General features: G+C 45.0%; 1 protein-coding gene across 1 annotated transcript; it reads left to right on the top strand.

Moving 5' to 3' along the window:
• Positions 1-26,174: 26,174 nt before the first annotated feature.
• RBM12B (RNA binding motif protein 12B) lies at positions 26,175-63,538 on the top strand. The gene is made up of 3 exons (XM_069220468.1): positions 26,175-26,347; positions 60,667-60,706; positions 61,166-63,538. The coding sequence occupies exon 3, from the start codon at positions 61,191-61,193 to the stop codon at positions 63,192-63,194; it is 2,004 nt and encodes a 667-aa protein (XP_069076569.1). The 5' UTR covers positions 26,175-26,347; positions 60,667-60,706; positions 61,166-61,190; the 3' UTR covers positions 63,195-63,538.
• The last annotated feature ends 8,551 nt before the right edge of the window (positions 63,539-72,089 follow it).

Raw genomic sequence — 72,089 nt, 5'->3', positions numbered from 1 at the left:
ACCGTCGTGACTGGTCCGGAGACCACCGCCAGAGTCATTGCCCAGGAGGGCCCATGTATCGTCACTGGTCAGGAGACCACCGCAGGAGTCAGTGCCCAGGAGGGCCCAAGTATCATCACTGGTCCGGAGACCACCGCCACCGCCGGAGTCAGTGCCCAGGATGGCCCAAGTATCGTCACTGGTTAGGAGACAACCGCAGGAGTCAGTGCCCAGGAGGGCCCAAGTATCATCACTGGTCAGGAGACCACCGCCACCGCCAGAGTCAGTGCCCAGGTGGGCCCAAGTATCGTCACTGGTCAGGAGACCACCACTGGAGTCAGTGCCCAGGAGGGTTCAAGTATCGTCACTGGTCAGGAGACCACCGCCACCGCCGGAGTCAGTGCCCAGGAGGGCCCAAGTATCGTCACTGGTCAGGAGACCACCGCCGGAGTCAGTGCCCAGGAGGGCCCAAGTATCGTCACTGGTCAGGAGACCACCGCCGGAGTCAGTGCCCAGGAGGGCCCCGGCTGCCACAGCCCCGCTGGGCAATGAGGGAACGTCATGCCACACACCAATGCCCAGTCCAGAGAACGTCATGCCATACACCAATGCCCAGTCCAGAGAACGTCATGCCACACACCAATGCCCAGTCCAGACCCACCATGGCAAAGCACTGCTGAACAGTCCAGACCCGCCATGGCAAAGCACCACTGAACAGGGCATGAACCGGGGAAGAAAGAAAAGGCTGCCACATCAAGCATCGTTATCCCATGTGCAGCTGGGACAGTGAAGGGACAGGAACTATCACGGGGAGACTAATCCAGTCTGGGCACCAGCCCCCCTCCAGAACCAGTGGAGGCTGTTATATACTTGCGAAACTGTGGCTTTGCACTCCCCAGGATGGTCCAGTGAGCAACCCACCCACTGTAGAGACTTGAGAGACTGTGGCTTTGCACTCCCCAGGATGGTCCAGTGGGAAAGCCACACACTGTAGAGACTTGAGAGACTGTGGCTTGGCACTCCCCAGGATGGAACAGTGGGCAACCCACCTACTGTAAAGACTTGAGAGACTGTGGCTTTGCACTCACCAGGATACATCAATGGGCATGGAGCCCCGTCGTGGATCTGGCTTTGCACTCATCCGGCTGAGGTGCCCCTCCTTCCCTTCCCCCTGAGGTGCCTGTAGTATTTCTATCTGATGCCCCAGCAGTGTTCTCTCCGTTTGTGGACAGGTATCTTTTGTGGGCCTCGCCCATGCATTTTTGGACTAGTGGTGCACGGACATTGATATGTGCATATCTGCACTACTTCTCGTAATGTATATACTTTGGAATGATTTTATAATATTTCTGTATATTTTTGAGACATGTATATTGATACATTACAAAGTTTGAACTGATTTCGTTTTGTCTTTGCATTCTTCCGGGGGGGTTGTGGGTTGTTACTGTGATTTTTGTGAATGCATTGGTGTGTGTGTTGTAATATGCGAGGGTGGGGGTGTTGCGTGTGTGTCCCCCTAACTTTTGCCTTCCCCCTCCCCTATGTCGTAGGTGCAGTACTCACCGTTGTCTTCGCCGGCGCTGCTCTTCGTAGATGAGTAGGAAGAGAAGGGCCGGTAGGATTTGTAATTCCGGCTCCATGGAGTCCTCCTTCCTCGTGGGATGTGTTCAGGTGAGCGTTTTCCCATTGCAGTAACTGTTTCCGCCGTGTTTGAATCCGCCCCGGAAAAGGTGGCAGATTGGCGGGTTGTGATACTATGGGCGGTACATTGTCTTCCGCCTGTCTGTTGGCGGTGACCGCCGCGCTGCTTGTCTGTACCGCCGCGGCGGGCGGTGTGTTAAAGTGGCTGTCTTTGTTGGCGGTTTCCGCCAGGGTCATAATTCCCTTTTTTTGTCCGCCGGCCTGTTTGCGGTATTACCGCACCTTTAACACCGTCCACCAGGGTTGTAATGACCCCCTATAGTTGACTGGACAATCATTTATTGCTGCTTTTGAACATATTGGCCCTCATTAAAACCTTGGCGTTCGGTGTTAAAAAATGGAATCACGACCATGGCGGAAACCGCCAACATAGACAGCCACTTTAACACTCCGACCACCACGGCGGTAGAAACAAACAGCATGGCGGTCACCGACAACAGACAGGTGGAAGACAATGTACTGCCCACACTATTATGAGAGGCCAATCCGCCATCTTTTCCGGGGCGGAACCAACGCGAACAAAAACACAGCGGAAACAGGACTTGGAAGGGAAAATACTCACCTCTACACATTCCACAAGGAACCAGGACGCCATGGAGCCGGAACTCCGAATACTCCCTGTGATAGTATTCCTGCTCCTCTACCAGGAGCAAGAACGACGGCGGCGATGACCACAGTGAGTACTGCACCTACAACACAGGGGAGGGGGGAAGGAAAAGAGAGTGACACACACACACACGCAACACACAAATACATGCTGCAACATTACATTTACAACCCCACCCCCTTTCAAGAACGCAAGGACAAAATGAAATGAGTTGAACGATTGTAATCAATAAAAATCCACTAGTCAAAACTTTAAATACAGTATAAACAATTATGTACACCAACTATACAAGTCCGGATAGTGCACCATTCATAGTCCGTGGACCACTGGGCCCAAAATGCAAAGGCGAGGCCCACACTCGATACCAGACTCCAAACGGAGAGAACACTGCTGGGGCATCAGATCGAAATGAAACAGGCACCTCAGGGGGAAGGAAAGGGGGGGCACCTCAGCCGGATGAGTGCACGACACCAGCTCCACGAGGGGGCTCCATGTCCATTGATGTATCCTGGGGAGTGCAAAACCACAATCTATCAAGTCTCTCCAGTGGGTGGTTTGCTCACTGCTGGGCGGTTTGCCCACTGCTTTGTCCTGGGGAGTGCAAAGCCACAGTCTCTCAAGTCTCTCCAGTGGGTGGTGTGCCCACTGCTTTATCCTGGGGAGTGCAAAGCCACAGTCTCTCAAGTGGATAACAGTCTCCACTGGTTCTGGAGGGGGCTTTGTGCCCAGAGTGCTTCATCCTGCCAAGGACTGAGGTAGTGGATGTCTTTCTCCACTGGTTCTGGAGGGGGCTTTGTGCCCAGAGTGCTTCATCCTGCCAAGGACTGAGGTAGTGGATGTGACACTCCACTGACGGTGGTGCAACATGCAAGCTGCCCAGGCTCCTAGAACTGACCACCAGCCATGGACGACTGACCACTGGGGATGGCAGCCATGCCTGCGGTCGTGCCACTGGCTCAGGATGTCGCGGGGCCGCTGGCGGTGCTGGCGGCGGTGTCAGTAGCGGCGGTGGTTGCGGCGGACTCTGTTGCATCGGTTCTGGCGGATGTGTCAGTAGCGGTGGTGCTTGCCGCGGACACTGTGGCATCGGTGCTGGCAGCGGTGTCAGTAGCGGCGGTGCTTGCGGCAGACTCTGTGGCATCGGTGCTGGTGGCGGGCTCTGTGGCATTGGTGCTGGCGGCGGCCTCTGTGGAATCAGTGCTGGCGGCGGTCTTTGTGGTGGCGGTCTTTGTGGCAGCGGTGCTGGTGGCGGGCTCAGTGACTGCGGTGCTGGTGGCGGGCTCAGTGATTGCGGTGCTGGTGGCGGGCTCAGTGACTGCGGTGCTGGCGGCGGCCTCAGTGACTGTGGTGCTGGTGGCGGTGCGTGTGGCGGTGCTTGTGGCGGTCTTGTCCGCCGTGCAGGTTGGCGTTGAGGTGGACCTGCCCTTGATCTTCTGGCCCTTCACCACCTTGGATGGTGGCGCAGCTGTCTTGCCACTATCCACTTTTGTTTTGCCTGAGCCCTTGGTGGCAGGTGTTTTCGCCTTCTCCTTCTGGAATGTGGGCAACGTTTTTACTTTTGGAGGTGGCGGAATGTCCTTGCCCTTGTTCCGTGGAACACTGGCTGCCTGTTGCTTGGCGCACTCCAAAAGCCCGCAATTGCTGGCACCACTGTGCCCAGTGATGTGGTGGCAGAGGTGCTGGGTTGGGACCAGGAAAGGCGGGCCCTAGGGGACGGAAGGGGAGGTGTAGGAAATAGGTCAACATTAGATAGGAAAAGCTTTTTAGACACACTGGGACGGGTAGATGGAGCGGGTTTGGGAGTTGAGGAAGAGGTAGTGGATGTAGGAGGTGTACGTTTGCTGACTTTGGGTGAAGGTGCATGGGCTGGATGCTGTTGTGAGGTGGATGGCTGTTGGGTGGGTGTGTGGCTGCGTTTGTGTACTTTGGGAGGAGGGCTCACAGACACACTGGTAGAGGACACTGGGGATGTGTGAATGGTAGTGGGGGTGGTGAGTGCACATGAGCGGTGTGTGGTGATGGGCGTGCTGGTGATGGAGGTAGTGGCTGAAGATGTAGTGCATGCAGGTGTGAGTGGAGATGAGACAGGAAGGGAGGAGGGAGACGTGGAGGAGGGGGACACAGTGGAGGCAGTGGATGTCGGTATGTGTGCCTGGGTATGATGCTTGTGTGAGTGCCTGTGGGATGTGTGGTGCTTATGTTTGCCAGAGCCACCTTTGTGTGTTGAGGTGTGTGCATGCTGGCCTGAAGGTGTGCTTGGGATAGGCTGAGGTACAGGGGGTTGGGTCTGGGTGGAGGAAGTTGGAGGGGGAGGCTGGACACAGGGACAATGGCTGCCATCAGTGCAGAGGCCAGAGCCTGAAATTCTCTCTGTTGGGCTGCCTGGCCAGAATGAATGCCCTCCAGGTATGCATTTGTTTGTTGCAAATGCCTCTCGACACCCTGGATGGCATTCACAATGGTAGACTGCTCAACAGTGAGCGATCTCACGAGGTCAATAGCCTCCTCACTGAGGGCAGCAGGGCTGACTGGGGCAGGGCCTGAGGTGCCTGGGGCAAAGGAGATGCCCACCCTCCTGGGTGAGCGGCCACGGGACACACGCTGAGGGGCTGCTGGGAGGGCGGTGCTGGTAGGGGGGTTAGCGGCTGTACCTGTTGATGCGGGGGGCACAGAGGGGCCCACCACCGCAAGGGAGCTCCCATCAGAGGAGGAATCGCTGTCGCTGATGCCACCTCCTGTCCCTGCCGTGGAGCTCCCCTCGCCCTCCGTTCCACTGGTGGCTTCAGACTCCGTTGTCTCGCCCTCCAGGACCATGTGGGATGCAGTTCCCTCCTGCTTCGGTGGCACTGCTCCTCCGCCTGATGATGCTAATGCACACAAGAACAGTGAGCCCACAAAAAGGGGGGGGAGACAGAAGAAAGACATGTTCAGTGCATGCAATACCGCTACCGTTGGCGGACACTACAGACACAGCAGCCCTCTGCACTACGCCATGCACTTAGAGTTCCCTAATTAATCACAGGGACATGGGGTACAAGGCCTATGCCCAATTGCTGCACACATGGAAGTCACAGGAGCCTCACTAGGTGTAGTTGGCTCTTACAACTGGTGGGGTTGGGGTGCCACATAGCCTGCCTCACCAAGGGACCTTGCCTATAAAACTCGCCCTTGCCTAGGGGAACCCACAGCCCACCTCCCCCACCCAGGCACTTCGTAATGCGCGCAGAGTCAGATGGATGTGACTGTACTCACCCCCTTGTGGCTGCTGTGATGCCCTCAAGCACCCATCCAACTCCGGATATGCCACCGCCAGGATACGGAACATCAGGGGGGTCATGGTGCGAAGGGCACCCCTCCCACGTTGGGAGGCCATCCCCAGCTGGGCCTCCGCCGTCTTCTTGCTCCAGCAGCGAATGTCCTCCCATCTTTTCCGGCAGTGAGTGCTCCGTCTGTGGTGGACCCCCAGGGTCCGGACGTCCTTGGCGATGGCACGTCAAATATTTTTCTTCTGGTGGGCGCTGACCTAGAGAAATAGTACAGGGGAAAAGGATCATCTTTAACCGTCTGGACCGTCACAGTCATCGACCCACGTTCCACCCTTGCCCTGACGTACATACACTCACCGTCCGCTCATGCAGGCCTCAGTCCCCCCTCCCTGTATCTTCCATCCACACTACTCCAAACAGGCATTGCCCATCCAGCATGCTCACAGTGTACTCACCTGTTTGTCCGGAGGACCGTAGAGTAGCGTGTACTGGGGGAGGACCCATCCACTAACTTCTCCAACTCCTCCGAAGTGAAGGCATGGGCCATTTCCATCGTCACATGAGCCATTGTCGCTTCTAGACTGAGGTCACAGCAGCACTTGCAGTATAGGTCCTCTCCTGTCAAAGGTCAGGTATCAAGTGAGTGAACAGACAGAAAATAGCGGTCACATCCGCAGCGGTGCGTACCGTCACCGCCGGCGTACATCGTCATTGGCTCCTGGGACCCTTAGGGTCCAATGTTAACCAATGCAGGATTGCGCTGCGGTCTTCGACCGCCTACTGCGACGGTGTACAACGCCAGCGCAGTTACCTCATATCACCTTGTCCCACATTACAGGTCAGGCAGCTGCCATTTCAGGGGGCCACATGGCATACATTTTAAATGCGTCACACCTATCTAGGCTTTGCATACACACAGTGACAGGCACATTGCGGATTGACGAATGTGTGCAATACATATCTTTTTTAATACCTCAGTGTTGGCTGACTCTGTGCTCGCTGTTCTCGTCCATAGGGCGCGTCTGCTGGGGCAGGTGAGGAGATGGCGGCATCCTCCGGTGTACAGACCGCTGGTGGACCTGTCGACAATAGAAGACAGACACATCATTATCACTTACAGACTTGATCGTGCCACAATCCAGGAACTGTGTGCCTAGTTGGAGCCAGACCTGATGTCAGCTATCCGCCATCCCACAGGAATCCCCCTCTAGTCCATTGATGGGACACATGTGGCCTTGGTACCCCCCGCAGGAGTGAACAGGTGTACAGAAACTGGAAGAGCTACCATTCAATGAATGTGCAGATAGTGTGTTTGGCCGACCAGTACATCTCCCATGTGAATGCCAAGTTTCCAGGCTCAGTGCATGACGCTAACATTTTGAGGAAAAGCAGCATCCCTTATGTGATGGGGCACCTCCAGAGGCACCAGGTGTGGCTAATAGGTGAGGACAAGGACCCTATACTGTGTGAATGATTGTCTGCGTCTGGGGTTGTCCATAAGAGTTAGTGTGTGTCTAACAGTTGTTCCTTTGACATTTGCAGGTGACTCTGGGTACCCCAACCTGTCATGGCTACTGACCCCAGTGAGAAATCCCAGGACAAGGGCAGAGGAACGCTACAATGAGGCACATGGGCGAACTAGGAGGATTATAGAACGAACATTCGGCCTCCTGAAGGCCAGGTTCCGGTGCCTCCATATGACAGGTGGTTCTCTCTACTACTCACCAAAGAAGGTGTGCCAGATCATCGTGGCCTGCTGTATGCTGCACAACCTGGCTTTGCAACGACAGGTGCCTTTTCTGCAGGAGGATGGTCCAGAAGGAGGTCTGGTGGCAGCTGTGGTGCCTGTGGACAGTGAAGAAGAGGAGGCAGAAAAAGAGGATATCGAGAACAAAAACAACGTTATCCAGCAATACTTCCAGTGAGACACAGGTAAGAAGACATCCCTGCCTCCCACATCTCATACAATTGTTAGACCTATCATATGTCTGTCACTTTCACCCAGTGTATGGACCCTGACTTATCACTTTGCGTTTCCATTTCACAGATGTGGGTCCCACTGTGTGACCTCTGCTATATTACCTCATGGACTAGAGCTGTGTGACATAGGTATGTTGACAATACAATCGACATTGCTATTTTCCTTAGTTATAGCAAATACACATTTGTGAAAGCACAGACTGACTCCAGATTGTTTTGTGATTCAAGGGTATTTATTTAAGTGAAAAATAGTGGAGGGGTCGTAAAATGGGCAGGGGTGATGGTGGAGGAATGTCCATGGCAGAGTCCAGTCTATTTGTTTCACAGGTGCATTGTCCAAAGGGGCATAGGAAGTGGAGCTAGGGCAGTTGATGGATGGACAGGGTGACGAAGTGGACAGAAGGATGACATTCAGGGTGGTCTCATTTCTTGGCGGGGGTCTTGACATTGTTCTCTGTCTTTGTCCTGGATCTCAGGGACCATTTGCGGGGTGGTTCTCCATCTGCATGGGGTGGGGTGCTGGTGTTGTGGTCCTGTGGCGGTGCCTCCTGTCCACTAGCGCCGGCGGAGGTGGTGGGCTGTTCATCATCCAGGCTAGTGTCAGGGGCCCCTTATTGTGCCACAGTGTCCCTCCTGGTGTTCACAATGTCCTTCAGCACCCCTACAATGGTGACCAGGGTGCTGTTGATGGACTTGAGTTCCTCCCTGATCCCCAAATACTGTTCCTCCTGCAGCCGCTGGGTCTCCTGAAACTTGGCCAGTACCGTTGCCATAGCCTCCTGGGAATGATGGTATGCTCCCATGATGTTGGAGAGGGCCTCATGGAGAGTGGGTTCCCTGGGCCTGTCCTCCCCCTGTTGCACAGCAGTCCTCCCAGCTCCCCGGTTTTCCTGTTCCTCTGTCCCCTGAACCACTGCCCCCAGGTCCCTGATGTTCTTGGGGTGGTGGGTTTGCCTGGGTTCCCTGTAGTGGTGGACACACTGCTGCTTGACGTGTCCTGGGGACAGAGGTATGGGCCCGCTGGGTGGGTGCTGTGCTGGTGTTTCCTGAGGGGGGAGGCTCTGTGGTGGCATGTGTCAGTGTATGGGGAACCGACTGTCCCAAGGTCCCAGATGGGCCGGGCTGGTCATCTAGATCCAGTTGGACAGAGCTGCTGTCATCACTGTGGGCCTCTTCTGTGGGGGGAGTGGACATGTCTGGAACCTCCTGTCCGGTGACGTTGGGTAGGGGTCCTGCAGGGGTGTAAAGGCATGATTATTGCATCTGTGTGTGCCATCATGTGCAATGGGTGGGTGACCCTGTACCCCAGTGCTTAAATTCTTGTCTAGGACCTTGTGTGATATTTGGTTTGGGGATCTGTGTGGGTATCTATAGTGGACATGCTTTGGTGATGGGTGTCCATGCTTTGGTGTTGCATGCAGGGCTTGGTGTTGGGATGTGTGGGTTGTGATAGTGGGGCATATGTGAGGTGTTGGAGTGATGGGGGTGAGGGTGGGGTATGTGATAGCATGCAGGTAGGGTGGGGGATGTAATAGATAAGATTTGACTTACCAGAGTCCATTCCTCCTGCTACTCCTGCGAGGCCCTAAGGATGCAGTATAGCCAAGAACTGCTCCTCCCATGTTGTTAGTTGTGGGGGAGGAGGTGGGGGTCCGCCGCCAGTACTCTGAACTGCAATCAGGTGTCTTGAGACCACGGAACGCACCTTCCCCCGTAGGTCGTTCCACCTCTTCCTGATGTCATCCCTAGTTCTTGGATGCTGTCCCACTGCGTTGACCCTGTCTACGATTCTGCGCCATAGCTCTATCTTCCTAGCTATGGAGGTGTGCTGCACCTGTGATCCGAATAGCTGTGGCCCTAACCAGACGATTTCCTCCACCATGACCCTGAGCTCCTCCTCAGAGAACCTGGGGTGTCTTTGTGGTGCCATGGTGTGGGTGATGTGTGAGGTGGTGTGTGTTGTGATGTGTGAGGGGATGTGTTTGTGTGTGTTGTCTGAGGTGCGTGGATGTTGTGTGAGTTATGATGTTCTGTGCCTGTGGATGCTAGTATTGTTGATAGTGGTGTCTCTATCTGTGCTTCTTTCTCAATTTTGGTAGTAAGAGTTTGTGGGTGATGTGGGTGTGTGTTTTATATTGTATTGGGTGTGTGGGAGTGGTGTGTGTATGTGTATCAGGTGTGTGTATTTCGAATTGTCCAATGTGGTTGTGTTTTGTAAGTGTGTGTGTATTTTGAGCACGGCAGTGTGTACCGCCAATGGAATACCGCGGTTGAATGACCGCCGCGTGGATTCGTGGGTCGTGATAATGTGGGCGTATTCCTGTTGGAGGTTTTGTTATCGCCAGTTTATCACTGACCTTTGGTGTGGCGGACTTGTGTGGGTGTCTGGATTTTGGCAGATTCCGGCCTGTGGGTCGTAATAGCTGTAGCGGAATTCCGCAGCCGCAGCGGTGTGTTGGAGGCCTTCTGCGCGGCGGTAAGCGGCATTTACCGCCAATGTTGTAATGAGGGCCATTATGTGTTGTGAACCTTTGTTCATTCCTCTGTATCTACCTCCAAGCCTTGAATTGCTCAACACACAATGCCATTGAGAGTTAAGTGCTGAAAGGGTAGTTGGCCCATTTGCTCAGGTCCATAGTAGGTCAGGCCCTGGAACATCAGCAGTAAAAGGTTTCAACCCCTATTGTTGGGCCAAATAGCTTCTGCTTGCCCCCTGGCCCTCTGAAAAGGGCTCTGGCAACAATGTATTCCCTTATTTTTGAATTCTTCATTAAAACTATCATATTTTGATGCATTGCGAGGACCCTTCACATGGGGACATTTTGCCTCATGAAATTAAGATTTAACACCATACCTTATGCAGTAAATTGTAATATAAAGCAATGAGGCAATACCATCTAACCCTTTTGACCAGGGCAATAAAAAAAAAAGTTAATGTTGTATGGTCAATGCAAGGGGGACGTAATCCTAGACTTCCACGGTAAGATATCTATTTGGCAATTAAATATATCCAATCTTTATTGTATTAACTGATATATATTTTATTTCTTTATCAGAAATTGTTCAATTTTTGAAAACTTTACAACATATATTGCACATTTTTAAAGATTTATGAAGTTACTTATGACTCTAGGTGCTCCTAATTCTTAAAACACAGTGAAGGTGAATATTGTGAAGGGGAGTGATAGTGTTATATACAATATATACAGAAGGTGGTTAAGAGCAATGTAGACTTTCAAAGGCTCCGTCAATCCAGGAGGCCCTGAAGTCACTTAGAATTTTTAGAATTTCAATCCACATTCAATTTCATGTCGACGTTTTGACCCCATGTATAGACATAAATCAATAGTGGGTCATCATCAGGACTGGGGATATTTTCTATTTGGTAGCACCTAAAAATAATTTAAATATCCAAATTAATAAGGGACCTATCTAGTCAGTCCAATTAATTTACATCGATGGGGCTAGGAATAAGCACTCACCTAAAAATTCCAGTTAATAATTATGATCTTCTGGTCAAAGTCGTCTTCCTAATGGGGACATAACAACTTTAATTGTTCCCTGTTCATCAACATAGTGTATTTAATTCAGACATCATAATATTATGTGTAGTTACTTGCATGATTAATGGTTCAGTCTAAATCGCAAATTGGAACGAAGCCTGGACTATGGCTATCATTCGAGGGTATAATATCCTACATTAGATTCTGTCAATGTTGTTAGTAGCAAGTCAGCCATACAATAATGGTGGCTGGGAAGTGGCTCACGGTATCTATAAGGATAAATGCACACTCAGCCTAGATTCTGGAGGTTACTCAGCCATATAGGGCTTATCTATCTGTCACTTACTTCTTTATATTCCTTTTACTGTGTCCGCTCGTGTAGCCACGGGAAATCTGTTGAAGCCTTGCGTCCGTCTGACAAACTGGTATTAAAGGAATGGCGCCCTTGCTAATTGGGGCTTGCACCCTTCTCATTGGTGCCTAACAGGGCCAGTGAGAAGTATTATATTCCCCATGTGCTCCGTCGGCAGCGTCTATTCCGAGGCTGCGTGTACGGACCAAGGCAATGTTAACACAGCCAGTTCCCTCTCTGGTCCGCCTAACAACGCGATGGGGAACAACCGAATCCACGTGTATATGGCGAATATGTGTTATCTTGATCTGTTATGTGCGATCAAGGGAAGTGGCGTATATAAGCGAATAAATGCCTTTGGCTGAGGATCGCACAATTAGATAGAGTATGTGTCTCGGTAGGTATATATTCGCTTCGTGGTAGCGTGTAGCCTATAGGATATGGATGTCACAAGAAGATAATCAAATTAATACTATAGGAATAATCACTTATGTATACACCAGAAATTTCGCACGGAAATGTTACATCTAAATTATGTCGACCCCCTGTATTACAATGGGGCAAGTTAATCTTTTGAAATTCTGATCAACCATTGTATATTATATACGGGCATCGACTCACAGGGAAAATGTATCATGTTATCACGAATGGGGCATTTGTCCATGTGGGTGGACTCTTAAATTAATGGAGAATAAGCAGGTCACAAGGATAGTACTTAGTGTTAATAGTAATCAATAAGAGAACATTTCTCAGTAATTTTTATCTGTACCCGGACTACATTAAAGGTCGAAAAAAACATGCACACCTACATTCATAAGCAACTCTTGGGTTAGGAAAGGACCGGGGGTGTGTTAATCTGGTACAATAGTACAATTTCTAGGTAACCATCAGGAATTATAGGGATAGTGTATGATTATAAAAGGCATGTTGCCAATCTTCTAGGGTATTAAGTCCCTCATTTATGGTGCCACATTTATCCATCCAAAATAATTCCCCCTTGGTCAAGATATAGTCTTTGTCTCCTGCCCTTGGCCCCAAAGTAATCTGTTCAACAATTTGCCATTTCAGATCTTCACATTTATGCTGCATTGTTTCATAATGTTCTACTAAGGGTGCTCCCACTGTTTTGCATTTAGTTATGCTTTTATGTTACAGAATCCTGCATTTTACCTTCTGCGTTGTTTGTCCGATATCTAAAAATTTACAGGGACACCAAATTGCATAAATTACGTCCTGTGTATTGCAATTAGTAAACGTGGGTAGGGAAAATACATTTTCTTTACTGCAAAATTCCATTGTATTGAAACTCATTTTACATGCCAAACAATTACTACATTTGTAATGTCCCACAACTGCTGGTAAGCCCCATAATGTGTTCTCCTTCCTTTTAGGCATCTGTGGTAGTACAGCACATGTAAGAGTGTCTTTCAAACTCCTCTCTTTCTTGAAAGAAAATAATGGGGGTTCTTGTGTGTGAAGATGTTCCTTAATTAATTCCCAATGATGTAGAATTATCTTCTTGATGTCATTGCTGGCCGGGTTGTATGTGGTAACTCATGCTATTCTATTGCAGTCCTCTTTTGGTGTTTTGGGTTTTAAGAGAACTTCTCTGTGATTATATCAGGCTTGGTTTCTTGCTCTTTTGACTAATCTTTTGGGTTAGCCCCTCTCTAATAGTCCTTTTATAAGAGTGTCTGATCCCGTGAAGTAATCTGATCTTTTTGTACAATTTCTCCGAATGCGAAGGAACTGACCAAACGGAAGATTGTCTCTTAAGCTTCTCGGATGGTTACTAGAATAGTGTAATAGTGTGTTCCTTTCTGTTGGTTTTCGATATAATGAGACAAAGATTTTGTCCGCATCGACTCCTATTCTAAGATCTAGAAAAGGTATACTCTCCCTGTTGGACTCCATGGTGAACTGGATGTCTTTGGACTTTCCATTCAGCCAGGTATGAAATGCCTGGAGTTGGATGATAGATCCTCGCCAAATTAGTAATACATTGCCAATGTATCTCGACCATTTCCCTATATGGCATAGGAAAGGGTATGACTGATTAAAGATATTCTGAGTCTCGTACTCTGCCATATATAAATTAGGCCTAATTGGGTGCAAAGGCGGCTCCCATGGCCACTCCTTTGACCTTAAAATTGTTATTGAATAGAAAATAATTGCGGCCCAATGCTATCTCCATCATGGAAATTAAAAACCAAGTGGGTACCTGCACAGGTTGTGTGCGGGAATCTAGCACTTTGTTTAAGACTCTTAGAGCTTCATGTTGGGGAATGTTTGTATATCAATCAATCAATCAATGCATTTATAGAGTGCGCTACTCACCCGAGAGGGTCTCAAGGCGCTGGGGAGGGCGGGGGTGGGTTACTGCTGCTCGAAAAGCCATGTCTTGAGGCGCTTCCTGAAGGCGAGATGGTCCTGGGTAGTTCTTAGGTGTGTGGGGAGGGAGTTCCATGCTTTGGCTGCCAGGTAGGTGAAGGACTTTCTTCCTGCGGTGGTTCTGCGGATACGTGGGACGGTGGCGAGAGCGAGGCTGGCTGAGCGAAGCTGACGGGTGGGTGTGTAGAATGAGAGGCGGCTGTTGAGGTATTCAGGGCCCATGTTGTGGAGAGTTTTGTGTGCATGTGTGAGGAACCTGAAGGTGATCCTCTTGTTGACGGGAAGCCAGTGCAGGTGTTTCAGGTGGGCGGATATGTGGCTGTGGCGCGGGATGTCGAGGATGAGGCGTGCGAAGGCGTTCTGTATGCGTTGAAGACGTTTCTGTAGTTTTGTGGTGGTCCCTGCGTATAGGGTGTTTCTGTAGTCCAGACGGCTTGTGACGAGGGCATGGGTAACTGTCTTTTTGTTTCCTGCGGGGATCCATCTGAAGATTTTTCGGAGCATGCGAAGGGTGTTGAAGCATGATGACGAGACGGCATTGACTTGCTTGGTCATAGTGAGGAGGGGGTCCAGGATGAATCCGAGGTTGCGTGCGTGGTCTGAGGGGGTTGGTGCGGTGCCCAGAGCCGTGGGCCACCAGGAGTCGTCCCAGGCGGATGGGGATTGTCCGAGGATGAGGACCTCCGTTTTGTCTGAGTTCAGCTTTAGGCAGCTGAGCTTCATCCATTCCGCGACGTCTTTCATTCCTTCCTGTAGGTTGATTTTGGCGGTGGTTGGGTCTTTGGTGAGGGAGAGTATCAGCTGGGTGTCGTCGGCGTAGGAGATGATGTTGATGTTGTGTTTGCGAGCGATGTCGGCGAGGGGGCTCATGTAGATATTGAAGAGTGTTGGGATGAGCGAGGAACATTGGGGTGTGCCGCAGATGATCTCGGTGGGTTCTGAGCGGAAGGGCGGGAGGTAGACTCTTTGGGTTCTGTCGGAGAGGAACAAGATGATCCAGTCAAGGGCCTGTCCTAGGATTCCAGTGGAGCGGAGGCGGGTTATTAGGGTGCGATGGCACACGGTGTCGAAGCCAGCCGAGAGGTCCAGGAGGATGAGGGCGGTTGTTTCTCCGCTGTCCATCAGAGTTCTGATGTCGTCGGTGACTGCGATGAGGACGGTTTCCGTGCTCTGGTTGGCCCGCAATCCTGATTGGGAAGAGTCGAGCGAGTTGTTAGCTTCAAGAAAATTGGTCAGCTGCTTGTTGGCGGTCTTCTCGATGACCTTGGCCGGGAAGGGGAAAAGAGAGATGGGGCGGAAGTTCTTCAGGTCGTTGGGGTCAGCCGTGGGTTTTTTCAGGAGGGCGTTGACTTCCGCATGTTTCCAGCTCTCGGGGAAGGTGGCAGATGAGAACGAGCTGTTGATGATGCTCCGGAAATGGGGGGCGATGATGGAGTCAGCTTTGTTGAAGATGTGATGGGGGCACGTGTCCGAGGGGGAGCCGGAGTGGATGGTGTTCATGGTGATTCTGGTCTCCTCAGAGCTGATGGGGGTCCAGGCGTTGAGTGTAGTGGTGGGGGCTGTTGGTTCGGTGGTGGGCGACGGGGTCTGGGGTCCGAAGCTGTCGTGTAGGTCTGCTATCTTTCGGTGGAAGAACGTAGCGAGGGAGTTGCAGAGTTCTTGTGAGGGCGTGATGACGTTGCAGCTGGCGCTGGGGTTGGAGAGCTCTTTGACGATTTTGAAGAGTTCTTTGCTGTTGTGGGTGTTGTTGTCTAGTCGCTCTTTGAATGATGTCCTTTTGATGGAGCGGATCAGCTGGTGGTGTTCACGGGTGGCGATCTTGAGGGCTGACAGGTTTTCTGTGGTGCGTTCTCTGTGCCAGGTTTTTTCGAGGGTACGTCAGGATTTCTTGGATTCTTTGAGGGCGTCCGTGAACCACGGGGTTTCCTGATGCTGGTCCTGCTTGGGTGGCTTTTAAGTGGAGCGAGGTTTTCGGCACAGTTGGTGATCCACTGTGTGAGGCTGAGGGCTGGGTTGTTGGTGTCCGTGGTGATGGCTGGTGGGTTTTGGTTCAGTGTTGAGAGGAGCTGCTCTGTGGAGATTTTGCTCCAGTGTCTGCAGGGGATTTGTTGTGTGCGATGGTGGTGGGTCTCCCGTTTGAAGGTGAAGTGGACGCATCTGTGGTTGGTCCAGTTTAGTTCAGAGGAGTGGCTGAAGGATATGTGGTTGCTGGTGGAGAGCATGGGGTCGAGCGTGTGGCCAGCGGTGTGGGTGGGGGTGTTCACCAGTTGCTTGAGTCTGAGGTTGGCGAGGTTGTCGAGCAGGGTGGCGGTGTTGTTGTCGTTGTTTTTCTCCAGGTGGAAGTTCAGGTCCCCGAGGAGGATGTAGTCTGGTGAGGCTAGGGCGTGCGGGGTGATGAAATCTGTGATGGTTTCGCTGAATTAGGCGCGTGGGCCCAGGGGCCTGTAGACAAGAGTTCCTCTGAGGGTGGTTCTGGGGTCGGTGTGGATCTGGGAGTGTACGTGTTCGGCGGCGAGGGGGGTGTCTTCGGTGGTGGTCGTGATGTTGATGGAGTTCCTGTAGATGATGGTGATTCCTCCACCGGTTTGGTTGATGCGGTCCTTCCGGGCGATCTTGTAATCATCGGGGATGGCTATGGCGATGTCAGGAGCTGAGGAGGCGTTCATCCAGGTTTCTGTGATGAAGGCGACATCTGGTGCTGTTGTGTCCAGGAGGTCCCATAGTTCGATGGCGTGCTTGTGGATGGAGTGTGTGTTGATACAGGGATTGTATATCCATTGTGACCAACAAGTCCGTACTAGAAGAAAATTCTAGCCCTTCATACAGAGTGATTAAGTGCATGCTATCCCTGACATATGCCTTTGTTAGAGACACAAATGATTTCAGGAAAAAGTCAAGGTACTGACACAGCGGTTCTAATAGGGAGCCACACCCTAACACAATGGGTCTACCAGGTGGATTTTCTAAACTTTTGTGTATCTTTGGTAAGGTATATAATACTGGGGTACAGGGATCCTTTTTGTCGAGAAATTGGTATTCCTTTTTAGACACAAAACCTTGTTCTAATCCCATTTTTGTTAGTTCTAGAATCTGTTCACGCAGTTCCCTCATAGGATCCAAACTGATCTCCCTCTAACAAGTCTTGTCACTCAACTGGCTGAGGATTTCTTGTTGATAATCCTTTAAGTCTTGTAGTACTATTCCACCACCTTTATCCCCTGCTTTAATCACTATATCATGTTTCTCTTTCAGATTTTTTAGAGCTATATTTTCCTCATAAGAAAGATTTTATTTGACATAGTTCTGTTTATTACTCAAAATATCGATATCTTTCAAGACAACTTTCTCAAACATTAAAATTTAAACGGCATGGAATTAGAGGGCGGAGTGAAGGAAGATGGCGGTCTTAGGCCTGTTGTACTTAGTGGGCCCTCCACTTGGTTTCCCTTATAGAAGCTACTGAGACGTATGCGTCTAAAAAATCTTTGCATTTCAATTTTTATCTCCAGAAATTGGGGGAGGCCGTGGGTACAAATGAAAGCCCTTTACTCAATACTGAAAGTTCATAAGCTGTCAGTTTATATTGTGAGAGATTGAAGATAGGGGCCATATTGGTAGAATGATTTATATCAACAAACCTCCTCTCCTCTGGTAAAGCAATCTTACACATGACATGATACATTTTCCCTGTGAGTCGATGCCCGTATGTAATATACAATGGTTGATCAGAATTTCAAAAGATGAACTTGCCCCCATTGTAATACAGGGGGTCAACATAATTTAGATGTAACATATCCGTGCAAAATTTCTGCTGTATACATAAGTGATTGGTCATATAGTATTAATTTGATTATCTTCTTGTGACATCCATATCCTATAAGCTACACGCTACCAAGAAGCGAATATATACCTACCGAGACACATATTCTATCTAATTGTGCAATACTCATCCCAAGGCATTTATTCGCTTATATACGCCACTTCCCTTGATCGTACATAACAGATCAAGATAACACATATTCACCATATACACGCGGATTCGTTTTTTCCCCATCGCGTTGTTAGGCAGACCAGAGAGGGAACTGGCTGTATTAACATTGCCTCGTCCGTACGCGCAGCCTCTGAATAGACGCTGCTGACAGAGCACATGGGGAATATGATACTTCTCATTGGCCCTGTTACGGGCCAATGAGAAGGATGCAAGTCCCAAATAGCAACGGTGCCATTCCTTTAAAAGCCACGTTGTCAGACGAACAGGAGGTTTCAACAGATTTCCCATGGCCACACGAGCGGACACAGTAAAAGGAATATAAAGAAGTAAGTGACAGATAGATAAGCCCTATTTGGTTGATTAACCTCCAGAATCTAGACTGAGTGTACATTTATCCTTATAGATACCGTGAGCCACTTCCCAGCCACCATTATTGTATGGCTGACTCGCTACTAACAACGGTGACAGAATCTAATGGAGGATATTATACCCTCAAATGATAGCCATAGTCCAGGCTTTGTTCCAATTTGTGATTTTGACTGAACCATTAATCATGTGAGTAACTACACAAATTATTATGATGTCTAAATTAAATACACTTTGTTGATGAACAGGGAACAAATAAAGTTGTTATGTCCCCATTAGGAAGACGACTTTGACCAGAAGATCATAATTATTAACTGGAATATTTAGGTGAGTGCTTATTCCTAGCCCCATTGATATAAATTAATTGGACTGATTAGGTAGGTCCCTTATTAATCTGGATATTTAAATTATTTTTAGGTGCTACCGAATAGAAAATATCCCCAGTCCTGATCATGACCCACTATTGATTTATGTCTATACATGGGGTCGAAACGTCGACATGAAATTGAATGTGGATTGAAACTGTAAAAATTCTAAGTGACTTCAGGGCCTCCTGGATTGACGGAGTCTTTGGAAGTCTACATTGCTCTTAACCACCTTCTGTCTATATTGTATATAACACTATCACTCCCCTTCACAATATTCACCTCCACTGTGTTTTAAGAATTAGGAGCACCTAGAATCATAAGTAACTTTACAAATCTTTGAAAATGTGCAATTTATGTTGTAAATTTTTCAAAAATTGAACAAGTTATGATAAAGAAATAAAATACATATCAATTAATACAAAAAAGATTGGATATATTTAATTGCCAAATAGATATCTTACCGTAGAAGCCTAGGATTACTTCCCCCTTGCACTGACCATACAACATTAACTCCAGTAAATTGTAGGCATTCTGATTGAGGTGAATGTTGGGGTGTCTAAAATTTCTGGGATTCCGACAACAACAAATGAATGATGCCACCATTCATTGCAGGTGTACTTGGCAGTGCATAAAATGGAAATATGGAGGTGTAGGTACTCACTATCCAGAGTACCTATTTGCTCCTGAAAAGAGCAGGTAATCTTCCATTAAATATATTGAATCAGTGTTTAAATGTGCAGATAATCGCCCTTTTAAATTAAAGAAGTGCATGTACCTAATACCACATAGTACGCATTTACAGCACTGGTAGTAGGAGACCTTAGGGTGGCATCAGTGACTCCTCTGGATCATGATACTCCTAAGATTAGCACATCCTGACACTGCCTCAGTTGCCCTTCAGGTCTCTGAGGGTTCTTAGGAAAATGTTTCAATTTTTTCAGGACTGTTTATTAACAAGCATTGGCAAAGTCAATAGGTCTCCCCTATACAAGAGCTTTTGGCTTTGGCAATGTGTTTTTAACATGTTGTATACCAGTGTGGCTTCTGTTCAGCATGGCTAAATGTTAGTGGTGTGGAGTGTCCTAGAGTGGAGAGGGGGAGTAAAGTGTTGTAGAGGTGAATAGAGGAGAGTATAGTTAAGTGGTTCAGTGGCAGAGAGTGTTGTATAGTGAAGTGGCATAGAGTGGAGTGGCGTAGAGTGGATGGGAGTGGGGTCGAATGGGGTGGAGTGGGTTGGAGTGAATTGATGTAGTGGGTTGGATGGAATTGGAGTAAATTGTGGTGGACTGCATTGGGGTAGAGTGGGTTGGATTGAGTGGAGTGAGGTTAATCGGATTGGGGCAGATTGGAGGGGTGGATTAGATTGGTTTGGGGTGGGTGGGTTGGATTAGAATGATAGGATGGAGTGGGGTGGACTGAATTGGGGTAGATTGGAGTGGGGTGGATTAGATTGGTTTGGGGTGGGTGGATTGAATTAGAACGATAGGATGGGGTGGGGTGGACTGGATTGGGGTAGATTGGAATGGAGTGGATTATACTGTTTGGGGTGGGTGGATTGAAATTATATGTTGGGATGGGGTGGAGTCGACTGGGGTGTGGTGGATTGAATTAGAGTGGGGTGGTTTGAGTGGGGTGAATTGTAATGGAGTGGGGTGGATCAAATTGGAGTGGGGTAAATTGAAATGGAGGTTGTAGATTGGTATGACTGGAGGGGTGGGTTAGATTGTAGTGGATTGGATTTTAATGGAGTGGACTGGAATGGAGTGTGATAGATTGGATTGGCATAGATTGGATTGAGTGGGGTAGATTGGAGTGGTGTGGATTGGAGTTGGCTGGATGGATTAGATTGAGTGGGGTGGACTGTGGTGGAGTCGATTGGATGGGGTATAATGGGGTGTACTAAAATAGAGTTGGGTCGATTGGAATGGGGTGGACTGGATGGAATGGATTAGATTGGGGTTGGGTGGATTGAAATGGGGTTGGTGGATTGGTGTGGGGTGGAATGGAGTGGGGTGAATTGGAGCTGGTGGAGTAGATTGAATTGTATTGGGGTTGGTTGGAGTGGGGTGGATTGCATTGAGGTGGTGAGATTGGAGTGGGGTGAAATTGATTGAGTGGGGTGGATTGGATTAGAGTGGGGTGGACTGGAGTGGGGTGGAATGGAGTGAAGTGGAATGGATTGGAATGGAGTGGGTGGATTGGAGTGGGGTGGATTGGATTGGCATGGGGAGGTATGGATTGAATGGAGATTTGGTTACAGTGGGGTGGATGTAATTGGAGAAAGGTGGATTGGATTGAGTGGGGTGGATTGGATTGAGTTGGATTGGGGTGGGGTGGATTGGATTGGGTTGGGTGGACTCGACTGGACTAGTGTGGGGTGGATTGCATGTTGGTGGATTGGGGTGGGGTGGATTGAAGTAGGGATTGGAGTGGGACAGATTGGCGTGGGGCAGATTGTTTTGCATTGGAGTGAAGCAGATTGCTGTAGGGCAGATTGTTTTGGATTGGTGTGGGGAAGATTGTTTTGGACTGGGGTGAGTGGATTGTTTTGGATTGGAATGGGCAGATTGTTTTGGATTGGATTGGAGTGGGGTGGATTGAGGTGGATTAGATTGGGGTGAGGTGGATTGGATTAGAGTGGGGTAGATTGGATTAGGGTGGATTGGAATGGTGTGGGGTGGATTGGAGTGGGGTGGGTTGTGGTGGATTGGAGTGGAGTGGATTGGGATGGAATGGGTGGAGTGGGACAAAGTGGACTGGATTGGAGTGGGGTGGATTGGAGTGCTGTGGATTGGGGTGAGCAGATTGTTTTGGATTGGAATAGGGAAGATTAAAGTAGGACGGAATAGAGTAGGGAGGATTGGAGTGGGGTAGAATGTTTTGGATTGGAGTTGGGCAGATAGTTTTGGATTGGGGTGGGGCAGATTGTTTTGGATTGGAGTGGGACAGATTGTTTTGGAATGAGTGGGGAGGACTGGCGTGAAGTGGAGTGTTTTGGATTGAAATGGGGCAGATTGTTTTGGATTGGAGTGGGGCAGATTTGATTGGGGTAGATTGTTTTGGACTGGACTGGGCAAACTGTTTTGGATTGGAGTGGGGCAGATTGGAATGGGGAAGATTGGAGTGGGGCAGATTGTTTTGGATTGGAGTGGGACATATTGTTTTGAATTTGAGTGGGGTAGATAGTTTTGGAGTGGGGCAGATTATTTAAATTTGGAGTGGAGTGGATTGGAGTGGAGCAGATTGGAGTGGGGTGGGTTAAGAGAATTGGAGTGGTGGACTGATGTGGATTGAATTGGGGTGAGTGGTATGGATTGTAATAGGGTGGACTGGATTGACCTTAGGTGGATTGGATTGAGTGGGGTGCATTGGTGTGGGGTGAGGTGGGGTGGATTATGGTGGACTGGAGTGGGGCGGATTGTTGTGGGATGGATTGGGTGGTACTTCATGATTATGTGTTAAAGCATTGTTTCAAATATTACACATAAGAAAGAAACAATGTTGTTTTGCAATATTTAAAACAGGATAATCGTCATCTTTTGAGTACAGCACCCACAAGCAAAAGCAAAAGAAAACATGAGTGCAAAGCGAGAAAAGAAGACTTGGCAAAATAAAAGAAAGTTAACTATAGAAAATAAATCTTTACAGTTTTGTTTGTCCTTCTGGGCACATTTCTGACAGTCATACATGTAGTTGCATGGCACTAAAAGTTAATAAAAAGAACAAAATGGTATCTTAGGGCTAAATGTAGCAAACTGTGTGTGAGTCGCAAACGGCGAAAATCGCCGTTTGCGAGTCGCAAACGTGTGTTTGCTATGCAGAAATGCATTTTGCGAGTCGGAACCGACTCGCAAAATGCATTTCCGACTCGCAAATTGGAAGGGGTGTTCCCTTCTTATTTGCGAGTCGCAGTGGTATGCAATTCCATTTGCGACCGCGTGTAGTCGCAGTTACCATCCACTTGAAGTGGATGGTAACCCACTCGCAAACTGGAAGGGGTCCCCATGGGACCCCTTCCCCTTTGTGAGTGGACCCAAAAATATTTTTTCAGGGCAGGCAGTGGTCCTAGGGACCACTGCCTGCCCTGAAAAAATCCGAAACTAAAGGTTTCTTTTTTTTTTCTAAGTGCAGCTCGTTTTCCTTTAAGGAAAACGGGCTACACTTGGGAAAAAAAAAACTGCTTTATTTAAAAGCAGTCACGGACATGGAGGTCTGCTGTTCCCAGCAGGCCTCCATCCCCGTGAGTGCCCAGAGTCGCTATGGGGTCGCAAATTGCGACCCACCTCATTAATATTAATGAGGTGGGTCTTTGCGACCCCATAGCGACTCGCAGAAGGTGTCTGAGACACCTTTCTGCTTATGGTTTTGCGACTCGGAAATTGCGAGTCGCTCGGAGTCGCAATTTCCGAGTCGCAAAACCTATTTTTGCTACATCTGGCCCTTGATCACGTAGGGAGCAGACGATGGGCACAGATTAAGTTGGATCAATCTGTGCTTGGGCCCTGCTTTACTGTAAGGAATGGATGTGACATTTGCAGTGTGCTGGTCAATTAGAATGCTACTAAGAAGAAGGGCACTGATGCTAACAGATGGCAAACAACAAACCCTTTTTGTAAATAAAAAGAGTCTCACAAGCGAGATGCATGCACTAGCTCACACACTCGCTGGCGTGACCCTAAAAAGTATTTTAGAAAGCTGTGCATGTTTGCTTCAGTATATTTCAGAGCACAGTTGGGCTAAAAAAGACATTGCAGTGGGCAGGAAGTTTGAGTCCATTTAGTGAATGAGAGATGTAGCGTAGTTAACCCCCCACTTTGGCAGCTACAGTGGGGTGGGGTTCTTTATGGGCATCTTCTGTCTGCAATTGGCAGACAAAAGCTCATTAACAGTGTAATACAGTATCAATAGAAGAGGAAACAGGAGGAACGAAAAACAACAGATGGGTAAATGAAACAGGGAAAGAAACAAGGAATACTGAAAGAGTGAAAAGAAGAAAGTATGGATGAATGAGTAGGTGGTTGAACGAGTATGGAATGAATGAGTGAGTTAAAGGATGCATGAATGATAAATGGATGGACAAGTGACGGATGGCAAAGTTAAGGGATAGGTGAATGGATGGATGAGTGAATGGATGAGTGAACAGGTGAAAGGATGTCAGAGAAAAGGGATGGATAGCTAGGTAGGTGGACAGGTAAAAGGATAGCAGACTAAAGGGGTGGATGGATAGTGGATGGGCAGGTGAAAGGATGGCAGAGTAAAGGGAAGGACGGATGAGTGGGTGAAAAGATGAGTGAATGCATGGCAGATTGGTTGTATGGCATGGATGGCTGGCTAGATGCCAGCGTGGCTGGATGGATGGGTGGATGATGGATGGATAGATGAGTAAATGGATGGATGGCAGAATAGATGAATGGATGGCAGAGTGGATAGATGGCAGAGTGGATGTGTGGGTGGATGGCAGAATGGATGGGTGGATGGCTTGAAAAGTTGATGAATAGATGGATGGAAGGCAGAGTGGATGGATGGATAGCTGAATGGATTGATGGATGGCATAGTGGATGAATGGATGGATAAGTGGCAGAGTGGAAGTGTGAATAGATGGCAGAGTGGGTGGATGGATGTATTGAAGAGTGGATGAATAAATAGATGCGTGGATTGTTGGATGGATGAATGGGTGAGTAGATGGATGGCAGAGTGAATGGATGGATGGCAGAATGGATGGATGCATGTCCAATAAGATTGATGGATGGTAGAGTGGATGAATGGCAGAGTGGATCAGTGGATTGGTGACAGAGTGGATGGATGATGGATGAATGGCAAGGTGGACGGGTGGTGGATGGCAGAGTGAATGGATTGATGGTAGCATGGATGGATGGATTTGTGCAGTGGTTCCCAACCTTTTGACTCCTGAGTGCCGACACTGAGTCACTACTGGAAGCCGGGGACCCCCAGCAATTTGTACGACTTAAATTTCAAACATTAAAACAGTGATTTGCAAAAAATATATAAACAAGCACACCAAACAAATACTCAGATTACTAAAGATAAAAATATGCAAAAATCGAAACATTTTAATGGGAAGGTTGGCGCTGCATGTAGACAACTAACTTTTCAATCTTTGGTTTTATTTAGGAAAACTGAATCCTCAGGTCAGATTCTACATTTCCCAAGCAATTCCTGTTTTTATTTTTTAGGTGCATAAAATGTGAGAAAGCTTTTTCACATAAATATGTGGTGGGGAAAGGAAGTGACACCAAGACCCCTCATCTCACCATAGCCTCTTCATCACATGCAATTCATTTGCTTTTATAGCACCTCTCATACCATTGCAGGATATCGGAGCACTTTACAGGGGACTACAAAATGTAGAATTCACATGTCATCCACACTGGTAGGCATTTGGGAAGAAGCACTAACTCAGGATTCGGAACGTAACACAGTGGTTAGTGTTGACTTTAATAATAAGAATGTATTTCTATGCAAGCAAACCCATTTTAGCAGCATAAGGAAAATGAAAGTCTAGGGAAAAAATATAACTTTCTAATATGTGCAGTGCAGTTTGCATGCAGCTCTTTGATGAGAGTTTATAGCTCACCGTGCTAGATTAGGATTGTAATTTAAGAACTGCACAGTAACAAAATAATCTCTGTGACAAAAGCAGTAACCCACTATGCTATGCACATAAAATACTGTTCTTTGCATGATACACGTTCTTTGCAGCAGGCATATTATCCATCTGTGCTGCCTTAGATGAGTCAAAACTGCCACTAGACAAAACTCACATCTCTCTCTAGTGGTTCATTAATCACCAGAGTTACCTTGACGCTTCTCTTTTGCCCGAAAGATGCTGGGTGTACAAGGACCTGTGCAGTGCTTTTAAAACTGCTGCAAAAAGAAAGTAATAAATATAAAAACACATGTGTTTTTGTCAGAGGCACGTGTTTCTGTCAGAGGCCAAAGCTGGAGAAGTGTCTTCCTGTTGGCCTACGCCTGCGTACCCCCTGGGAATCTGTCACGGACCCCCGGAAGTCCGTGGACCACAGTTTGGGAACCCCTGGCATAATGGATGGATGGATGGATGACAGAGTAAGGATGGGTGTCAGAGTATCTAGACTGATGGATGGCAGAGTGTATGTATGGAGGATGGATGGATGACAATGTGAATGGATGGCAGAGTGAATGGATCAATGAGTGGCAGAGTGAATAGATGGACGGCAGATTGGATGGGTGGATGAATGGCTAGAATTGGGAAAGATTGAATGATGGATGAAAGAATGAATGGATGTCAGAATGTAAAGGTGAAATAGTGTGTATCCGCAGGTGGATGGAAGGGTGAAAGAATGAAAGATAAATGTGTGGATGAAGGGTTCGGCTTACTTGTTTCGGTTGCTTGGTGGCATCAGTGCCTTAGTTCAGAGAGGGGGCATTTTAATTTTTTTTCATTTTCTTGCTACTCCTCAAACGAGAGGTTTGAATTTCTGAGATAGCTGGAAACGTTCGTTAATGGAACTGTTCTTGAATCAAATAACTAGTCAGGTCTTACACAAAACTGTCATTTCATTATAGTGATATGATGAGTTGTATTGATTTTTTTACGTTTATGTCTTTTTGATACAGTAATTGATAAAGCTTGAAACAAAAAAAAATCGAAGCGTTGCTCTGACGCTCCCAGCCTGCATCGCGGCTGGCGAGAGATGTTTCGAAACAAGTCGCGAACGGAGCGCTGCCTGTCGCCATTTGCTTGCCCTACGGAAAGGAGCGTTTGAGGGGTGCAGGCGCGCGCCCTGTGGTTGCGCCATTTTGTCGCGCTTTACGTTGGGGAAGTCGAAGACGGTTGCAAGCGGTGAGTGAGTGAGGGATCATCTCGGGCGGCTGAAATAATTTAATGAGGGTGTGGAATTTCAATGGAGGAAACGTCGTGTGTCAGTGTGGTGAAGAAAAATAAGGCATAGTCAACCTGTTAGTCTGAAACCTTGTTCATGCCGGCTTTGTTTTCTCAGACGAGATCGTTGGGCCACGCACTTTGTGAAAAGACCTGCTTTGATTCAGTCAGGGTTATAAGGCTGTGCGAGTAGTTCAAGTTGTATGTTTTTTTGTGATTGAGCTTGTAAGGCTCCGCGTTGTTACCAATGGGCTTTAGCACGGCAGAGAACGCCCTTTTAGGAGTAGTGATTGCGCCTTAAGTTGTAGAAGTATTTTCTTGTAATGTTTTGCCACCCCAGAGACCTAGAGGATCCCTCACTGAGTGTGAGTGAGACTCGCACACTTGGAGGTCGAATTCAGCTCCCGGGGCAGCAGGTATAATCTCGCACTCTGAGGGCAAGAACCTGATCTTTAAGTGCACCTCTGCGGAAGTCTGCTTTCGACACAATTTCTCCCGGAAACTGTTGTTTCATACAGCACCTCTAGGGAAACCATTCTACAGACTTTCATTTGATGAAGGATCAGATTTGGACATTAAGGGGATTTTGGAGTGCCGTCTCCCAAACTAAACTATCTTGGACTAGAAGCCACAGCTTAAAATTTGAACTTAAATAAGGTATGCATAACATTCTTGTCACTAACTCCCAGGGGCGAATTTAAAGCGCTCCGTCCCTCTTCCTCTCTCTTTTTAGGGGAATTTTAACCACGCCCATGTTACATCAGTTACTTTCATTGGTTCGTGGGCTTGCTTTTTAAAATCCGCTCATTTTCATTCGTGAAAGGCGTGCATAGGTCATGCCTTTTCCGGTGTTAAGCCCTCACCGAGAGCACATTAAACTACTGGAAACAGAGGCTCAATGTTTTCTGTATGGTTTGTGGACTACCTTTTTTTTTTTTTCTATTTCGCAGCGCAATCGCGCTTGTGTTTTTTTCTTTTCCTTTAATGTGGCAAGAAAAGTCCCGTTAGGAGTTTACGACGCTAATAGCTCTAACTCAACCGAATGCGAGACCTGTTGGATTGCAAATGTTTGTTTTACTGTACCTGAGAACATATTCATGATACTCTAATACTGCTCCACCACAGCGTATCGCAAATTGCTCTGATTAACCCCGTTACGTCATGCAAAGCAGCTATGATTTCAGCATGCTATTTGGCAGATAGGGAATTGTGATAATGTATTAGAGGCAAGCAAGGCATGTTTTTTTTTTCACCAGAACTTTATTATTATTATTTTTTTTAAACTTCCCCTGAATCTTCTGCAAGTGTTTATCAGAAGCATCTTGTAGTTGTAAATAAGGAAATTAAGTGGGATAGAGCTAGTCACAATTTAGGACACTATATTCTGAAATTATTTAAAACCTTGTGAAATCCGTTTAAAATATATTTTGAAGAAAAGTAGTCCAGTATTAAAAATGATCTGTTTATCAAAGGTAAGTGCTGCCAGCTGGAACAGAAAGTTGTCTGACTGACATTTCTCAGGGATTAAAATGTAGCATTTTTTGGTTTCGCCGCACACACGCTTGCAAAATCTTTTGTTGAAAAAAAAAAAAAAAACTTTAAGGGGGCTTGGAACCAGGCTATTTTCCTTCAGCATGGAAAGTGGCATCCATTCTCGCTTTAATAAAAGTCTATCTTAAATCCACGGGACCCTAACAATTTCCACTTTATCTTATGCCTTCTATTACCAGCCAAGCTAATAGAAACAGCCATGAACATTCAGCTATCTGACTTTATTCTGGCTTACCAGTTTCTTGATCCTGCTCATGGCTTCAGAAGCAGCCACAGCACTGAAACTGCGCTGATTAAAGTGTCCGAAGAAATCAGAGCAGCCATAGACACTGCAGGAAAAGCTGCCTTGGTTTCTGTTCAACCTATCAGCAGCTTTTGACTTTGTCCATCATGTCGGCAGAAAGTAATGCAGTGGATCCATATATTTATCCCCTAGAGAGCATAGTGCATTACAGGTTTTTGGGGGTAGCAGGCCTACTGCAATGATATAACAAACAAGGCCCTTAAAACACATAATGTTCTCAGCTGTAAAACAAAAAATTCCAGCCATGAGAGAGCTTAAAAAGACACTGAATGGTGGGAGGGGTTATTTTGTTTGGGGGGGGGTCACCACTAGCCTAGTGTACGGACCCGGAGTTGAGTAGTTAGAAAGAGCACCTCGTGTTGAACTTCTTGGTGGTGGTCCCATTGTCCTAGGACCACAATGGACGGAGTTACAAGCAAAAATGTTTTGTTAAAGGAATGCCCCGCAAATCATTATGGGGCAAGTTTCTCAAGTGAAGTGAATATGGTATGGTAGTATCTGCTCTGCCGCTGTGCTGGGAGAGCCGCTTTGATGATTTATGTTTTTTACATAAAGCATTGACCAATTTCAAGGCATTTTTAAAAGCAATGGATTGCGAAGAGGAGAGACAAAAGCAAAATTGAAATTACTCAAGAGTAGGTAACAGTGTGAACAATGTGACGAGTGCTCCAATACTGCTGATCGAGTTTGCATTGCTCCCGCTCCTTGACATGGAGCGCGACGGGGGGCGACAAAAGAAAACCAGCATTTGCAATGCAATGGGTCTTGCATTCTCTCGACTTGAGCTATTAGCATTGTAAAATCCTAACCAGACTGTAGTACAGTTCTACATAAGTGAGATGATTTAAAGCGCCATGAGCATGAAGGAATACACAAAAGAAAACAGAAGTTCGCTCGCCATCAAATGTTTCGGCAAATGTGCAATTTTCCATGTAACGGGGTCAGTGTCATTCATAGCGCTTGACTACTGTCCAGCGAGATTGTGCTGCGAAGGAAATAAAAAAATAATAATAATAATAAAAAAAAATTTCCAGAAGCCATATGGAGCCTCGTTTATTTTCAGTAGGTGGTCAGTGCGTATATCGGCAGTCATGCAATAATCCATGTAACATGGTCAGTCTGTAAAGCGTAACAAAAGATCCTCAAGGCGGGACAAAAGTAAATCATTTACCAATGACATCAAGGGATTTTTGAAAGGCAGGCCCTGGAACTAATAAGTGATGGGTGTGAGATGGGTGTATGCTCAATCTAAAATTGAGCCCCCTTTGCATTCCAAGCAGATGTGTTAAGAAGCAACACATGTTTGGCAGGCACATGGTCATCAGATCACACCTTCACAAAACATTGTGTACGAAGTCACAAGTCAGACAGAGTACTAAAATATTTGCCTGCAAGCTCGATCTCATTTTAATTCCACTTGTTGGAGTGACTAGAGATACAACTACCAAATCAGTGCACAGCGTGAATCCAGATAAGGACTTGTGCTGCAAAATGAAATGGTTACCTAACAGTAGTAGTAGGGTAGACATGGCACTGAATGTGCAGATGACACTGAGGGGAAAAAAACAAGATGATTCCGGTCTCAACCACCTTATGGCAGGATAATGCTTAGCATGAGAATCCAGAAAAAGTTTCATGCTGCCACACCGTGGAAGGCAACAATCATGGTGCAGCCTCTTTTGCATGCCTTTGGTGGTGTTACAGGATGTAGAGTTACAGAAAGAGGCCCAACTACTCCAACTGGTAAGTACCCCTTTTCTCATTTTGCAATGGGAAGCCTTCCAGTCCCTGGCTGCAATCCAGCTTTCCTCCTGCTACCCAACAGGCATTTCGGTGTCCTCCTCTAAATGAGGCACTTCATCTTCTCTAATAGTGGATTGATCATCAGATGAGTCCTCTCAGACAGAAAGTTCAGTACCAGAATCTTGCACTTGGTCGTTTACTTCAAATGCTGAGTTGGTCTCAGAGCAATACTTAAAGGCTGATTTTAAAAAGCAGGCCAACAGCCTGCTCTGCGGTGAGACTGAGAGCAGCCATGATGCTTGTTAAGATGGCAGAAAGCAAAAAAATTGATACCCAGAGGGGGGAGCACCTCTTACCTTGAGTGCAGCATACCACCTACCCCCAAAATACAGAAACTTATCTGCTGATGTTTAATGGATTTCCGTCTACCCTGGAGGCAGACCGGCTGAGAATGGCTGATTTACCCCCAGAGTGGAAGCAAAAGAAAAAATGTCCTCTTTAGGGATGCAATGCTTTTCCCAAAATACATTCCCCATAAACAACATATGGTTAAAAAAAAAAAAACTCAGGCGATGTCACCCCAAGGAATGCGAAACAGAAGGAAAAAGCACTCCTCATAAACAACAATATTGCAGACATTCCTGGTGTCTAGTGAGTTTCCAACCTCTGGGGTTGGGGTGGGACAGGGAAAAAAGGGGTGCAGCCGATTTGCGTAAAAATGGTTGATCTGCCCCTTGCGGTGGGGCATAGAAAGCAGAGGAAACAGGTGTCCCACATTAGGGGAGCGAATCTTGCACAGGAAGCTGCCTGTCGCCTATACATGCTCATTAACCTAGATATCAAATCTGTCCTAAGCCATACACTCGCCAAAAATGGGAACATCAAGGCATCCTTGTGTATGCTGGGTATAAAACAGCATGTACCTAATGGATGGATTGAATCGGTCACCTGTCTGACCTAAGGGTGTGCATAATTTGTTTATGTGTAAGTGCATAAAGGTTTGAGAAAAATACACAATTATGCAAATCCTGCATTTGTCTCTATATTTTAGTTCGAAATCCCTCTTCATATCCATTATGGATGCAAGGTCTTATTTTGCTCTTTAAAGAAAAAAAAAAGTTAAACCATAAGCGTCATTAATAGCAGCTCCATGCGTGTTCTTGCACACTTATACTAAATTTTTGTTATAAATGTCCATTGAGTTTTAAGTATGTGACATATTTCCAATAAACTGTGAAACATTGCTGCAGAGATCCATTGATCACCCATTTAGGGGAATGCCATAAAATTATACTTACATCATATTCATCCTTCTTGTAAATTGGAAGTTTCAAAATAAACTATTCAATCACCCTAGACCAAGCAATGTTTCTTCCGCCAGCCATGTGATTTATATACAAATTGTTCATCTGTTGCGCCGAAGTCCACCCCATGTGTCCATTCAGAAATCAATGGTGCTAGTTCTGACCTCCAGCATTGTGCTAGGTCACTTTAAGCAATCAGAAAACCAATTGCCACCTGGAGTCTTGTGTGTCATTTACCTCCCCATTCGTCCATCAACCCCAGCAAGACCAGCTTTGGCTCTCCCCCACCACCCATGTTAAAATATTGTAGATGTTACACCAATATTGTTGTATGGCTGAGCACTCCTATATTGTGTGGAAAAAGATTCCCAGGGTCAGTTTACATAGCAAACAATGCAGGTTTAAGCCTGTATTCATTTCACTTGGTCGTGTACAACTATAAAATGCCCTCTGTAGGTTCCTTAGCTAAGTTAGCCGCAGCCACATCAGGGCTCTCAAAATCATAAAAATGTCACTAGACCTGCAGGTCGAGTAACTTAAATAATCTACTTGACTTAACTGTAATGTACCCATAAAAGGGTCTCACATTGTGTGATCCTAGGGAAATAGTTTAGAATCGCCTTTTTCTTTATTCTCACATACGATTGCACCTTCAAATATGTGAGCTCAGCATTTCTGCAATATAAAAAAACCTCTTTTGTTTGATTAAGTAGACTAAAGTTTGCTGCATGCATCACAAGAATCTAGCCCAAAATATACATGACGTCTAGCCCACATAACCTAGGACTTCTTTTAGTTTACTAACAACATTGCCATCAGGGCAGGAGTGTTTCTCAATTTTTTGTTAAAAAATATATTACTAGATCATGATGTGGTAACATATTGTCATCTACACACAGTAACTTTCCAAGAAATGTCTAAAAACCTCTCCACTAACTTGCAGCTTTACTGATAAAACTATGTACTGTATTCATCTTTGAAAATTGGGTTTCAGAAAACCTATCCTTTGCACATCAACACAAAGTATTCTGATTTGTTTTCATCCTAGTAAAAAATGTTTTCCTCACACAGAAATATAAAAAAGGGCTTTCCCAACTGATGAAATATATTTTGAAACGTCTGCACAGTTGACTGTCATTTAAATGTTGTGTTGGGAAAACCCTGACACCTTATATCCTTTTTTTGTACATTGTAAGCAGCAGGTCACACAGTTCACCTTTCAAAGTCCTGGACCTCTGCAGTCAGAAGGAAAATTAATAGTAAGAAAAACTGACTTTTGACCTCTGTGAACTCAGAGCAAATGTGACATAAGAACTAGATTTAAAGGCATCTTTTAATGCCCCTCCACTTTTCAACTGAACAGAACACTTGTTCAGTGTCAACTTGGCAGAAGGGTCGAGTAATTATTTAAAATAGCTCAACCTGATCAAATAAGACTCGCCAATGCGAGTGGGGTGGTCAAGTGGATTTTTTGAACCCTGCACATAGAGACCACCAATACCATGGGTGCCATTTTTGTCACCACCCTATCCTTCTTCTAGGGTACCCAAGACGCATTCTCATCATTCTTTGGATGCCGTCATGAGATCCACGTGTTATTCAGCAGGGTGCGGTATACATTGGAGATTGTCTTTCCTCCCCAACCCTTCACCCAATTTGGAACTCTGTGAGCCTCTAGGGGGTTGTGATGCGAAACGGACCCCTATAGGGTTAAGAGATCATAATGGTCCAGTTGCAGGTAGCAGTAAAACTGTGTCCTGTACGTTGTGTATGTGTCCATGAGGTGTAGAAATGGTAAGATAGAGCAGCCCTCCTGGTCCTCGCTTATTTTGGAGATGCCAATATTGTCCTAGGTTTAGAAGCCCTCCAGTTTAACTGTGTTCAAGCCAGTTCCAGGCCTAACGTGGTATTTCAGCTTTCAGCATATCATGCCAGCACAAACACGATGTCTGAATTGTGTGGGTGAGAGGGCGGTGTGCGGGTTATGGGCGTAAAGTAGCCTTAGTGTACCATGTTGTTTGAGAGCCTGGAGCTCTCCAGCTATTGCAGGATCTTCCTAATCTGCAAAGAGCCAGTAGTTATTTGGCACTATCTGAGTAACTCAATATTAGTCATATGTCTGCAACCCATAGGCCTCCTGTTGTAGAGAGTAAGTATGCACTTAAGATAAGAGATGCCCGGCTGCCTCCTACCCAGAGGAACTTCACTATTGCTGGTTGTAAGGTATGAATGAAGGTAGGTGGCATGTCATATGGGAAACTCTGCAAGGTGTACAGGAGACATGACCTGGAAGGAATATCATTTTGAATAATGCCCATTTGCCCACTATATTGTCAGTAGGAGTCTTTCCCATGGATCCATCTCTTGGTACTCAGGCTTCCAAAGGTTGAGATGTTTAGATCCCACGCCTGTTAAGTGTTACGTGCATCCTTAGGTATTTAAAGTGTTGCCCATTTCAAGAGATTGTTGGCCCTTGTGTCGTCTTGTACATGTGACGGATGTTAGTGCAAATGGTTTAGTTCATTTATGCTCAACGCATCTGCATACACCTGGAGCATATGTAACAGTCGGGGTAGGGTAGTCTCTGGGTCACTAATGTAAACCAGAAGGTTACCTGCCTATAGCAGCACTGTCTTCAGAACCTTCAGACCATTGGAATTCACTGAGCTGTGCATCTTGCCTTATTCACTCTACTGCAGTGGTTCCCAATTTTTTAACTTCTGCGGACCCCCACTTTATCATTACTGAAACCAAGGGACCCCCCCACTGAATTATAATTGGAATCTGGGGACCCGCCACGGAGTCATTATTGAAAGCTGGGAACCTAATCTATTAATATTAAATTTTCTACGCAGTGGCGGACCCCCTGATAAGGCTTTGCGGACCCCCATTGGTCCCCGGACCACAGGTTGGGAACCACTGCTCTACCGGATGCTCAATGACCAGGGCAAATAGAGGCAACCTTGTCTTGTTCCCTGTTCAATAGCAATGATAGGGGAGTTTCAACCTTTCACTCCGACCCTGGCCCATGGCTTTGAGTACAGCACAGAAACATCTGTGGGGGAAAAAGGGGACAAAAGTTTATGCGACCCAACAAGCAGAACCCTGGACCTCCATTGATTAGAGTTTAAGGCCTCTGCTCTGTTCCATTTCCTGTTGGCACTGATGCATTATTTGCTCCAGGATGACAAGTGGTCCTCACAGGTAACACCATAAAAAAACACACATAGGAGCCACATCAAATAAAAATAACAAATCAGTCAGACGAATTTTGTTGTGTCCTGGCCTGCAATGTTACTCATTAGGAGGGAATTGCAGAATTAGCAGCTGACCCTTCAAATTAATATTTATGGATTAACGTAGACAGGCTTTGTGTAGTTGCCTGTGTGCACTGCAGTTGATTTTGGTTTTATTTGTAAATAATCACCTCTTCTTGTTTTGCACGAGCACTTTTGTCACTTTTATCACACCATAGAACAACCTTTGTATTCAGTGAGCATGGATTATTAATATGACATTTTTGCCTTTGTATGTGGCTCTGATGGGTGTTTCTTGTTCTGTTTTTCCCATTTTGCCATTAGTGAAACTGAACAATTAGTTTACTCTTCGAAGATTTAGTCTATTTTCATGCAAAGCAATTGATTGTGTTATCCTGGAGGAACACTTGTTGTTTTTGTTGTCTAGACCCAGGTTGTAAGGTACTTTGGATTACCCCATTATGTTGTAAAGCACACCTGGATGAAGCAGTTCTGATCTGGATGTAGCTGCATCCTAATCTTTTCCACCAGGATCTTGGTCTCTGTTAAGTATGGACCTGTACAAGTCGCATTTGTCAGTGGTTTCAGAATAACTAAAATTGTGGTCCCTCCTAAGTCATATGAGTTTCCTGTACTCCAGGACTTCATTGTACATGTCAAGTAGTGGTGGCACTAAACGTGATAAATGCTTCTCATATTTTGAGCGTGAAGCCATTAGCGCCAGGGGTTTTCCCAGATGGGAGCGTTGGAATAGCCTCTGGAACTTCTTTAGTAGCGAGTGGTTTATCTAAGTCTTTGTCTTTTGATGTCTGTGAATCTAAGTATAATCAAGTCTTCAATGATCGGGTGAGCGTGTTCCACTACAGGTGTTAGTTGTTCCATATAGAGGTGACTGTAGTAGGACACTCATTATCTGGCAGCAAGAAGAGGGCAGTAATGGTCTGATTTGTGCTAGTCATAAGTCTGGGGACCAGCCAAAGGTCCTGCTGTGTTCGCTAACCAGTGTAATAATTGGTCTGCCTTGTGTTCAAGCTCAGCTTGTATTGTATTGTATTGTCACATATGCTAGGGATGCGGAGTCCCACAGCTTCTGTCGAAGTGTCAGCCTTTTCATCTCCAAGCTGTGCTTCTTGGGGTCGTCTGGGGTCCCCAACAGTTCCCCCCCATGCCCTCAGTATGTCATTTTCCAGATCTATTGTTTCTCTGTACTTTTTCTGCCTGGCTGAGGGCTTTTAGGACATTATCTGTCCCCTCAGGACCACCTTTAATGGAAGGGGAGTTGAGTGTATCCTTATTTGTGCCTGAGTAGTCAGTGATTTAATGTTGAAGGAAGTAGTCAAAGTAGGTGTCTAGGAACAAGCGGGCTCTCCATCACCATTGTCCAGGGAGCGTGACTGAATTGAAGTCGCCTTCCAGCAGTGTTTGTTGTGGGGGTAATGGGGATTCTGGGGACTGCAGCAATACTTCTAACTGTCTGTAATTTGCCCGCTTAGTGGGGAGCGTAGACCGATATGTCCCCCTATTTTCCCTTTAATTAGAGTAAATCTACCCAAGTCTTTGGAATGGTTTTTCGTGTCCCATGTATTGAAGTGTTTGTGAAGCAGGACGAGAGCCCCTCAGGAATTATTGGTGTAGCTGGCGTGGAACACACTGGTGCAGCCACCTCAGTATAGGAAGGGACTGCTATTGCCTAGTAAATGCGTTTCCTGCAACAGCACTACTGACGGAGAGTAAAGTTTAAGATATTGAAACCGTGCGCCCCTTTTCATTTTATTTTTCAGGTAGTTGACATTCCGTGAGAGTGTAGAAATCATGCCCTGTGTTTGTCGTGTGGTTTTATTTCAGAATGTTGACTTAGAAGGGGTGATCAGGAGGTGCAGCTTGTGGTGTCAACTGAAATTCAAAATAACTGCACAAGGTTTAGAGAGAAAATACCGCTTCTACCCTCCCCACCCCCCAAACAGTTCAGCCCAAGACCCAACAGGGACTGCCCTAAAAGGATAGAAAGGGCGTATTCAACATCTTTCTTTGCAGTCCCCTGGAGAGACCCCCTCGCAGGGCCAACCTCCATCACTGACAGTTGCTCACTGCTTTTTTCTTCTTCCTCTGAACTATGGTTACAGCCTGTTCTCTCTGTGCCATCCTTTATTGGGGGCTGTAGTCTGCACTGCCTCAAGCTCTTATATCCCTACAAAGCCACCCCCAATGCCTGGTCCCCTTGAACAGGTTTTGTACTTTTGTGGGCGTTGTTACCCCTGGTGTGGGCATGCAGTTGGCCCCATAGCACCAGTGACCTGATCTCCTTCCAGTCCCAAACTGCCTGAGATGCTTCAAAGACTTGGTAACATGAGCATGTAGGTCAATTGCATCACCTGTAGTTTTTGCTTGGTGCAGCATAGCATTGTCACTACTTTTTTTTGCACCTGCAGCTTATCTGAGCAAATGCTAATTTTTGTGCCATTTATTGCAAGGGTGATAATGGAGGCCAGCCACAGGAAATTGTCCCTGTTAGCATAGTTCTGAAAGCAGGCAAGCACTCAAGGATGGAGCTGGCCCCAGTTCTTCTGTAGGTGTTAAACTACCCTTTGCTTCACAGTGCCTTAGTGTTGCCAGTTCTTCAGCACATCTCCCCTGTGTTGTGAGGGGCATCCCTTTACAAACAGAGCAGGGGGAGGGGTCCCCGACAAAGGTACATTGCCAATGTGAATTATTGCCTGCAATCTTTCAATCCACTCCTGGGCCTGGCTGGCATTCAGGAACTGTTTTTCTTTTTTAGTTCCTATACACAAGTGCTTGAGGGAAGTGTTTTTCTTTTTTATATTTAGTGTTTTCCTTTGGAAAATCATCCAATCGTCCACCTACCAGCCATATTATTAGATGTGGTCCCACTGAAGTTAAACATTTCTTGGATCTTTCCTTTTGTCAGAATGGAGCAGCATAGGCAATTGCAGCTAAACCACAGTCTTGGTTCTTTGGTTGTTGATCAACAGAGACAGATCTAACTTAAGTAAATTATTATAATGTCAAAACATTGAAGACCTACAGGATATCGTCCTATCATTTATGGAAGCATCACAAAGTCCATCACATACAAACAATTACCATTGGAAATTGTTATTCCCAATGCGATTGGTTACTTGGGTGTAGAATTTTAACAAAGCACCCTGAAAGGTCATACATTTATGGTTCAAATATCTTTAATTTCAACAGGCATTATAAACAAGGGCAGAATCATGCTCCCAAGGTGCCCCTATGACCCACGCACATTGAAGAGTGCGTGCAGAACTAATATTGTGTCCCACTAGCTCTCGTTTCTCTGGGGACTGTGTGAAACACAGGATTCTTAGGTATTTAGGGCAGGTCAGTTCTTGGAATTCCCCAGCGAGTAGGGTCAGAAAGGGGTGCCATAGTTCTGAGTGGTCCTGTGCCTTCAGAGTAAGAGTGAGCTCTCCCAGCCCCAGAATCTGCCATAGCCAATGCAGCCAGCCCAGCTGTGTGAGGACTTGTGGGGTAGCCCCAGTGTCTTAAGATGTTCTGGAGTGCAACACCTAGTGTGGGGCTAATCTGGTGTCCTTTTAGTGATTTGAGTGGAAATGTCAGGGGGTTCGGCAGGCCCAGAACGATGTAGGCCTGAAATCTCTGAAGTTGTGTGATCATGTTAGGATCTTTTTGCCCAAAATATCCTCCCAGTATGTAGCCAGCTTTGGACATTCCCAGAGGGTGTCTCAGCGTACCTGGGTCTCCACAACCCCTCCAACACAGAGGTGAATGCAAGCTGTAGCTTCTATGGAGCCGGGCCGGGGTGAGGTACCAATACGTGGCTATTTTCACTGCTGTCTCTATGCCTGCCTTACTGTGCGCAGTGTCTGGCCCAATAGTAAATCGTCTCCCACTCCGTGGGGGTGAATTATTTCCCCAGTTCTGTCTTCCATCTCGTCTGCTCAGGATTCTAGGTTGCGGGGCCACGTTCTGTAGCAAATCATACAGGTCCGAGATTGTGTTTACCTGTTGTCTTAGTCAATATCCCTCTCAAACTTCAGGAGGGGTTGAGATGCTCCCTCAGGCATCGTTGGGTTCATCACCCAGTGCCATATCTGGAGATATCGCATTCTCTCGGTCTCAGGTAGTGAATGTTCCTTCCTTAAGCTATCAAAGGACATTATGCCTTCTCCGTCAATCAAGTGTCTGGTGGAGCGACACTGTGGAGTGGACCAACACCGGTAGGAACTCTGACTCTGGCCCTGCATGAATTTTGGGTTCCCCACTATGGAAGTCGGAGGGGACAGAAAGGTACTAAGCTCCTTAGTGTGGGCCGCTTGGTCAGGGTGTTGACAGGATAGGTGTCTGGCCATTTTAGGGCTCCCACCGGCCCAAAGGAAGTGGCTAATATCCTGCTGTAGCGGTTGGAGGGATCCGGGTGGGGGTTCAGCTAGGAGCGCCTGAAAAAGGAATAGAGCCCTGGGCAGGAGCAACATTTTTTAGGGCGGCTATTCTGCCCAGCCATGAAATGGGATGGATTCTCCACTGGGCCAGGTCTCATTTGACACTCTGGAGGAGGAGCTGATAATTCAAATGTGAGGACACTGCAACAATCCTAGCTATCTGAATGCGTAAGTATGGAATGGATTGCGGTTACCATTGAAACAGATATCGCCAGGCCAAGAGCTCCACCGTTTCCTTCGGAAGTGTGAGGCTGAAGGCATGTGATTTTGAGAGGGTTTTCTTAAAACCAGACACACCCCAAAGGTCTCCACCTCCTTCAAGAAAGCTGACGGAGCCCTCAGCGGGTCGTCCAAGGTCACCGCTACATCATCTGCGTAAAAGTGCTATTACGTGTTCTTCCCCTCCAAAAGTAGCCCCTGTGATCTGTTTTGTCCCTTACATTCTGCGCGAAGGGCTCCATGTAAAGAGTGAACAGCGAGGGGAACGCGGGCACCCCTACCGGGTTCCCCTGCCCAGCGGGAATGAGACAAATGCTACCCCATTGACTCTAACTGAGGCCTTTGGGTGACTATACACACAGGTAATCCTTGCATGGAACCAGGGCCCCAGCCCAAAATGCTCCAGAGTTGCCTCTAGATGTGGCTATTGGACCCTGTCAAATGCCTTTTCAGCATCAAAGCTAAGCAGCATTTGTTCTCCCCCCCCCCCCCCCCTTTCCCCCCCAAGCGCTGAGCTTTGTCTATGATGCGCATGATCCATTTGGTGTTGTCCCCGCACTGTGAGTGGGATAAAGCCTGTCTGGTACAGGTCCACCAGGCCGGGCATCAGCGGGTTCAGGTGGGTAGCCAGGATTTCAATGAGCAGTTTGATGTCTACGTTAAGTAGGGAAATGGGTCTATAAGACCCACGATGTGTGGGGTCTTTTCCAGGTTTTGGGATGACCATAATGGATGCATCTATCACTGTGGTGGAATTGTATCCGGTCCCATGATAGCGTAAAAGAGGCGAGTCAGTATCTGGGCAGGCTCACCGCAGAAGGTTTTATAGAGTCAGTATCTGGGCAGGCTCACCGCAGAAGGTTTTATAGAACAAGACCGGGAAGCGATCTGTTCCTTGGGACTTCAGTGTGCCCAGCCTGGCTATTGCTGATATAACCTCCTCTATTCGTATGGGAACCTCAAGCGGGGCTGCGTCATCCGCCGAGAGTTGTGTGGGCGCCGTTGAGATATTGCCGAGTGGTATCTATTTTGGAGCGATGGGGAGTATAGAGGTCCTGGTAGAAATCTTGAATGCCGCAGCTATCTGCATATCACAAACCGCCTCTGTTCCTTCCCCTGACCTCACTGTCTCCACCAACGGGGATTGCCTCTGGATGTGGAGTCTGTTGGCCAAGAGGTGCCTGCACTTGTTCCCCCCCTTTAGTTAGAAGGAATGGCGCAGCCGGAGTGCTACGTATTCTGCCCTATCAACGTCTAGGCTTGTTAACTGTGCCCTGGCCGCTCTCAGCTTCCTCCAGACTCCCGGGGCCTCTGTACATTTGTGAATCCTCTGGAGTTCCGTCACCTCCAGCTTTAACTGGCTCCTCTTCTCTCTTTGAGCCTTATTGTCTGCGGCTGAGATGGCAATGAACTCGCCTCTCACGACTGCCTTCATTGTTTCCCACAATAGGGAGATCGGGGTTTCTGCTGTGTCATTATTGTCTAAAAAGCTGAAGATGGCCTTCCGGATCTGGGCCACCACTTCAGGCCTCGACAAGAGAGTAGTCTTGAGCCTCCAAGGACAATTGGCCCTGGGGTGGGCTGGAATAGTCAGTGTAAGGGAGACAGCTGTGTGGTCCGACAGGGCACATGGTTCAGTGTGTATCTCCTTTGAACTCTCTTGGACGTCTCTAGTACCCAAGAAAAGGTTGATGCAGGTGTAGGTTTTATGAGCGTAGGAGTAAAAGGTGTAGTCCCTGGTTCTGGGGTGTCTATTCCTCCATACGTCACTCAAGCCTAACTCCGCCAGTCTCTGTAGTCCCCTTGGTGACATGTCCCCCCATGTCTAGAAGCCGAATTGTCCCAGTCGTTGTTGGGGTCAAAATTAAAATCTCCCCCTATGAGTACCTGTCTGTTTCCTGCATGGTCATGACCTTGCCCAGCGCTTGACGTATGAACCCCTTCTGCTTCTCATTCGGTGTGTAAATGTGAGGCCATGACTACCTGGGAGTCCCCTTTGTGTATCCTGAAGGCTAGTAGCCGACCTGGTATTTCTGCAATTTTGTCTGCCTCCGTCCCCCGGAATGATCCTGACACTAGGAGTGCCACTCCCACTAACTTGTTCTCTTGTGAGGAAAAGTGTTGTATTGAGAAGGCCCATGATGGTAATCTGTGGTGATCTGCAGGACGTAGATGGGTCTCCTGCAAGAGACACAGGTCAGCCCTGGTACTTTCCAGGTAGAAAAGGACGACCCAGCGCTTGGTTGGGTTGTTCAGGCCCTTAACTTTGAGTGTTACTATTTTAAAGATGCTTGGGGTTGTGCAGGCCCATAGACTTCTACCCCTTCTCTATGTCCCCCTTCCCTGGTGTGGCTAAGGCGTTTGGGAGCCACTCCATTCCCATTGAGCTTTTATATGCCTATGTGTAAGCTTTGTGGCACCTTTCCCCGAAACCCCCGCCCCCTTAAACAACAACAACATTCTTAACAAACCTGTCAGGGGGAGCCGGTACATCCGGCATAGTCCAGAAAGTTGGTCTGTAGACTGGGAGAAAAGCCCCCCGGTTACCATTCTACCATCGTGTCCCCCCCCCCCCCCCCCCCCCCGGCCCCACCCTGCCACTCTGTGTCTAGATGTCTGCAGGCCCCTCATTCACCCCCACCAGTTGTTGCTGAGTCCCCGGTGAGGGTCTCCAGGACTGCCCTTCACTCTGACCCTGTTGTCTCTTGGTCTGGCTTGGTGCTCCTCGATGGGACTGCCATCGGTTACGCGTCCGGCATCCACGGTCTGGTATCGTCGAGTGGGGATGATCCTCTGATGGCATCTCCAGTTGCAGCAAACTACAGGCTTCTTTCAGCTGGTGGAGTTTGCCTTCCCTTCGAAAGATCAGGTGAAAGGAATGGCTCCAGGAATGGGAAAACCCTTTGTCCCTGAGATATGAGGTGATCATCCTAAAGTCCCTCCCCTTTTGTAGGGAGATTGCTGCCAAGTCCTGATAGAGGAGCAGCGAGTGGCCCCGAAACCTCAGTGGGTGTTGCTCTTTCACTAATCGAAGAATGCGCTCCTTAAGGGAAAAGTCATGGACACACCAAAATGTCCTCTGGGGGTACATGGGCCAGTCTTGGTGGGCCCACTCTGTTTGCTCTGTCCATTCGTACCTCCTTATCGAAGTCCTCTTCTAAAATCTGACAAAAGGAGACCACGTACTGGGCGATGTCGTCCTCTTCTGCCTCGTTGGGGCCCCCCCGAAGCGGATGTTATTCTGCCTCGAGCAGTTCTCCAGGTCCTCTGTGTGTGTTTGGAATATGATTTGTTGCTCTTATAGGCAAATTACTTCTTGCTGGAGTTGTTCTATCTCCTCGTTGCGGTTGTGCTTCTGCTTCTCAAGGATGTTCACTCTCGCTCCAACTGCTTCTAGCTCGTATCTCACTTCCTTCAGGTCCTGGGACAAGTTGCGCCTTACAACCTGTAGGTCTTCTTTTAGAGATTGAAATAGACCCTCAAGGAAGGACCACATGATTGGGCCCCCTCCATCTTCGTTGCCCTACATGTTGTTTACTGATCTATAGTTTTTGGGACGGGCCGAGGCTATTGCACCCTCCCCCCCGGTCAGGTGTTTGCGGGCCCGCACCTTCTATTGTCTCCTCCTCGCACTCACGCAGGACCCTCCACGTCGGCTTACCCCTGGTCCGGTGATGTGATGCGGCTCCCTCTCCTTCGCCGCCGATCTCGGGCTGCGGTGGGGTTCGGCCAGAAACTCAGCCACACCTAGGTCCCTGTTGGTCTCCTGGGAAGGGTGTTCTACGGGGCGCTCCTAGCCCCAGGACCAGAGTGCCACCTCCCCTGTCTCTGGCGACCCTCTCTGCGATTTGTTAGTGGCTCTCTTTCTCGCCCCTGTTGGGGCCTCCTTCGCCTCTCCGCCTCCCGGCCCTCTCACCACTGTTTGGGTGGGATCCACTACCGCAGCCCAGGCCGCCCCCCAGCTCCTCAAGGGTCTCCTCGGTTGGGCCGGCCTCCCTGTGTTCTCCGCGTGTTCTTGACCACCAAGAGGGATAGTTCAGGGGGTCCCCACGATCCGGCGCCCCTCCTTTCCTGCTGACTCACCGCCCAGTCTCATGGGCTTGTGATGATCTTTGTGCACCACTGGTCCAGCTTTAAGGTCGTGGCCCCAATCGGCTTGTCTCCATCCATCGTGCTTCTGCGTCTGTGTGCCAATGTGAACGGGGGGGGGGGTAATCCTCATTGTCCCGCCAAGCTGTTGCTGTGCTCCTGGGCTACTCTTCAAGTGCCCCCCAGACAAGAATCCATGGTTAGAATCAAATAAAGGCAATCGAGCTGGATGTTAGCAATTGTAACAGGCTGAATCCCGTGTGTGCTTGACAGCTTTCTAGTCCTGTGCCATATTGGATGACGTGGGACTAAAACTCCATGGATTCTTGATGATTATCATTAGCCTTGGAAAACGCCCCACTACGGGGTGAAACACGTGTCTGCTGTCGTGTCACTAATTTACAAGACTGTATTTATAAAGGACAACAACAAGTGCCTTCGATCTCTAAGGCCCAAAAGTGTATTAATAAATATACCTGAATGCATCATTTTGACACGGAGTACCAATTTCATACCAAAAACCGAATCACAAATTCGGACCTTTATAATTAAGTGGGTTTTCAACCTCTATTATTAAAAGTACCTTGTTTCTTGGGGCAAACTGGTCCACAGACCTTTGCTGACATCCCACAATGAAGTAAACAAATGAGCATTCAAAGGAAGAGAGAAGTGGCCAACACTAACCTTGCTATATGAATTACTCTTGAACCCTTAACAACATCCTTTAGTCGTATGTCTTGAAAGAATACTTTTCAGCTTCTGATTAGGTCTTGGCCTGACAGTACATGCGCTGTCTGAGACGTGTTGCATTAAATCTGTGGGCTTTTGGCCTGCCCGCATACTTAACATTAGTTCACTCCATCATTCTTGTATCCTTCATTCCATTGGTCGATGGCATGCATGTCCAGTCCTCCTCCTCCTCCTCCTCCTCCAGATCCTCCAGATCCAGATCTAAAATGAAAAGGTACCCTTAAACTTTTCATTTTATTATTCTCTGATTTAAACACATTGAGAAACCTAATTTTGTTCTCTCCGATATTGAGTTAACAAGGATATTTATTTGAGTTAAATACCTTCGTGCTAAAACTCTTAACCTCTGTGCTTCACCATGGGTTGTAAATCTGACTCCCTTATCAGGCCCTACTATAATGATAATGTAAAATAAACAAAGCCTTCCCTTAACTTTAAAAGGAAAACCCTTGTGCTTATTTAAAAATGAACTCAAGGCTGTAAGCTACTCTGAAGGAGTCTGGGAGCTACTGGTACCTTGCAGTCGACTGGTTGGAGATACCCGATTTAGATACAAAACTCACATATACTTGTGTGGACACAACTCCTTCAATCTTTACTTTTCTCACACTGCTCCTTCAAATTGGTACCAAAGTACTGTTTTTTACTTTCTTTTTTTTTTTTTTTTAAATGTCAGCGGTACTGATGATGAATTTCATTCAGTATTGCTGACTTGTAAAACAAATGTTATAATTTTGTGTTTTGACAAACCTTTAAAGGTTTGACTGCAAAGGAGTTGTCTAAAAATCATCCTAATCATTATGAATAAAAGGTTGGCTTTGTTAGCTGTCATATCCTTCCTAAAATGTGGGTTATAAAGTTCTAACATTGAGGGCTGCACTTGAACGTTCCCAATAATGCGTGCTTGCTGTTGTGTTGAGCCTCGTGTTGTGCTTCGTATTACTGTGTTAACAGGAATAGAATTGTAGTATGTCACTTAAAATGCTATGTATGTCATAAGCAGTGTACTTGAAGTTGGAATGTTAGTGAGCTCTCTGCTGAGGAGGACTGACACAAAGACAGTTAAGTGCCCCTCTGTTGGTGCAGTGGGTTTGAGATTAAAGATTAAAGTTTAGAACTAGTGTATGTATTGAGTAGTGATTACTAAAAACCTAAGGTTCTCAGAAGGCTCCTTGTCATAAGATACACCATTTTCCTGTCTTCGTGTGTAATTAAACAACCACATACCCTCTGACCAGCTCGGTAGAACTTGGAGTACAGTTGAAACTTTTGGAACTTAAAAATGTAAAGGCAACACCAGACTGTAATATGGCACTCAGTAGGACATTGTCATCTGCTAACGATTCAGAAATGTACTGCTTTTTAGGTCGAGCATAGACAGCGCTTGTGCTATTGCTTAGCAGCCTGTTGTAGATTGTTTGTGAGGTTCAGCTTCACCCACTGATTGCCATTTGTCTATGCCAGTGTGCTTCAAAACTCCTTGCTTGCTACTGGGTAGTCTTCCTGTTTGTCCCACCTTTTTTTTGTTTGTGTCCTTCCGCAAATATCGTACCAATTACTATGTAAATACACTGCTCACCATTTTAACCTCTTCGTTGCGCGATCGGGGGCCAGAAACAGTTTGAGAAGGCCTCGTAAGAAAGGGGAGAGTCTCCCCTTTCTTACGAGGCCCTTTCAAAGTGTTTCCTGGCCGCGATCGGGGGCCAGGAAACACCACTAGACGCCAGGGATTTGACTTTGGGGGGGCGGCCCCCTCGGAAAACGGGCCGCCGTCCCCCCCCCCCCCCGGGGCATAATTAATTTAAAAAAAAAAGGTAGGTGCCCCCTGGGGGGGGGGGGGGGGTGGCGCAATCGCGCCCCCCCCCCCGGGGATTGTTTTTTAAAAAAAAAATAAAATAAAATGACAGGGGGTCGCCCGTGGGCAGGGTGACCCCCTGTGGGGGCAATTTTTTTTTTTTAGATGTTGTAGGGTTTCCCTGGGGGCCATTTTGGCCCCCAAGGAAGCCATACAACAACTAAAAAAAATAGATCTATATATAGATCTATATTTATATATCTATGTAGATAGATATATCTATGTACATGGATATATCTATAGATATATCTATGTACATAGATATATCTATATATATATATATATATATATATATATATATGAGGTAGATCTATATATACCAAAGAGATTTATAAAGTGTGCTACTCACCTGTGAGGGTCTCAAGGCGCTTGGAGGGGGGCGGGGGGAGGGCAAGGGGCTGGGAGGTTCACTGTTCGAAAAGCCAGGTTTTGAGGCCCTTCCTGAAAAGAAGTAGGTTTTGGGTCTTGCGAAGGTGGGTTGTGAGGGCGTTCCAGGTTTTGGGTGCAAGGTAGGAGAAGGATCTGCCCCCGGTGGTGGTGTGTTTGATGCGGGGGACAGAGGCGAGAGAGAGGTCAGCTGAGCGGAAGTTTCGTGTGGGGGTGTGGAAGGTGACTCTCGTTGAGGTAGGCAGGGCCTGTGTTGTGGAGTGATTTGTGTGCGAGGATGAGGATCTTGAAGGTGATCCTTTTGTCAATGGGGAGCCAGTGGAGGGATTTGAGGTGTGGAGAGATATGTTTGTGTCGGCGGAGGTCGAGGATGAGTCGTGCTGCTGAGTTCTAGATGCGTGTAGTTTGCGCTTGAGTTTTAGAGTGGTGCCGGCGTAGAGGGCGTTTCCGTAATCAAGCCTGCTGCTGATGTGTTCGTGAGTGACAGTTTTTCTGGTCTCTGTGGGGATCCATTTGAATGTTTTTCAGCATACGGAGTGTGTTGAAGCATGAGGAGGTGAGAGCGTTGATTTGTTGGGTCATCGAGAGGGAGGAGTCTAGGATGATGCTGAGGTTGCGTGCGTGGTTGGCGGGGGTGGGTGCAGGGCCTAGCGTGGTGGGCCACCATGAGGGGTCCCAGGTGTTTTTGTGTGGGCCAAAGAGGATTATTTCGGTTTTGCTTGAGTTGAGTTTCAGGTGATTGGCTGTCATATATATATCACTTTTGTCAATATGTGTGTGGTTTCCCTGGGGGGAAAAGGGTCCGACTTGTCTAGTGGCAGTTTTAGTGCCATAAAGAAGCGCAGAAGGTTTATATGCCTACTGCAAAGAGCAAATCTGTATTTTATGTAAATAGCTGAGTACATTAGCAAAGTCTATGGAGAGATGAAGGGCACTTTTGCTGGGTGGTGAGGAGGGAGTGGGAGCACCAATAATGATTGTTGGACTGGGCGCAGGAGGTGCTAAAGACTGTGACGAATGGTATGTGACAAGGTGTTTTTTGAGTGTCTTGAAAGTACGTGCTGATTGAGGGAAGAAGCGCAGGTAAGGTGGCCTCTACTGTTGCACGTATCTCACACACCATCGATTTTGTGACTGTCTACGTAGGCTAGTGTTTTAGAGCAACAGTTTAGCCAATAGCAGAGATGGCATCTTGATGGATGACTGCTGCCTGAACTCGGGTTATAGAGGACCGCTCTGACATAGGATCAGAGACTGAGACATCAGATACTGAGACAGCATCTGAGGGATAGGACAATGGCGCAGACTCTGGGAGTGATTTTTCAGTCAGAGGAGTCCCATTCGATAACTCCTCTTCCAGTACATTATGAGGGAGGTGATGAGGACAGTCCTGCTGTCCCTTCGCAAGCTGTTTGTGCAACTGGGTAATAGTGGGTTAGGCCAACCCAGAGAGCAGGTGAATGTGGCGGCAAGCAGAGAGAGAGTGCTCTCTTGGGAGCTCCCCAATTTAGTTCAGCCCCAAATTCCACCACCCAAATCATATTGTGGAGACATCAAAATTATCCATGGCAAAACAAACTGGTTTTGTAAGGCAGGCACCTGTGTTTTTGGTCCTGGATTCGGCGGCCATATAGAGAAACACACTAAACCCAAACATTTCTGGAAACTAGACATTCGGGGGAGTCCACAGAGGTGTGACTTGTGTGGCTTCCCCAAAGTTTTCTTACCCAGAATACCCTGCAAAGCTGAAATGTTGAAAAAAAACCTCAATTTTTCTCACATTTCTGTCACACAAACTACAGGAATACGCTGGGATTCACAATATTCCTACCACCCAGTGACTCCTCACCTGTCCTGATAAAAACACTGCCCCACTTGAGTGCCTACACCTAGTGTCTGTGTCAGGAATGGATCACCCCAGGGTCAACAGCTGCCTCACGTAAGGACCAACATTGACCGTTGTGTGATCTATTCCTGTCGCAGGCACCAGGCCTAACCACACAAGTGAGGTATCATTTTTATCGGGAGGCTTGGGGGAACGCTGGGTGGAAGGACATTTGTGGCTCCTCTCAGATTCCAGAACTTTCTGTCACCTAAATGTGAGGAAAACTTGTTTTTTTAGCCACTTTTTGAGGTTTGCAAAGGATTCTGGGTAACAGAACCTGGTCCGAGCCCCGCAAGTCACCCCTCCTTGGATTCCCCTAGGTCTCTAGTTTTCAGAAATGCACAGGTTTGGTAGGTTTCCCTAGGTGCCGGCTGAGCTAGAGGCCAAAATCTACAGGTAGGCACTTTGCAAAAAAACAGCTCTGTTTTCTGTGATGTGTCCACGTTGTGTTTTGGGGCATTTCCTGTCGCGGGCGCTAGGCCTACCCACACAAGTGAGGTATCATTTTTATCGGGAGACTTGGGGGGACGCTGGGTGGAAGGAAATTTGAGGCTCCTCTCAGATTCCAGAACTTTCTGTCACCGAAATGTGAGGAAAACTTGTTTTTTTAGCCACTTTTTGAGGTTTGCAAAGGATTCTGGGTAACAGAACCTGGTCAGAGCCCCGCGAGTCACTCCATCTTGGATTCACCTAGGTCTCTAGTTTTCAAAAATGTACAGGTTTGGTAGGTTTCCCTATGTGCCGGCTGAGCTAGAGGCCATAATCTACAGGTAGGCACTTTGCAAAAAAACAGCTCTGTATTTTGTGAAAAAATGGGATGTGTCCACGTTGTGTTTTGGGGCATTTCCTGTCGCGGGCGCTAGGCCTACCCACACAAGTGAGGTATCATTTTTATCGGGAGACTTGGGGGAACATAGAATAGCAAAACAAGTGTTATTGCCCCTTATCTTTCTCTACATTTTTTCCTTCCAAATATAAGAGAGTGTGTAAAAAAGACGTCTATTTGAGAAATGCCCTGCAATTCACATGCTAGTATGGGCACCTCGGAATTCAAAGATGTGCAAATAACCACTGCTCCTCAAAACCTTATCTTGATCCCATTTTGGAAATGCAAAGGTTTTCTTGATACCTCTTTTTCACTCCTCATATTTCAGCAAATGAATTGCTGTATACCCAGTATAGAATGAAAACCAACTGCAGGGTGCACCTCATTTATTGGCTCTGGGTACCTGGGGTTCTTGATGAACCTATAAGCCCTTTATATCCCCGCAACCAGAAGAGTCCAGCAGACAAAACGGTATATTGCTTTCAGAAATCTGACATCGCAGGAAAAAGTTACAGAGTAAAACATAAAGAAAAATGGCTGTTGTTTTCAGCTCAATTTCAATATTTTTTTATTTCAGCTGTTATTTTCTGTAGGAAAACCTTGTAGGATCTACACAAATGACCCCTTGCTGAATTCAGAATTTTGTCTAGTTTTCAGAAATGTTTAGCTTTCCGGGATCCAGCATTGGTTTCACACCCATTCCTGTCACTAACTGGAAGGAGGTTGAAAGCACCAAAAATAGTAAAAATGGGGTATGTCCCAGTAAAATGCCAAATTTGTGTTGGAAAATGTGGTTTTCTGATTCAAGTCTGCCCGTTCCTGAAAGGTGGGAAGATAGTGATTTCAGCACCAGAAACCCTTTGTTGATGGCATTTTCAGGTAAAAAACCACAAGCCTTCTTCGGCGGCCCTTTTTTCCCATTTTTTGGGAAAAAACTAAATTTTCACTGTATTTTGGCTATTTTCTTGGTCTCCTCCAGGGTAAACCACAAACTCTGGGTACCATTAGAATCCCTAGGATGTTGGAAAAAAAGGACGCAAATTTGGCGTGGTTAGCTTATGTGGACAAAAAGTTATGAAGCCCTAAGCGCGAACTACCCCAAATAGCCAAAAAAGGGCTCAGCACTGAGGGGGAAAAGGCCCAGCAGCTAAGGGGTTAAGATGTGTTCAGGAACTACTTTGATCTTTCATCTAGAGCACTGGGGAGGAGTGCTTGTCTTTTCCAACTCTGCTTTAAACATTTGAGGTGCATTCAAAGACTTTGCTTCCTCCTCCATGCCATCTTGTATGTTTATGGTTTCTGTGAGGCGCGTTTTTTTTGTTTTCTTTTCTTTTTTATAATTTCTGCTTGGTTCAGAACCAAAACGTGTTTATTTGATGGCATTCTTTTTTTGTGTTACATTGCATTTGTGTGCTTTTGTTTATTATTCCACTGATATGTTTATGGTTGGTGGTTAGTGTAATGTGTTTTGCTGATGACATTTTTCATTGCAAAGGGATGTTTAAGCACAAGCTGTCATTATTTCTCATCAGTGACAGCTTGCTGCTGTGTGTTTTTCTCCTTCGCTCAAATGAGTCTGGTGTTATGCAGAGCTTTTATTTGCACATGCTCAAATATAGAAGTGACTAAAATGCGAAATTGAAAGTGTTTCAACAACTACATTGGGCAATAGTGCATCAAGCATTCTCTTTGTAGGGCATGTGAATGCAATGTGATGGTGCATGTGCTGCCTCTATATCAGCAATCCGTATTGTATGAGACCTTGTAAAACAGATGCCTGTCCCGCTCTCTGATTAGTAAAATAGCGCTGAAACTCATCACCTTTGTATTTTGTGAGTGCCATTTTCCTGCGAGATTTGTGCATGTTTGTTTCTTAACAAAAACATATATTTGTTTACCAGAGAGCAAAGCGTGGGGCGTAACGCAGGGAGATGAGGAATTTCCTCACTTTACAGTGTAAGGGATTGGGTCACATGTCCACTCATCTTCAGCAATTAAATTGCATGTGAAAATGAAATTACTTTATAAAATATGTCATCTGCCAGCCTATTTGTGTTTCATGCATGCAGCCTAGAGTTTGTTAGCAAAGGCTGCGTCATGGAAGCTTAGCTGCCTGAGAGCCATGCATATTGAAGATTTACTGCTTTCCTCCCAAAATGTTGTTTAAGAGCTCAGAGCTCACATTTCTGGAATTCCTCAGTTCCCAGAGGGAAAGGGGTGGGGCGGTGGGTGCATTATGCCTTTGTTGTAGTGGCATGAAAGGCAGTGACTTAATTTATTAGCTTTGTTTGGGTTTTCTGAAAAGATGTGTGGTGTGTAGTTTGTCTTTTCAGAATCAACTTTCGAAAAACCGGACCTGATTGCCTTAAAAATCTCAATGGCTCCAGTTTCGGAGAGCAAATCTTTTTATGATAAATGATATAGGGGCAATAGATGGGGCTAAACTCTAAGCATCTTACATTTTTCTATGATTGCTCATTATACTTTAATGACTTTTTTTTTTTTCCATCTCCTGCAGTATGCAATGCCACCGCTCCTTTATATACTCCTGATTCCATCATCATTGTCCAAAAATTCAGTCAGTCTATATGCAGCTAATTGCCAATACAAAATACGATATTTAACTATTTTTTCACCCACTGAAGGTATCTGTGTCTCTAGCCACAGCCCCTCATACATCTGAAGTTGAGACATTATGTGGTGGCATTAATTTGTGTCTGAAATGTAATGCTGACACCTGGTTACACTTTTGGTGAACACTTTCACTACCTCCATTAGTATTTTTACTCATTATGTAGCCCCTGTGTGCCTTCTGTGTAGCTCTCTTCTGACTGGTCAGTGTGTGACCTGTTTTCTCAGTCGAGCAACCAAGTGTTTTTCGACCTGTTGTAAGTCTTTTAAGGCTTTGTAAGGCTTTTAACCACTCCCATCACTTTCACTCGTTCGTGGGTTTGCCTTTCAAAAATCCCTTGATGTGATTGGTAAGTGCTTTGTTTGTCCTTCCTTGGGGCGGTTTTGTTACCACCTTGCAGACTGACCCTGTTACATGGATTACTGCAGGATTACCAATATGCTTCAGCGTGGGCAAGCATTTTTTTTCTTTTGTCTCTACCCTTTGTGCTCCATGGTGGCCTTGCAGCTCACAGCGCGAACTCCCTCGGCAGTATTGAAGCGCTGACCACATTATTCACACTGTTACCTTATTACTGTAATTTGTTTTGGCTCTTTCCTTCACACCCTGTAGCTTTCACAAAAACACTTGTAATTGATAATTGATTTATGTAAAAAACACAGAAGTCCTCAAAGCCGCTCTCCTGACACAGCGGGGGAGCAGATAGTACATTGTGGTATCCTCTGGGGGCTATTCTGAGCATTACAGTCTAATACCAAAAGTTTTTCTGATAAAGGTTTTTATTGGGTTTACATGATAATTGCAGTAAGGACAGATTAATAAAACATATACAATTATGTCCACAGAGGTGTGAAATTTAATACAATATCTACTTGTCCATGAGACAGGTTGCTTCTTAAATGTACTTGTCAAGTAAAAAAAATCTACTTGTCCTTTTGGTGCTATGTAGTGCGACGAAAAATTATGGCAGCAATTTCATTATGTTAGAGCTCTGATAATAGCCTATCTGATTATGGCATGGCTTCTTCTATAGTAGAGTTTGAATACTTGCAACTTCATTCCCTACTATAGCAATTTCTTTATTTTGCACCCTTTCCGCAGATGTACATACTGGGGCTGGAGGAAGTAGAAAGAAATAGTTCCGTGGTTGTAATGCCTTTAAATCTGCAAATCCACTAACTTGCATGTTTTAGGGATTTTCACCAGCTCTTCTCTAATCTTTTCCTATAATGAGAGAGGTTGGAAATTTACTGCTGACAATGGCAGAAGTAAAAGTTCTTCCAGGGTTGGGGAAAAAAGTGGTTGATGGGGAAAGTGAACTTGATAACGCTCAGTAGATTTTTCACATGATTAAATCTACACATGCATATTTGCTTGTGCTAAAATACAGTTCACAAATATTTTCTAGGAGTATAATTTCCTGATCTACTTCTGTAGGTTCTTCTGAATTCATGAAAGCCACTAATTCAAAGAGTGGTGCACTTTGTGACTTTCTTTAAAAATTGGGTCCCTAATTATGTCTGGTGCTAACACACATTTTGTTTTTATTAAACTTCTATTTGTCTCTCTAGCTGTTTGCAGGCTTTACAGTGAGTGTTCTTATTCTGCTCTTCCACAAGGAGCATATTGGCACAAAAAGCAGTTTTGTTATGTGCCAGGAACTACTGTGGCAATCAGTGGCACAACGCAACTGGGGGGTAGGGGGGGCTGCAAAGAACATGGAGGGCTCACTCAGGGGAGGTGCTGTGCTGAGGGGGCTCCCTGGAGGAGGGAGGGGGCCCACGGGGCCTTTGTTACGCCACTAGTGGCAATGTGTGCTTTTTGAGACCAAAAACTTTTCTTTCTTTATGTCAGTGTTTGTTAGAATGATGAGTACTTGTTATCTTCCACAATTATAAAGTGTTACAAAAGCCATGTCAAAACAAGACATGCATTGACAAAACTGAAATACTCACAAAAAATGTTGAATTTGTTGGCTTTGCCAGTGCTTGTTTATTTTTGTGCTTCCCATAATCTTGTTAAAAATGGTTACACGGATTTTCCATTAGGAAAATTTTTTGGAAATATTAGCATGTATCAACACATTTTACTAAATGATGCTTCAAAGAAATATCACCTAAAATGTCATAGTAGCGAAATGTTGTTTTTTCCTACTTGATTTTTTTCTGAACATTTTAATTTGAAAGCAAATCATTATCACTGTTACTTACAAGCTTCTGTTAACATATGCATCTAATCAGAGAGCATTCTGGGAGCATTTTACTTAGCCTCATATAAAACGTTTTCACATTTTTTTTTTTTTTTTATTTTTTTTTTTTTTTTTTAACTGGAACCACTGTCAGTAGTAAAGTGCGATACTTAAAACGTTGTTTTACAACACTCATCCCAATAATGAAGGCTTTTCTTTAATGGACCATAATTACAAGTTCAAACAAAATTAACGAAAGGAGACACATTACCTCAACTGCAGACAGTTCCCTTCTCTGTAAACTGGCAGCCAAAATGGTTTGTGGTGCAGGAGGTTGGATCTACTTGTCCCAAGGACAAAATAAACATAAAAACTTGTTTCCCTTGACCCCCAAACAATATGTCATGGGCGTGGGGTGATAGGAATTCCGCATCCCTGTGACCATGAATCAGGCCATCTTAATATCCTTATTACACTGACAGTTTGAACTTTCTTGATTTGTTTGGGTGACCCTTCTAGTTAATTTCTCTTGTTACTCCTCAGTGGCTGTCTTGTGTCTTTTTGGGGGGAGTTGTTAGCAGCAACTGTGGTGGAAGTGGTATTCTATTGAAATTAGCATGGGAGATTTAAATTAGGATGCTAACATTTTCTAATTTTTTCGCTGCATATTGAGGAAGAAGGTTAATGGAAAACTCTTAAACACACTACCAAGCATCAAAAAATCTGGTCTCAAATATGAAATTATGAAAACGTTATTTTGTAAAGATACTTAAACACGTGCAAAAACAATGATTCAACGTTTTGTCTTATTTGTATATAAACCTAAAAAAAATGCTTAACACTTTTTTTATTATAACTTTTCAACATGCTGTCCAGCACCCACGCTGCTCTACAACAGTGGTTCCCAACCTTTTTTCTCCTGAGGACCCCCACTGTATCACTACTGGAAGCTGTGGACCCCCAAGCAAGTTGTATCATTTAAATTTCTAACATTAAAACAGTAATGCACAAAAATACACAAACTAGTACACACCAGACAAATACTCAAATTACTAAAGATGTAATTATTTTATATTGAAAAAGTAGGCAAAAATCGAAAAAATGTAATCAGAAGATTGACACTTATCTCGGCGACTCACTTTTTAATGGTTAGTTTTATTTGGGAAAGCTGAATCCTCCGGTCAGATTCTACATTTCCCAAGCGATATCTCTTTTTACTTTTTAGGTACATAAGATTTTGGAAAGCTTTTTCACATAAATGTGTGGTGGGGAAAGAAAGTAAAACTATAAGGGTCGCTTATCTCTCCATAGCCTCTCTCCCACATGTAATGAATTTATTTTATAGCACCTCTCATACCTCTGTAGGGTGTTGGAGTACTTTACAGGGGACTACCAGGTGTAGGATTCACGTCATTCACACTGGTAGGCATTTTCTAAGAGTGCTTGGTCTGGAGAAGCACTAACTCAGGATTCAGAACATAACAGTGGTTAGCATTGACCTTAATAATTAGTTGTTGTGTTTCTATGCAAGCAAACATTTTTTTAGCAGCACGAGGAAAAGGAAAGACTGTGGAAAATCATAACTTTCTCATTTGTGCCATGCAGTTTGCATGCAGCTCTTTGGCAATTCATAGCTCACTGTGCTAGATAATGATTGTAACTTATGAACTTCACGGTAACAAAAGAATATGTGACCACCAGCAGTAACCCACTATGCTATGCACGTAAAATACTGTCCTCTGATATGCATGATTCATGTTCTTTGCAGCAGGCATATTAACCCGATGTGCTACTTTAGATGAGTCAAAACTGGCCCTGGGCAAAACTACTTAAAAAAAAAAAAATTAAAAAAAAAAAATCATATATATAATATATTCACCAGAGTTAACTGGCCACTTTTTTATTTTTACCCGAAAGCTGCTGGAAGTTCAAGGAACTTTGCAGTGTTTTTCAAACTGCTGCGCAAATAAAGTGATAAATATAAAAACAGGTTTCTGTTGAGAGGCATCAGCTGGAGAAGTGCTTTCCTGCCTGCCCAGGCATGTGAACCCCCTAGGAATGTGTGTCAGACCTTTGGGGGGAGGGAAGGGGCTCACGACCACAGGTTGGGAACCGCTGCTCTACAGCATAGCTTAAAAACATTGGCAAAGACAATAGCTCTTACTAAACGCTTTTAAGGTCCCATAAGGGAGACCTATTGGCTTTGCCAATGTTTGTTTTTCCTATGAATCCTTCTTCCTCCTCGTGTAGCTGCATGTATCCCATTTTTTTAGTGGCTTGTGCAGCCCTCACAGCTGCCACCCATACAAATGTAAGTAATTCACACAAAGTTACTATGGCATCCTCATCAGAGCTGGGAATTCATTGGCCAGTCTCGTCTTTAGTTTTTCCCTGAAACGGCGCATGGTCTGTTGCTTGCAAAGATATTTAGTTAATGTAATTTTAAAAAGAGAGTAGAGCCCCCCGCCCATTACTTAACACTGGTTGGCTTATTCGTTCAGCTCATTTCTTTGCTTCATTGGTCAGCACGCCTGGTTGCACCATCTCTCTTTGTCCCTTTGATGGATCATGGATGGACCAAGTACTGATTGCTGTCTTTAATATGTGTCCTGCTCGTCACGCTCGGATTGAGATACTTTTTTATTTTTTAATTTTTTAAATCTGCTTTCCCCCCCCCAGTTGAATATTACAGTAGTCCGACCTGCCCCGTTGCCTGTTTGTGACGCCCTTTTGCTTTTCATTCAATACATCAAGTACAGCTAGAGAGGTAATTAAAACAGTGGGTTCTCAAAATATACCACTGACGCAAGTACAACCTTTTAGCAAAGAAAGTTTCCCATAGGTAGAGGGCGTGAGTGCAGTCGGCAATCGGTCTTAAATATTCTTTCTAAAACGATGTCAAACAAAGTGAAATTATGTCTTCAGTAAACTTGGTATAATAGGTATATTATCTCTGTAATGAGAGCTGCTAGAGCGACCTCTTGTGGTGTCGAGTAGAACTACAGAAAATGAACAGCACATTATTTTTAGGACTTCCGTTTTTATGGTATTTTTGATATTTGCATTTATCCATAGTCTGATTTAATTGGGCGTTTTTTCTGAAGAAAAAATGTTAAAGCTATTTTTTCCTAACATTTATTTAAATGACTGTACACACTTTGGTGCTGGTACAGCTTCGTAGTTATATTCAGTAAAACAATACTCTGAGGTTACTACATCAGCAGCAGTGTGGTGGAAGCACATTTGGATATTTAACCTTCACTGAAAATCGTATTCCTTTGTTTAAACTTTCTATGCGGTCAATATTCACAAATATTAGACGGACTGTCACGATTCACCAGATGACAAAGATCACATTTCAGTATTTTACTTAAAAAAATAAAAATAAACACTCAGTACAGCAAACTATTTTTTGTCTGTATTCGTGTCTAAACATCGGTAAAAGGTAACTGAGTTTTAAGGGACAAGTCAAGCACAATTTAGAAAAAGTAAAATTATTTTTAAAACTTGTAAGCAAAAGCTGTATGTGTTATTTTGTAGAGCTTGAGAAATTTTGCTGGGGTCGTGTTGTGGAAGTGCCCCATAGCTGAAGAGGTGTTTGCACATTTGTTTTCGACCCAGTATCTTAAGTGTCTGCAGCCCCTTTTGTTAGATGGATCTTGGGGGCTCCCTCATAACTTTTGCATGAATACACAGCCATATGCAAATGAGGAAACGCATTTGTGTGGATGCCTGTCTAATTACCAATATCAGTGGAAAGAAAAAATGAATACGAGAGGGTAACTTTGTCCCATTTAATAATGGTATACATTCTCTGCACTCTCCTGCGGGCTTGTTTTGGGAGAGATGGCTCGTCACAAGGGCCCTCAGCCACTCTTCATATGCTTTCACAGACAGCTCTCACCACCACCTCTCTAGTCCCTATCCCCTCACCAGAATCATCATTTGTTTTCCTGCTGTGAAAGAGCAACAGTTTGAAATTGCCAGTCCAACTGTCTCAGCGGCACTGTCTCCAGTGCAGGTGTGTTGACATCTTTACTAGAGACAGTGCTTTTTAGATCTAGTCTGAGACAGTGCATGAGTTGTCGCTTGCAAGGCATTTACTTAGCTTACAGTGGGCTTAGAAGCCCACCCATTGTTTACTATTGGTTGGCCTTGTTACTCATTTGCTGAAGTACTTGTGTCCTTTTAACTACTTGAGCTTTTGGAAATATTTCCTTTGCAGGCTATCTTTCTCACATCTAAGATGCACCTTCCCCTCCCGAACTACCCCCCCACCCCCCGACTCACCACAGGCTGTACAACATGGGTAAAAGAAATTGGCAGAGTAAACAAGCCCTATTGACTTCGCCAGTACTTGTTTTTAAAGGGTGTTCATGCAGCACATTTTATATATGATTAACAAATGATTTATACATGGTTTACTACCACTAACTTAATTCACAAGGTCAGACTATTCTAAATGTAACCATTATCAATGAAATAGTCCTGCTTTAGTTTTGCTCCAAATTTTTCTAATTCACGCCCCAGTATATTGGGGAGTGGGTAGTCTGTCATACGTTTTAAACAACTGTGAATATAGTATGATCTTTGTATATGTGCTGTATAGAGATGTGGTATGAAATTATCATTAAAAATATTGTGAAGCTGTAAACATTTGTCTTGGTACGCAAGACGTAGGCATAACGGGGGAATTTTGGTGATAATTTATTTTAAACCTTACTTAAGGTGCTTACTAAAGACAACCAAAACTTCATATTGAGTGTATTTGTTGTCTTTATGATAGACTCTATCCAACTTCTATAAATGCATGGTCCTTAGGCTGGTAGGCCTCCATGCCTATAATGGTGTCGCCAGGGACCAGTTAGGATCTAGGTGGATGGGAAAGGTTTCTGTCTAATGTGGTGTAGCTAAAAGGTTGGGTCACCCACTCCAGTATGTGAGGTAGCGATTGTTCTGCAGCTGACAATAAGATGACTTATCTGTTTCCCAATGTTGTGCTCCTTGTATTACTTGGCTTTCCCCTTGAGTAAGTTCTCATGGTTTAATTCACCTGTCTTATGTTCGATAGCAGCACAGCTTCTCTGCTAGTAACACCAGCAGTCAAACTAGTTGGGTACTCACCTTGTGACTACAAGTCTCCCTCAGTGTGGCACCTGGCCAAGCACCCCCTCCACACCCCTACCCCACTCTTTATGTTAAATCTATCCTACCTTGGAGTACCATTTCAGTTTGGAGGGAGGACCATCCTGGCTTGGCCAGTTGCTTTTTGGTATGTCCCAAGCCCCTTTTCTAAACCCATACCAGGCCCAATGGATGAATCAGTGGTACCTTCACCTTGCATCCAGTTGGCAGATGTCACCCCTATATCTTCTGAAGGGGCCAGTACCTCCCCACAGAAGAGTGGTCCACCTCCTCTCTGCAACTCGCAACTGACCAAACCTCTAGAGGGGTGTTACTAACAACTAATCCACTCGTGAAGGAGAAATTTCCCCCCCCCCCCCCCCCCCCTCAGCTCAACAAAGAGCGCCTACCAAAGATCTCATTCTAAAAGGTCCTCAATAGTCACCAGTCTCCTGCTAATCTGGTCCGGTGATTAGCATTTGAGTCTATTGGGATGGAGTTGGGGAGGCAGGATTCTTCACTGCTGAACTAAATAAAGTCAGCCACTCAAGGGCTACCCTGTCAGCAGCTGTTTCTTAGGCCTCACTTTTTGGTCACCTCAACACTGCCACTATTTTACTTTTTTGCAGCTGGTCAGCTCCTAGCACTGGTCACCCTGGCAATCTTCCTAGGGCGATGGACACCAGCATGAACTGCACAGTCAAGTTAATGTAGTCCACCAACCCCTGTGGACCCTTGCAGTAGTGTGGAAAAATTATTCTATCTCCTCCATGGTAGTGTTGTGCTCTTGCCTGCACATTCCGATTCTCGTGCATTGCCACAATTTTAGAGAGACATCCCTGGTCAGTGATTACTAGGTCATCGGGTCCAGAGGTTTCCCCAGCCACTGACCAGGAAAGTGCACTAGGGTGGGTGGGAGGGGGAAATGGGTGTGGGGTGGGGTATCCATCGTTTCTGCACTCCCATCGGAAGTTGGCTTCAGATAGGGTCTCAGCTGCTTGGAGTGCCATGCTGGTCATAGATCAAGATAATTCTTCCAGGAGATTGGTTCCTGCAGCAGAATGTTCCTGACAGGAATAGGGTGTCTTTAAATCAAAATGTTTATTTTGGTGCAAGTATTATGCATAATATTTGGACAAAAAAAGAGCTATAGGGTGTGTCCACCACCTTTGCCCCACCACCTACTGTGTGGTGTCTTAATGTGTTTTGTGCTGTTACGAATGAACATTTTGAATTGTGTTTCTTGTGATTAGCTGTAGTGTTATGTTTTGTTTTGATGATTGTATCTTTGGTCGTGACACCATTAGTTTCATATTCCCATAACACAGTGTTCCTATGGAAATAGAGCTGGCCATTGAAGAGACTTGTGGCCGTGAATGGCCCACCAAGGGACCAGAAATTTCCAATGGCTTTCATTTATGTTCTGTTATGTGTACACTTAACCTCTTTTCCTATGACCTTCTGTAATTTAAGGACATAATTTAAAACTAGTATAGTAGATGCCATTCACAAACTGAAAGTTACCAAAATGTTATGAAGGTGGTAATGTTTTAAGCTTGCATTAAGGAAGCTTAAATCTCCATATCTCCCTTTTTCATTAAATGTAAGGTGGATTTGCACAGACATGTTTTTTTAAAATTCTAAATGTTTCAAATTAAGATACATTTTATGAATTTACCTTTAATCTCTATGGCTCATTAATTTTATTTTCTATTTATTTGCAGTAAATTTGGTTTTACAGGATTACCAGCTGCTCAAATCAAGGTAAGATGTTTAATGGCTTCCTGAACGCTGAATGTAATTATTACTTTTTCTAAGAGTTGGGCATAACAAGTGATTTTTCTACTCTCTGTTCTTTTGAAATTCATGAGGGCCTAAACTTTTGTTTGTGACAATCATACTTTGATATCTCGATGAGTCTACGCCTTTCTAAAATGCATGTCTTTTGTGTCGATTAAGACATTGAGCTTTGAAGCCCCTTCTGAAAGAAGGACATTTTGTTTTAAATCTTGAAACTATTTTCTACATATTGCATACTTGTTAGTGGCACAACTGTGTTTCTTTGATTAAGACTTTTTTATAGCTTTTGAATCGTCCTTCCAAAGCCGTTATGAACTGACCCATTTTAAATATACCTTGTTCTGAAAATCAGAATTGTTCAAATGTATTATTGATGATGATACTAAAGACATGTACTGTCCTGTGCCTTTTTCTTATCTGCAGGTGTTTTTCACTATTTACACTCAACATGGCTGTAGTCATCCGTTTACAGGGACTTCCTGTTGTTGCGGGTTCTGCAGATATTCGTCAGTTCTTCGCTGGATTGCATATTCCTGATGGAGGGGTGCATATTATTGGTGGCGAACGTGGTGAAGCTTTCATTATATTTGCAACAGATGAAGATGCAAGGCGTGCCATGGGCCGTACAGGAGGGATTATCAAGAAATCCACAATACAGCTATTTCTTAGCAGTAAGGCAGAAATGCAGCACACAGTAGAATCGAATCGAAAAAGTGACAGAGGAATGCGTAAGGGATCCAGTTCAGCTGGAGCCGGTATTCCTTCGAATGCAGTCACTGCTATGAGAAAAGGGGTACATTCAACTGACTATCCAAGTCGTCCAGAGAGGGGCATTGATACCAATGGTGCTCGCCCCATTAATACTAGTGCATCTAAAATGAATTACGGTGGTAATTCGGCAGAAACGAAGACCTTCACTTCAAAAAATCTTCAGTATGTGCATCTAGCAGGAATGCCGTACACGGTTACCGAAGAGGAAGTACGTACCTTCTTTCATGGTCTTCATCTTGATGACATTATGCTTCTAAGACACCCAGATGGTCGTAGAAATGGCAGTGGAATAGTAAAATTTGCTACAAACAAAGATGCAATTGAAGGACTGAAGCGCAATAATGAGTATATAGGTGCAAGATTTGTGAAGGTCAGTCCATCCTCTGAAGAACAGTGGATACATTTTGGTGGGGTTTTAACAAATCGCCCAAAGCCGCCTCGCATTAGAAGTAGAGAGAGAACACCACAGAGAGACCTGTATGCAAAACACCATACAGAATCGAGGTCTCCTCCAAGGAAACAGATGCGATCTCGTTCTCCCTCTAGTCTGGAGTTTTACATTCACATGAAAAATTTGCCTGTACAAACAGATAAGAGATCTATAAGAAAGTTTTTTAAAAGTTTTGATTTGGCAGACACCCAAATCAAAATTATATCCACAAAACACAATACAATGGATGCGTTTGTCTTGTTTAAGAATGAATCCGATTATAATAGAGCTCTTGAGTTTCACAAGGAAATGTTCAATGATCAGCGAGTATACATATATGCCATTTCTAGGAAATCTATGTTGGAGATGATTGAAGATTTTGAAGCTTTCGAGAGGAAACGGGCTGTTGCTAAAGAGAGGCAAAGAGAAGATAATTTTCCAGAAACACGTTTTGATGCAAATCCTGGCTCAAGAATATGTATGTACATAAGAAACTTTCCATTTGATGTTACAAAACTTGAAGTACAGAAGTTCTTCGTTGGCTTTAATGTACATGAAGATGACATCTACTTGTTAACTGATGATAAAGGTGTGGGGCTTGGAGAAGCATTGGTGAAATTTTCTTCTGAAGAACAGGCAAAGAATGCTGAATATCTGGACAGACGTAGATTCTTGGGAACAGAGGTCCTGTTGAGGCGTATCTCTGCAAAACAGATGGAGGAGTTTGGTCTGAAGGCTTTTTCAGGACTGAAATCAAAGGGTCAAGACCACACACCGTCACCTTATGGTGGAAAGGACTATTTGCATTCAGTTGATTTACGTGGCCCTGATTTCAGGAGTGGGCCAGAAGCCTTTAATGCCCCAGCTGATCATTTTAGAAGTCCCCGACCACCCATGGACTTAAAAGCTGACACGTTTGGCAGGGCAAGAGTGGGCAGATTTCCTGAAGAAAGGTTTACCAATCAGGGCATTAATGATTTTGCTGGTGGCGTAACAAAAATAAGATTGAAGAATGTTCCTTATACAGTTACAGTTAATGAAATCTTAGATTTCTTCTATGGTTATCGAGTGATACCCGATTCTGTAACCATAGCGTACACAAAACAAGGTTTGCCAACAGGAATTGCTATCCTTGCAGTTGAAAGTTATGAAGAAGCTATTGCTGCCATTCGTGAACTAAATGAAAGACCTATTGGGCCACGTAAAGTTAGCTTAAGCTTGCTTAGTGAGTCTGAATTCATGCACCCATAAAAGAATGGCTGAATGTCCCAGTATTGGTGCTTAAAGACGCACTCCTAATTTTCGTTTAACTGGGTGTTTTTTCAGTTACTGTTTATAGTTTTATGAATAGTGCAAGTTCTGTGCGGCGAAATGATGGCTGTCACAGTTTCATGAAAACTGAACTCCTCAACTGCGAATATCAGCACTGTTCTTTATGACAAATACTTGTGTAATCCTCAGCCCAATTCCTGGCTGAGTCAGTTTTAGCTGTTGCGTTATTAGTGAAGCTCCATTTTGATACCGTTTTATTTTTTAATTGTCTAAGATGATATGCTGGTTGATGGCCAAGTTGATTAAAAAATAACAGACCACTACTAGTTTCTAACAGTTTATTTTTTACTTGGGGATAGATTCGAATGTATTTCAGTATTTGTATCAATGTCTTCTGTTTGTGCATATACAGGAACGTCTGTAACAGAGTAAATAACTCTTGTGAATTTGACTGGCTTATTTCTCAAAAGGTCGCAATTCAGTGACTGGTCTGTGTTGATATCTGCCCCCAAAAGAAGCCTTTAGAGTCTCGACATATATTAATTTTTTTTTAGGTATTTAGCACCTATTTACCTCTAAGTGGCTAATGCGCTCTGTGCTACTTTAATTAAAGCCAGCCGAAGCTTCTCTCGTTTTGACAGTATCTGCAGTGACTTTTGCACTAGCTGTCAACGTTGTAAACGTCTTAATGACTTCATTATTCTCTTCAACTGCAGACAAGTCCAGTTTCTTTCCCTTCTGCATTTGAAATGAGGTAAAGGAAGCAAAACTAGTTCTAACTGAGCAGTACTCTTCTGCTGATGTTTTTGAAATTACTCATCACCAGCACGTTATTGGAAAGAGCACACTTCTGACACAATCCTTGTCAAAGTATTGTTAATTTGTTGGATTATGGCAGCCACTATGGAAGATCTCAGTTTTGGTATGCTAGCCTGTGTGACATTTTGACTTTTTCAAATGTCCTCACAGTATATCCACCACTCTTAGCAACAGGCAGGAAAATATTCAACTTGAGCAATTTCTTTTTTTTTTTTTTTTTTTTTTTTTTTTTTAATCCCACCCACCCTTAAACGTAGTGACATGGTGTAGTATTTATTCAAAGCTTTGAAAAGAGGACATCTACATACAATTTTGACATAAGGGGGGTAAAAAACCTTCAAGCAATTTTGCACTGAGGTTGTACCAGAGTTGCGCAGAACATGTCTTTCCTACCCTTTGCCCAGCTCAAGCAATTTGCTTTGGATCCATCTGAGTATTTGTAGGAAAATAGTCCTCCTTTGCAACGTGATTACAATTCTGAAAGGCAGAGAATCTTTTTATATTCGTTTACCCCCGCTTTTAACTTGCACTCAGATGGATAGTGGTTAATGCTATTGTTGACGTTCTTGATCACCCATTGCAGGCATCAAAATGTTAGCTCTTTAGCTTTGCCAGTGCAGTGGAAGAAGCACCCCTTTTAGGTCTCTGTTGGTAAACATTTACATACGTTTTATTATTTCTGGCATTCTTGCCTGTGGTAGGTAGTGTGGAAAATGACCTCTATAGCTGATCTGAGCTTCTCATTGTGTTGGGAAAGAGCTAGTGGCTAATGCACTGGCTGCCATTGGGCACTGGCAATGACGAAAAAATGTGTTATTTGCGTGAAACTGCTGCTATAGACCCCTCCTTTTTTTTTTTTTTTAAGGGTTTTTATATCCTGCGGTAAATTTGGCTTTACAGGCCCAAGTAAACTCATGGACAGTAGACTTTGGGGTTGATTTGCCAACCTGGAGAAGTGGAAATGTTTGTGTTACGTTTCACAAATATCCAATTGTTCTTTTGGGCATACACTAGTTGTAAATGAGTGTCAATTCTGATTAGCCAGCCATTAGGACTGGCACAGAGCCTGGTGGTCCTGTACAGGTATTTTTTTGGTGGAAGACGTTTAAGATGCTTAAAGCTCTCGTGAACATCTGGTCTTTTGGTTATTACAGTAGTGTTTGGGTCAGGTTTTTCATAACTTCATCATGGGCATGTTGTTCCTCTTCTGCGTTCCTCCCACCTCAAATTTGTTTGCTTGTTTAAGGAGATACAACTCGGCAGATTATACTAGATCACAAATGGGATGTAATGTTTTAGAGATAGGTGATGCCTTTTCTCCCAGAAGCCCATGAGGATGATGCAAAGAATTTGTTGGAAAAACGCGCTTGGTGTTAGTCTGAGCAGTATGGTCATGCTACTTCAGGTTGAAGTGAGGTTTGGCCCACTTGTTCAGTGCACATTGGATCTGCTTATTGGTTAGACCAACCAAGACCTTATTGGATCTGTCAAAACCTGGGAGAGCCAAAATTCCTCTGAAAGTATTTTTGGTGATTAGAATGGAGAAAAGGCAAGACATTCCTAAAGAGGTTTAGCTCCCTTCAGCACCGAATGGACTGTGATGAGGGCAGTGTAGAAAGGAAAACTGAAGAGCCATAAGGGCTCAATAGCTTGTTTCTGCAGTCAAAAATGGAAGAAAAAAACATTGAACATGGTTCACAACCTCGTGACTTTAAGATGGCCGATGGTGAATGGGTACCTCCTGGGGCATTCGGTAACAGGAACAGCTGAGGATTCTTTGGTTCTGGTCTCATTCGGAACTCCTGCTGGTTTTGATCTGTTAACGCATTTAAAAAAAAGTCCTTTATCTAACGGGTTCAAAGTACCTGGAGACATGAATGGTTGTTGGATTATCCTTCACTGTGGGGAAAACTGCACTATCTGTATACAGATCTATATACATTTGCAACAGGTTTTTTGACTTTAGTATGCAGAATAATTAATCAAGTACATTTTGGGTTTGGAAATTACTCCCCTCGCAATCTTAAATGTGGGAAATCATTATTTGTTCACTGCATCTGTGAATTGGCTCATCTTGGTTGGTTTGCGTCCAGGCGGGAGAAAATCCTTTGGGGGCAGGGGTGTAAGAACTGATGTTGGTGCCACTGACTGATCAACATCTTATCTCCATTGACTGTCGTGGAGCAGGATGCATGCCCCTACAAAAGCTCAGTGTTGTCAATAACAATCACTCTGAGATCTTGCTTGTGATTGAGAGGTTTCAAGTAGGCTGTTATGTTCTTGGCACCTGCTGTTTGTTCTGGCGCAGCTTGGTTGAAGAATGGACACAGCAAGATACAAAGGTCAGCCCACTAGCTTCCCTCGTTACCAAAAGCTGCCATAGTCAACGTCAATGTTGAGGTTATAGGTGTGGCTGAGAATGAGGTAAGTTAATGATTTGTGGGCGGTGACCGGACATAGTTCTGCATGTTCCTGATGGAGAGACAAATATCTACGTTAATGGAGCTTCTTTCTGTTCTCATCAAAAGCATTGAAGGGAGTTCCTGAGGATCAGCAACTTTTCCGACTACTTTGAATAGTAATTTGAAGAAATTACACTTTCAAAATTGCATTGGATCTGCGGTTTCGTTAAACTTGTGATTTTGTGCTGGAGAACGCCTAGGTGTCGGGATATGTCCATGGTTACTGAAGAAACAAATTTCTACATGGAGGATTCCTTCTTCAGAGTTAAATCGATCATGTTTCTTGATCCTTTCACAATTGATCTTGGATACCCTTGGCTTTTCGTACGGAATAACTGGATAACCTGCCTTTCAAGATAGTACAGCAACCTTTTATGTAAATAGTTGGCCATCTTTCATTTCAGGGCCTCGGCTATCAGTTGGTGAGTTTTTCGGACCAATCGTCATTTCGATTTTTACTTTATTATTGTCCTGTGCACTTCTTACTTGACCTACCCTGTGAGAAAATGCAGTGTAGTCCTCGGAGTTTTCCTTTAATGAGGATCTATTTACCTGGGTGGGTTATAAAGTATTGGCAGAGCCACATGATTCCTGCAGAAAATTGTATATTTGCCTACCATATTTGAACTCTGCAAAATATTACTTTTTGGGTTGATATTACTTAGTTTTATTTTTCACGTTAACTCTTAACATATTCCAGTGCTGGGCATCCGTGTTGTTCCAACTTTCTGTCTTTTTGCCTTCCTATTTGTCCCCTTTATTTTTATCTCAGCGACTTTGAATATAGCACAAGGGAAAGTTCTAAAGCAATTTGTGAAAGCTATTTTTTCTTTCATGTTTTTTCCTTTATTTTTCCAGTGTCTTGTGAGAGAAGTATCAATACTGGTTGGGCCCTTGAAAGGTGGCTCCTGCAAGGTGGTTCCTGACTGCTCGCACAGTGTCTGGCATGTGGATGCATTGAAATCGTTTTACAAGGACTAATGGCACCAAATGCTGATTGTGTTTTGGAACGTTGTCATTAGTTTGTTTCGATGTGGAATATGATGGTTCTGAAAACTTTGTAGATGTGACAAATTAAGTAGCACGTTGCAAATCTACTAGCCTATAGCAGGGTTGTTAAACACAGGATAATATAGACTACGCAAATTACTTCAATTTCATTAAGTTGTGTATTTTTTGACTCTATGCAAATTGCATATGGGCATTCTGAAAGTCGGCCAGACAGCCGATCAAGTTCAGGACCTACATACTATATGGCAAGGAAATGTATATTTGACTTCATTATGCAACTGTTTGAGGCATTACTAAGGAACTAGTTTGGTATTTTAACACATGAATACAAGAGTTATCCCAGTGAAATAAAACTACACGTCTTGCAGACCATCTTCAAAATTGATATTATTCACCAACAGTTAATGACTGCATTCTCCCTTGCTTGGAAGCACAAAAGTGCGGTTTTGTTAAATTGTGCTTTCGAGATCTTTGAATAAATTGGTGTCTGAAACAAATTTTGTTGCGCTTAACTGAAAACATAATTACTTGTACAAACCTTTTGTGATTGTATTTGTGCTTCATTTATTCGCTGCATTGTCCGTTTGTGAAACTCGCTTTATTTCAAGTTTTTTTTTTTCTCCTTCAGTCGCAGGACCTTCAGCTACACAGATTTCTATAAGGAAACAGCCCTTTAGGACATCATAGTACAGGTCAAATCGACTACCAGGGTCTCTGGAAAAAATAGATTCTGCAGCATTTTGTGTGTAAATATGTATTTGCCACATCTGACACAGCTCACCATCTGCTGCATGACAAGCTGGTTTTAGCAAAAAAAATTCTAGCTCAACTGGGATTAAAAGTTGTAGTGTAGAGCCGCACGTGTGTAGCAACATCTTGCTGACTGCAGACGTGAATCGTGCTTGCTAATTGACAGCTGTATTCAGAATCTTAAAGGGTGACATTTTTAATTAGAAAATGGACGGACAGCTTTCCATTCAATGGACTGTCGGGGGGTGTGGCGGGGGGTGGGAAGGTGTGTAATGGCTTTTATCAATACCAAACAAAACCCTCAATGGTCTGTGCTTCAGACATACTGGACAGAATGATTCTTTCCTTGCTTTTCAGGTCCCATATCTTGAGTTCTGTAGTACACCCACTGGTGCACGTTGGACTTTAAAAGAGATGCATTCGTTTGGGTTTATACTAACCTGCTTCAAACACCAAGGTTTTTTTTTTTTTTTTTTTTTTTGCATGCTGAAGAAACAAAGTCCTTCCCCTGCCCATCTGTTGGGGATGTCACCAATGTGTTGGCAAATCTGGATGGTTATAATAAGTAAGCAAATAAAGGGTAATGTGTTTTCCCCTCAACCCTGTTCATGGCCTCCGAAGTACTTGTCAAACTTTGTGGGTGGACTGGATTTCATTAGAGCAGTATTTCCCAAACTGCAGCTCGCGTGCCGATTTTAAGTGGGTTGTGAAATTACAAGCAATAAATAAAGATGCCTTTAAATTCTGTGTTTCATATTATATTTGCTGCTCTTCAGAGACAGAGGTTAAATATCTGGCTATGCTTCGGGCAGTTTGCTGCTTATTTTTTTTACATGGGGGAATTGGGGGGCGGTTTATAAGCTCTCACTTTTGTCATAGAAAGAAAATTAAGGTAAATTGTTTGCCAATCTTCCTGGGTTGCAGAGACTTAAAGGAAAGGCTGCAGGATGTATTTTTTAATATGGCAACATTTAAATGACTGTAAATGAACTGTTATTCAGCAGTTAAAGCAAAAATGAAGCATCCTTTTTTATGAACATGAAGTGATAGAAACAGATTATAATAGGATGAAAAAAAATCAAGACTCTTTACTAGATGATGCATAAATTATAGATTTTCACTGAAACATGAGTTCCACACGTGTGAATATAGTTTGATCAGTAAAACTGTACGTCTGTGCATTACCACATGATGCTTTAGTGACCTTAGAAAAACAGTCTCCCTCGTCCACTAAAGAGAGACTGTCACGAAAGTTTGTCGTTCTAAGAAGTGTCATGTTTCTAAAACTTTTGTGAAGCACTGCATTAGAGCGTTTTAGACCCCTATGGCTCATTGATCTCCATGACTGATAAATTTCACGAAAGGTGATGTATGGAGAATACAATACCAGCTATGCAAAGTTGTATGGGGTTTTTTTTTTGGTACATTTGGTTGATTTCTACTTAATGAAGTCGTTGGCTCTCTGTTGAAGATATATGAAGTGGCAGAGCGGACGGACAAAGCTAAGCTAATGCTGTCTTCTTGCCTAATATGCTTCTATACCAATTATAGGTTGATCCACTTATCTAACCTTGACATAGTCGTCCCTCACCTGTGTTGCCTTAACTAATAGAAAGGTGCCTTCGCTTCAGTGTTGTGCATTTTGTTGGTTCCCATTCCATGGCATTTACTGCCTATCTCAACAAAACTCTGAAGAGCACATTAGGCAGGCATGTACACTTTTGTCAAGTGCCAGGAATCCTCCATTTCAAGGAGAGCATTGTGTGCTGTTATCTGAAATGGTGATGCAGAATCGTCCCTGAAACAGATCAATGAAGAGTGTGAGTAAGTCTCATGATGTTACAGTTAAATCTGTATGTGTGAACTGGCGGGTTATTGCAGGGAAATGACCGAAAAATGTACGGCAATATTTGCCTGTGGCTTCTCACAACAACCACCGCAGCTGTTTACATTGCCTATCATCACTGCCTGCTTCTCACACAACAGTCCACCTTGTTAAAAGCAGAGAATTCTACATTGCTGTTTGTAATTATCAGTACTGTAACCTAAGGAGCTTATTGGGTTAATCTCAGTTAGCTCTTTGTGAGCTCGACCCACCAACACTTTCCCTTGTGAAGTTCCAAACTTGTCTTCCTCCAACCCCTCACCCTCACCTCCCTTCCCTTTTCAAATATTCAAAACGTTCTGCGTTTGGTCAGACTATATAGATTGAGTTGTTTTTGCTCAAGTACTGAATTCGAAGAGCAGTTACACTGTTTTTTGAGTAAAAATCTGTTTCCCCAGGATGGAACTGAAACTGAGGAAGGCTACCGTACAACTTGGTTTCAGCCCCTGTGCATTTTTGTTTTTGTTTTATATCACAACCTTAATTTTCTTTGATTCCTCAAGAACATGTTATTTGTATGTTTCGTCCATAGTGTCATTATACCGGTAAAACTTTAGAAGCATTAGCTGATTGAACATGTTTCATGAAATATGTAAGTACTGTCAGGTGTGAAAGTGCCAGGTCAATATGCATTCTCTAATCCACCTGATGCTATGTTGCTCTGACTATCTGGAAGCAGTGACCAACCTATTGTCCTAGCTATAGCTGGATCACATAAGTGAGTACTGAACTGTCTCCTTGTTCATTTTATTGTTTTTACATATTGAGTCCCTTAAACTCAATGGAGCAGGTCTACTGTCATTCAGTGGAACAGTTCCACTGTCATGTTTTACAGGTGCAGCATTTGCTTTGATTTGAATGTGGCTGTTAAGTCCTTGCTTTGTAGCAGGAATCCTTTTCTGGATTCACATGCTTTGTATTATTTTGCCATCTAGTGGTAGGGCCTGGAATACCCCCTCGTTTTTGTGCATTGTCTGTAGCCATTTTTTGCTGTGATCCTCCTCCTGTAATGTCAGATGTACACCCTGAAGCCCCGTTGTGTGGTCGCTGTCTTCAGATTCTTTTTTCCACCTTTTGATCTGGAAGCACCTGCTGAAGTTCCAAAGGCACTCCACTAATCTATGGTTTATTGACCTGAAAAAAGGAGAAAGCAATCAACCAAAGGTAAGGACACCAGAAACGCCAAAGAACCTTGAAAAAGGTGACAGACGGACACTGGAAACTATGTAAGTTCTTGACCATACGGTTGGAGGAATGCATGGGAGAGGAGAGAGAACCACTTAGGAATATGGAAAATGCCCCCTTTCAGTTCTGCCTTAAGTAACACTGAAAATTCACAGGGAAAGACAAACACAAGGTTTGGAATCTCCACCTGCCAAGGGCCACGATGCTAAGACCTGCTAAGCGAGCTCCGAATTCAGGCTTAAGTCCCTGAGAGCAATAGGAAAATAAAAGCGAGAACACCATACAAGAATGCAGGTGCAAATGAATAAGGCTTGTTGCTGAGAAAACTCAGTTGTGTGAGGAAGTGGGCAATGTTATGGAGACAGAAGTGGCACAGGTGGAGATCTCTGACTCCGACGTAGAGTAGGTCGGCAAAACTGAGACCAAGCAGCTAACAGAGAAGTCCAAGAAGGGAGACCCTTGAAAGGAGAGACAGGTAACTTAAAAAAGTGTTCAGGGACTGAGCCGAAAATTTCAGACTCAGTTTCAAGACTGTCATGATGACGAAGCACTCAGCAACTGAAAGGAAGTCAAGACCAAAAGGCCACCACAGGCCCTGAAATGGAGGCACAGTTTGGGTTCTGCTTTCAGAAAAATCTTAAACTTCGAAAGGCGAATAAGAGAGGTGCAAGGAGTTGGTTACTGTGCCATACTCGAGGAAAAGACCATTGAAAACCATCACATTGACTATCGAACCCATGAAATTAAGAGGAAGAAAACACC

This window comes from Pleurodeles waltl, chromosome 2_2 (genome assembly GCF_031143425.1).
Source record: "Pleurodeles waltl isolate 20211129_DDA chromosome 2_2, aPleWal1.hap1.20221129, whole genome shotgun sequence".
Lineage (NCBI taxonomy): Eukaryota > Metazoa > Chordata > Amphibia > Caudata > Salamandridae > Pleurodeles > Pleurodeles waltl.
This window is presented reverse-complemented; position numbering and strand designations above follow the sequence as displayed.

What these genes read in the sequence shown, in the direction of transcription:
- RBM12B (XM_069220468.1), top strand. Translation starts at nt 61,191, where the DNA reads ATGGCTGTAGTCATCCGTTTACAGGGACTTCCTGTTGTTGCGGGTTCT.